The sequence below is a fragment of the Acomys minous genome (assembly GCF_964271855.1).
Source record: "Acomys minous genome assembly, chromosome: 4".
Lineage (NCBI taxonomy): Eukaryota > Metazoa > Chordata > Mammalia > Rodentia > Muridae > Acomys > Acomys minous.
The window spans coordinates 96,376,286-96,444,481 of record NC_140486.1 but is presented as its reverse complement, the minus strand read 5'-3'; the positions used below and the strand labels follow the sequence as shown (position 1 = coordinate 96,444,481).

The 68,196-nt window shown below is 42.9% G+C and overlaps 2 protein-coding genes across 2 annotated transcripts; both read left to right on the top strand.

The window, feature by feature from the left end:
- Nucleotides 1-11,606: 11,606 nt before the first annotated feature.
- Nucleotides 11,607-45,555, top strand: LOC311595888 (2-acylglycerol O-acyltransferase 1-like). Its single transcript, XM_084778968.1, has 8 exons — nucleotides 11,607-11,690; nucleotides 11,958-12,119; nucleotides 17,124-17,302; nucleotides 17,923-18,127; nucleotides 22,373-22,547; nucleotides 23,439-23,638; nucleotides 31,750-31,864; nucleotides 45,467-45,555. The coding sequence occupies exons 2-8, from the start codon at nucleotides 12,026-12,028 to the stop codon at nucleotides 45,519-45,521; spliced, it is 1,023 nt and encodes a 340-aa protein (XP_084635094.1). The 5' UTR covers nucleotides 11,607-11,690; nucleotides 11,958-12,025; the 3' UTR covers nucleotides 45,522-45,555.
- A 4-nt stretch (nucleotides 45,556-45,559) lies between these two features.
- Nucleotides 45,560-65,706, top strand: LOC311595891 (2-acylglycerol O-acyltransferase 1-like). The gene is made up of 6 exons (XM_084778971.1): nucleotides 45,560-45,657; nucleotides 50,659-50,837; nucleotides 51,458-51,662; nucleotides 55,613-55,787; nucleotides 57,152-57,351; nucleotides 65,491-65,706. The coding sequence occupies exons 1-6, from the start codon at nucleotides 45,564-45,566 to the stop codon at nucleotides 65,643-65,645; spliced, it is 1,008 nt and encodes a 335-aa protein (XP_084635097.1). The 5' UTR covers nucleotides 45,560-45,563; the 3' UTR covers nucleotides 65,646-65,706.
- The last annotated feature ends 2,490 nt before the right edge of the window (nucleotides 65,707-68,196 follow it).

Sequence of the window (68,196 nt, the reverse complement as noted above, 5' to 3'; positions counted from 1 at the left end):
TGTCTTTTGTCTTAGGTTGATACTTCTTCTGAGTCTATCTCAGATGTTTATCAGTTTGTAGGGACAAAGTCTCAGTGGGGTGGCATTCCAAGACTGTTTTCATCCTGGGCCCAGACTAAGGCAAGATTACGTTCTCTTCACACATCCCCCTTTCTATAAAAAAAGATGTTTTTAAATAGGCAAACTATAAGAACTATATACATAAATACACATATATACAGAGTCAACAGGTACAAGTTGCATGTAGATAATCCAGTCCTTTTGTACTTACAGTCTTGGAGAAAGTATCCCACTATCCTCTCATAGTGAGTCCTAGTCTAGTGTCCAAAGTTTTCTAAAATCTCTATTAGAAATTACGTTTTTCAACCTATAAACATGTTTTTAGTCCTTAAACTAAAGCTTATAACAACACTGTAGTTATCTAGACTTCAACCCCATCAGAGATTCAAGAAGGAAATATTATCTAATATGAAAGAAGCACAAGCAAGCAACTTCCAAAAGCCAGACAGGACAGAAAGACTTGACTGCCTAGACAGTCACAGGTTTTTCTCTATCGTTGGGGCATCCAGTCTTCAGCCTTCAGGCTCAGTATATCTAACAGACATAATTGTTGAGCCAGTCTCGTGAAAACCCGAACAGCCAGTTACCTGGTGCTCTGCTATTATTGCAAGACTCCGGGATGGAATCTCTTTCCAGGAGACCCCAAATGAGAGACAGAGACCAGCTGGATGCAAAAGCAAGAGACTTAGTGATCTAGCATGCTAAGGTTGACCTAGCATGCTCAAGAGGCACCATGAACAGAAGAATCTGAGGGTTTTTATATTCTTAGCCTGCACAGATTTTTGTAGCAGAAGTCTAAAGCAACTCATTGGTGGGTTCTTATTGGGTGGAGTCTGGATCTCAAGGGAAACCTTTGGGTCATAGGAATATCGACCTTCAGGCAGGTTGGGTGGAGGCTGACTCTGGAGGGGAAGTTTTGGTTTGGTTTGGTTTTATCTCAGAGGAACATTGGGAACTAATTGTATCTAATCACTCCAGTGGAGTCTCTGGAAAATGCTGGCAGGTCTACTTTATGGCAGTGCATGGTCTTTCCCAGAGCACAAGAAGAAGTGAAGTCACCTGGAGGACAAGTTCTCTTACAAAACATGGTATTAAATGCAGAATATAAATTACATATAAGATATGGCTTTAATTTTGCCCTTACATTATCACAGTTTGGGCTATCAGTCTGCCATCACCAGTAGAGACAAGAACATTACTTCAGTCCAGTGGTCATTCTGCCACGTTTATTTCTTCTATGCCCATCATCTCCCTTGAAGTAGATTGGCGGTGTTGTCAGGAGCAGGTGTGTCTCTCCATCAGAAAAGCCCTTTATTATTAAGTGCCATATTCTATAGATCTCTGAAGTGTTTGAAGAACATCTTTCTATTTACTATTATGCACATACATATCTATTTAGTTATATATCTGTTTATTGTTTGCTTAATCCATCTATCTTAATGTATCTAGATAAACAAACATTGTTTGTTTTAGCTATTTACTATTTGCTTAACATATATATGAGAGACTAGATAGAGCTTATTCTGTAATTAGCTAACTTAGTACCTATTAACATTTATAGGTGACTACCAACTTTTATCCCTGACCATCCTGAACAGGTTATAACACTTATCTTTCATAAGAATAGAACTGTATATCACCTTTTCAAATGAGTTGCACATATACAATACATTAAGTAAACAGTGAACAAAATAATCTTAAATTTCTACCATCATACAATATATAGTTTAAGTTTTTATCAACATACAATATGCAATACATAAAGTAAAAGTTGAATAACATAGTCTTAAATTTCCATCAATCTACAATACCAATGTAAAATAGTTGAAGCTAGTAGATTCAATAATCTACTTTTTATCCTGTAAAACTATATCCTTCTCTTTTATCCTTCTGTCCTTCCCCCTTTTTCCCCTAATGCTAGATAGGATAGAAAGATAAGAGAGAAAGAAAGATAGGAGAAAGAAGAAACCCCTAAATGTAACTTTTGCTAACTTATAACCAACAAACACTAGTAACCCACAAAAACCACCCACGTCACCTATTGGAAATGGGGGCATCCTGTTCTCAAAATTACTTTTTGCTGTCTGAGGGAAAAAAACATCTTTTTGGTATCCTTAGAAAAAACAGGATATTGGCCGGCCAAGCATTGGAAAAGCTAGCTGTATCTGTTTCTGTCCAGTCTTTTGGGGGTTGATCCTTTGGGCTAGCCCTTTTAACGTTGATATGCATGCAGTTTCTTCAGGAACCAGTAGCTGAGGCAGTTTTCAAGGGTGAATCACCTGGGCTATCTGCTTTCTCTTCATTATTATCTGGGTTTTTTGTTTTTGTTTTTGTTTTTGCTCTGAAAATACACAAACTTTTGAAAGTATTAGTATAGGTACATTTCTACATATATATGGAATATGCAAGGTGTACAAATTATCTAAAGATAAACTGTCCTATTTTTGAGCAGGGGTAAGCTATCAATTTTATACATCTGTTTGAGCTGCAATATCCAAGCCGTGTAAAAGATTGCCATGTCATAAGGACCAGGTGGCCCTTAAGATTCCCTTGCTATATGAACACATTCATGTTTTAGGTACTAGGAGGTCTTCCCTGGTCAGATCTAGTCTTTATAAGTTTTGTCAGCAACCATATTTTTCCCTCTCTGTAGAAACATAAAGACAACCATGTCCCCATCTTGAAACTATTGCAGGTTTTCATCCCATTGTCCACAGATCTTTATAGTATATTGGTTGTCCTGGTTCCTCATTTTTTTTTTTTTTATAATCCAATGTCTCTCAGCTGCTGTTGTCCCTTTATAACCTATATTAAGAAAATTTAAAGTCAACAAAGCACTATTTAACCTGTCCCTGGAGGGTCTTTACCCTTCCCTTTTGTTTAATAAGCATCTCTTTTAAGGTATGGTTAGTTCTTAACAACTGCTTGTCCTATAGGATTGTGTGGTAAACCAATAATGTACTTTACATTATAATATGTAAAGAATTCCTTCATCTTAAGGGACACATATGCAGGAGCACTGTCAGTCCTAATTTGTGAAGATAGTCCCATAATTGCCATTATTTCCAATAAATGAGTAATTACACAATCAGCCTTTTCAGAACTTAAGGCAGTTGCCCATTGAAACTCTGAATATGTATCAATGGAATGATATACGTACCTTACTTAGTCTTCCAAATTTTGCAAAGTGAAACACAACCATCTGCCAGATTTCATTCCTTTTGGTACCCCTACAGTCCATTCCAGCCAGTAATGGCATTTGATTATACAAAGAACATGTAGGACACCTATTAATTATTTCTCTGGCTTTTTGCCAAGTGACAGGGAATCTTTTCTTCAAACTCTTACCATTAACATGATGTTTTTCATGAAATTTTGAGACTTTGAACACATTTCCTATGAATAATTAGTCAACTTCCTCATTTCCTTGTGCCAATGGGCCTGGTAAACCTGAATGGGAGTGAATGTGAGTAATATACAAGGGATAGTTTCTACTTCTGATGACCTGATGCAGTTCCATAAATAATGTAGTTAAATCTGAGTTATCAGGAGTAAATTCAGCAGTTTCTATATACAAAACAACTCTTTCTGCATATTGAGAGTCAGCAATTATATTAAGCAATTCAGGAAAATCTAACAATACCATAAGGGTTGCATACAATTCTGATTTTTGAACCAAGGTAAATGGGCTTTGATCACTTTAGTCATTTTATCAGACTTATTACCAGCCATACTCAATGTTTTTGCATCAGTATAGAAGGTGGGTGCCTCTGGAATTGGTGTCCCCTTTCCAACACTTGGAAGGATCAAATTTGTTCTTTTTATAAGCTGTATACATTTGCTTTTCAGGTATATGTTATTAATTTCTCCCAAATAGTTACTACAAGCCTTTTTTTTTAAAAAAAAAAAAAAAAAAAAACCAATCTTCATTGATTACCCATAATGACATAATCTCAGAATTAGTAAGAGGCATTACAATTACCACCAGGTCAGTTCCTGACAGTTGATGTAATCTTATTCTACCCTTTGTAATCAATTCAGAAATTTTTTCTATGTATATCTTCAATTTTTTGCTTTGTTTATTTACTAAGAAAATCCACTCCATGATTCTATCTTTCCTTTGTCTAAGGATCCCAGGAGGAGAATGTGTTGAAGGTAAAATAACCAAAGTGCAACTAAGTTTAGGATCAATTCTATCCACATATGCTCATTGTAGTTTTTGCTCTATCAGAATTAACTCCTTTTCAGCTTCAACTATTAGACACCTTGGACTGTTGAAATCTGAATCTGCTTGTAACATGTGAAGCAAGTTTCTTAACTCATAAGTAGCTAGTCCAATTGTAGGCCTTAACCAGTTAATATCTCCCATTATTTTTGAAAGTAATTAAGAGCTTACAACTGATCTGTACCTTTTGTTGCCAAATTTTTTTGGTTCAGTTACTTATAGCCTAAATAGGTCATTGAATCTCATCTTTGTACTTTTTCTACAGCAAACGGTAATCCCCAGTTTGGCATAATTCTTTGTGTTTCCTTAAACATTTTTCTCAAGTATCAGCATCAGAGTCAGCCAACAAAATATCATCCATGTAATAGTAAATGATAGATTGAGGAAACTGCCTATGAAAAAACAATCTTTTAAGTCAATCACTATTATAGGCCATGAACTAGGTAACAAGGAAAGTAAAGGAATTCCAGGCTGTAAAGGTTGAATTACTCTAGTCACTGCTCTCAGATCCATTATCATCCTCCATTTTCCTGATTTCTTTTTTACAACAAACACAGGGGAATTGCTAGGGCTGGTAGACTCTTCTATATGCTGAGCCTCCAGCTGCTCTTGTACTAAATGGTGAAGTGCCTGCACTATTTCTTTTGTTATGGGCCACTGCTCTTGCCACACAGGTCTGTTTGAATCCATTTTAGGGGCAAGTCTGTTGATATATGAGCAGTGGCCCCTCTTATAAACTTGGAAACTCAATACCTGAGAAGTTCTGTGTTTGGACAATGGGCATAGCTTGTGGTTGCTCCTGATCACTCATATTAATATCTTCCCCAGAATCATGTACCATTTCAGCCTTAGCTTCATCATAGTTTATCTCTGTAATTGCAGAAATATTAATCTGAGTACCCTATTGTCATAAGAGACGCCTGCCCCATAGATTTATGGGTATGTCAGCCACATACGGTCTCAGCTGCCCTGTCTGCCCTTCTGGTCCCACACACTTAATCTACCATATGCTTTGTTCTATTTAAGATAATTTACCGATACCTATAATTTCTGTATAAACCTTCTGGAGTGGCCAATCTGGATTCCAAAGCCTGTTTGGAGAGAGTCATGACATCGGCGGCAGTATCTACCAGACCTCCATTTCTTTCTTTCTAAGATTTATTTATTATTTATTTTAATGTGCTGCCCACATGTGTGCCTGCACACCATAAAAGGGCACCAGATCTTATTATAGATGTTTGTAAACTGCTGTGTGGTTGCTGGGAATTGAACTCAAGGCCTTTGGAAGAACAGACAGTGTTCTTAACCTCTGAGCCATCTCTCCAGCCCCAGACCTCCATTTCAACACCATTCATTTGTATTATTAATTTAGGCCTCTAATCATTAACTATTGTTTGCCAGGACACACGTTTTCCTGTACTCCCAAATGCACCTGTTCTTTTTACTAGAGCAGATTTGTCGCTTTGCCCTTAATGCAAGGAAACAGTAAGAGCTGAGCAATTCTATCCCCTGCATTAATTTGTGTCTCCTTCTTTTCATATGCCATGATTTTAATTTCTTCTTTACAATCTCCATTTATAATACTGGTTTGTACAATAAAGCCTTGAGAAGTTAATTCACTTCTTCTCAGAACTATTCCTACTGTCCCTGAAGGCAAACAGCCGTATACACCAGTGCTCATTTTGTAACATTCAACCTGTGGAGAGAGTGTAAGAGACATATCTGAGGCCAGATCCGAAGCTGTGCTGCCTTTAGTAGCATGCATTGGTTCCTAATCTGCAGTTTCCTACAAGTCTGTTACTTCTGGCCTGGCCGTGGAAAACCAGCTTGTATTGTTGGAGGGGTCCCGAGCCGATGGGCCCCTCTTGCCATTTCCTGTCAGCAAGATATCTCTTTTAGATTGACACTCCCTAGACCAGTGTTTTCCTTTCTCCACAACTACTACAGTACCCTGGAAGTCTTGGCACTTTGCTACCATCATGGCCAGAAGCTCCTTGTCTCTCCTACGAGTAATATTTTCTTCTGGGTTATTGTGCTGGTTATTTTGGTGGCTGGAACTTTTACCTCTACAGTTTCTTTGCACATGACTAATTTTACCACAATTAAAGCACTGGGTGTTATGATATCTGAGACCTCTGGCTATAGCTTGTCATATAATATTGTTTTGATGCTCCTGAGAGTTAATATTAACTGTCTCTCTTACCCATTCATCTAACGGAGCTCCTCTTTCCTTTAATGGTCTAACTGCCCTCTTACATTCAGTATTTGCATTCTCATATGCCATAATCAGTTACAGTGCCTGTTTGGTATCAGAGTCTGGTATGTCTCTATCTAAAGCTGTACTCAGTCTCAGCAAAATATTTGTGAAGGCTTCCCCAGGCCCTTGAAATACCTCAGTAAATGGAGTGGTTGTCTTACCAGGTTCCTCTACCATGCCCCAAGCTCTTAAGGCTGCAACATGACATTGTTCAATTACTCTATCTTCAGATTGAACTTGTTCTCTTAAGTTAGCATAATGCCCTTCACCGAGCAATAGATCTTTATCAACATTTATCCCTTTTGTCATATTTTGTTGTCCTTTTCTCATGGCCTCACTTTACCACCATGATAGCCATTGTGATTGTTGCGCCACTTTCTTCCCCACCCCTCAAGACAGGGTTTCTCTGTGTAGCCTTGGCTGTCCTGGACCTGCTTGGTAGACCAGGCTGGCCTGGAACTCAGCCTCCCTAATGCTGGGATTAAAGTCATGCGTCACCACACCCGGCTGTTGCGCCACTTCTAATACCGCTGGAACCAAACTTTTCCAATGTTGGGGAACAAGTCCATGCTGCATAGCCTAGTTACTTAACATTTGTTTAACAAAAGCCAAATGCATTCCATACCCCATGACAGATTCATTAAAATGTTTTAAATCCCACATATCTATTGGACGCCATGCCATTTCATCATACCCCTCAGCACTGTTATGAGGAGGCAGACGTCTTACAGTAACTGGAAAAGCCGATGGTGTCTGTGTGGCTCTAGGGGGATTCTCTATCGGAATATTTTCCGCCAAAGGCCTTTTTGTTTGTCTGCTTTCCTGTTCATCTAGTTTTTATTTTTCTTCATCTCCTTTCACCAAAGGTGCTGTTTGCTTTCCTAGTCCTTTAACTTCTTTCTGCACTTTCTCCAACTCTTCAGTCAAGTCTGCAATTCTTTCCAAAAGGATAAAATTTACTGAGACTTCTGGATCTCCTATCTTATTAGCCTCTCTTCCAATCCTTCTAAGAATGAAATACAATAAAAAGACAAAGAAAAAACAGAAAATTTCCTCTATGTATAAAGCAAGAGTTTCGTAACTGCAGTTGCGATTTTGCTGATACCCTGAAACAGCATTTCTATATGCTCAAAATTTGCATCTTCCCTCATACCATTAGAAATTACAGAACCCATTGGGCCTATGTCGAGCACCACTAGTTGGTTCCAATTCCTTAATGAATCTATTTTGCTAGGAATTTGTTAAAGGCATGTATCTCCCTTACAACCTGACTACCCTAAATAGGAGGGAAAGGAGATTAAGGAGAAGAAGAATGAAACCTCTGCGTATCAGTTCCATGGGGGAAATTCCCCTGGTGTATTTCTCAAGAGTCTTTCAGATCATCTACCTGACAGACGAAGCCACACCATCTGAGGACCAAATTTGGAGGTATCACCCAAGAGAGCCAAGCCTCCAACTCCTGGCACCATCTGGCAGGAACCTCCTATCTCTCTCATAGCCCACACAGAGTTGCAGGCCTCCGTCTTTTGTCTTGGCCTGATACTTGCTCCTCTGAGTCTATCTCATATGTTTATCAGTTTGTGGACACAAAGTCTCAGGGGAGTGGCATCTCAAGACTGTTTTCACCTTGGGCTCAGACTAAAGCAAGATTACATTCTCTTCACACTATTCCATAGTAATGAAACCTGTTGTAAGCTCAGGCCCACGTGAAATGGGAAATTACCTGTTCTCTAATTGGCCCACAGCAATATTCAGCAACCCTTCCCACTGCCATAAGAAGTCAGGTTGGGGCTGCTTACTTTCTGAGCATTAGGTGGGTAGAATGGCACTAAAAACAATGTTCTTTCCAAACACTTCTAGGGCTGAGTGCTTGCTTCCCTGTCTCCTGCACTATTTGGGAGTAAGTCCATCCAATCACAGTTCATTCCTATGTTTTCAGGCTTCACATTTGGAAATGTAAAGTTCCAGGCTGGAGGGAGCCTGGCATGCTCTCAGCAACGATAAAACAGTGCCACCCGATGGCTGAAGAGATGATCTTTCAAGTAGGAGCACCTAGAACCTGCTTAAAAAGCAAAGCCTGGGGGTGGAGATAAAGAGGAGTGGACCTCTGGAGCTCAAAGACAAGGAAGCCAAGACAGGGACCTAAACTTGGAAAACACAGTGGACAGTAGCCGTGGAAGAACATTGGAGATTGTCTTCTGGCCTTTATGCACATGCTACATGCATGCACATGCGTCCCCGTCTGTACACACATGCATATTACACAGACAATAAAAAATAATAAAAACATGCTACACAACAGCAAGAGTAGGGAAGTTGCCCCGCATGGGCAATCTGAAAATCCATTATTTTGCCAGAGCAGAGCCTTTACCGTGCTGTAGACCCATGATTCATCCTTTAAAGGAATTTCTTGAAAGCCCAGGATTATGATTTCTTGATTTCACGGAGGGCTGAATTTTAACAGGACATTTAGTGAGGAGGCCAGGCTGATCTCCCATCACCAGCTGGATTAGCCATTCAGGCAGTTGAAGCCCTGGTGTGTCAAAGCAGGGTTCACAACTGGAGAAAAACACCTTCTTGCAAATGTATACAAGTTATGACCTTTAAAAACGTCTACATAAATGGCTTGGCACTTGGCATTTGGAAAATGTTATGGTTACTCCTTAGGGAAGAAGGTAGGCTTCCCCCACTAACATCTTAGGGTCTCCTGAAGATTTAATTAAGCCTAGCCAGTGGTTCTCAGATACTCAGAGCACAGCCATAAATTCCACATAGTCCTACAGGTGGCGAATGAAGGTTTTGTAAGGAATTTTGCCATCATGCAAAGACCATGTGTAACGTTCACTAGTGCGGTTTCTCAGAGGTCTCTCCAGTTGTTAAGGCTCCATCTACTGTACAGTCACATATAGAGTTTAAAGCAGCAAAGGAAAACCAAGCAGAAAGACAAAAAATGACCTCAGGCCCTGTGAGAGACACTGGGGAGTATCCCTGGGGAAATGCGTACATGTGTTGTTTGGCTTGTGCAGTTTTCCTCCAAAGTGTTCCTTGAATGCCAAGTGGAGCTTGAGTCGTTCCTTTCCTTCATGTACAGCTAGAAGTTTGTGGAACTGTCAGTGGCCACTGTTTCTGCTTCTCTGGAGGGAGCAGCTTCCAGGAAGCTTTGCTCTTTCTAAGGGACCCGCTGTGAGGTTGCAATTCCCTGCAAACCTTCTCACACTGCTTTGAAAACTGTAGGTTTACATCAAGGGCATTGACCCCTTGTCACAGGCAGCAGCTGGGAAGTGAAGTCATCACTCTTTGGTAGAAAGTACATTTCTGTGGAGACGAAATCTAGTTGCCACATGTGTGTGGCTCAGCCTTCCCTCTCACTAAGGCAGGCTGCCAAAGAAGGCGGTGAGTGGGAGGACAGTGTGGCATGCACCCACTCTGTATTCTTCCCGAAGAGAGGGTTGGGCTGGGCTGGGCATGGTGGCAGGTGTCCTCTAATCTTAGCAGTCAGGAGGCTGAGGCAGGAGAATCACTGTGAGTTCCAGACCAGCCTGGATTACAAAGTGAGATGAATTAAGGAGGATGGGAGAGAGAGTGAGGGGAGAAAGAGAGAAAGAGGATGACTGACTCTGTTTTGTCTCTGGGATTTGTTGGTTAGTTATTTGCATCTCAACCACAAGTGACTAGTTCTTACATTTGTAGTGTGTGTGTGTGTGTGTGTGTGTGTGTGTGTTGATATCAGATATTTTTCTCATTCTCCACCTTTCTTTTTTCTTTTTCTTTTTTGAGATAAATTCTCTCAATAAACTTAGAACATTCCAATTTGATTAGACTGTCCAGCCAGCCCCTAGCCAGCTCCTGTCTGTGTTGGCATAGCAAGCATGCCATCACATCCTACTTTTTTTTATGGGTGTCAGGTTATAGCTCGGGTCCTTATGCTACAAAGTATGTGTACAGAGGTAGGGCATGGAGCCAGGAGTGGTGGTTTATTCCTGTAGTCCCAATGCAAAAGGACTGCTGTTCAAATCCTTTCTTTAGGAGTGATAAGCTTTTTCTTTTCTTTGGTTTTTCGAGACAGGGTCTCTCTGTGTTAGCCTTGGCTGTCCTGGAGTCACTTTGTAGCCCAGGATGGCCTCGAACTCACAGTGATCAGCCTGTCTCCGCCTCCTGAATGCTAGGATTAAAGGAGTGCACCGCCACCATCCGGCAGGAGTGATAAACTTTTGTATTTCCTACATTGCATGTGCTTCTATGACTTTTCAAATATCTCTCTGGTGGTAAGAGTTTAACAACTAATAAATGTGTGTTTTCTGTGTTGGTATCAGTTTTGGGAGTTGGTTTTGTAATTGCTTTTAAAGACTTGGGAATTTTGTGGTTTGTTTTTGGCTTTCTGTTTCTTTTTAAGACTTGTTTTACTCAGGAGGCAGAAGCATGTGGATCGCTGTGAGTTCGAGGACAGCCTGGTCTGCAAAGTGAGTCTAGGACAGCCAAGGCTATACAGAAAAACCTTGTTTTGAAAAAACAAACAAAGACTCGTTTTTATTTTCAATATATAGATCTCTGACTCTGTCTTTGTCTCTCTCTCTGTCTCTGTCTCTCTTTTCTCTCTGTCTCTTTCTGTCTGTCTCTGTCTCTCTCTCTTTCTGTCTCTCTCTCTGTCTCTCTCTCTCTCGCTGTGTGTGTGTGTGTGTGTGTGTGTGTGTGTGTATAGGTTGTTTTAATTTTGAGACAGGGTCAGGTGTAGCCCAGCTAGCCGCTACTTTGAGCCCCGATTTCCTTATTTTCTTAGCTGCAAACTGGAGTGCAAAGGATACTTGTAAAGTGTTGTTGGTGAGAGAGCTTCACAGTGTGTGACATAGTGTGGAATCACAGTGTCCCCATGGAGCCTCGAGGACGGCTCAGAAAGAAATCTAAGAGAGAAGAAAGTAACTCTTCAACTAGAAAAGCAAAAGAAAACAAAAAACAGTTTTACCAACCTGTCACAAATGGCACCCTTCCCTTTCCTTAGGAAGACCTTTGCACATACAGTTCCCTTTGCCCTGTAGACCTTCACTTAATTAAATTAGTTGCTTAAAACTCAGGTGAAGGGCTGGAGAGAGAGAGTTCGACTGTTCAGATGCTTGCAAGCGTGAAGATCAGAGCCTGGTGCCCAGAATCCAGGTAAGAAATCAGGCTGGGGAGGTGATGTGGAGAATTCCTGGGGCTTGCTGTGCAGCCAATATAGCCAGCAGAACCTATCAGATTAAAAATGGTCAAACAGGGGCGGAGACCCAGGCCCTGCAATTGAGCAAGAGGCAAGCTGAGCTCTCCAGAAGTGCCCAGTGATCTGCCTAGCTCTGCACAGTAACAGTGACACCCTGCCTCAGCTTTAAGCACCCTCCCTTGCCTCCTGCTCCAGGGGAAATTGGATTCTTTCCTGCCCACCAGAACTTCTGCCTCCTGGTCAGTGCTGAAACAGCAGACCCTGTGGAAGGGACAGTGCTTGCTGTGAGACCATGAAGATCGAGTTCGCACCTCTCAATATTCCGCTGGAGAGGCGCCTGCAAACCGCTGCTGTGCTGCAGTGGGTCCTATCCTTCCTCCTACTGGGTAAGAGCCCTGCCTGTGCTGCCCTCTCCCCCCAGACACAGTCCCCACGTTACCCCAGCTCACAGACAGGTTCCCGGGTCAGCCAGATTAGAGAAGGCATTCACCTACTCCGTGCTTTGGATCCTTTCTCACTCCTGTCTAATAACCTTGCCAACTTTATTTCTCTTGTGCTGTTTTATATCTTTTTCCTTCCCTCCCTCCCTCCATCCATCTTGGTTGGTTTTTTTTAATGTAATATTATTAGCTGTGCAGTGTTGGCATATGTATTTATTCCCAGCACTCAGAAAGCAGAGGCAGGCCAATCTCTGCAAGTTTGAGGCCAGCCTGGTCTATGGAGTGAGTTGTAGGATAGCCAGGGCTAAAACAGCAAAGCCCAGTCTGGGAAAAACAAAACAAAACAAAACAAGACTAACGTTATTTAATTGAGCTAGGTGAAATGGATGTTTATACACATCTCAAGCAATCAATGGATAACTGATAATTAGTAGTTATTGTTTCTTATAAGCCATATATCATGTAACTATTTCCCCAACGGTACACCTGTGAATAACCCGTCACCCACATTGCTTTCAATAACTATAGTAAACCATTGGTCCGCGAAGCTGAACTAGCGTGGGACTTTTTCCTTTGGTCTATGGATGGTACCCTACCTTGGGTGAATAGATGTTTGTTTACTACCACCACCCACACGTACACATAGAAAAAGTCACAGAGCATCATAAATTGTTCTTGTTTTCCTGGGCACTGCCTAGTGACCTGGGGGGATCTCTATCTGCCAGTCTTGATTGACTCTGAAGTCTAGATGCCTATGGGTCAGAAATCACTCTTCAGGTGCTGTGGCTAAAACTGGGTGCCCATCTGCATTGCCCAATTGCACATATCCTCAGCACCAAGACACCTGATAATTACTGCCGTAGTTAGGATTTCTATTGCTGTGAAGAGACACCATGGCCACAACAGCACTTACAAAGGCAAACATTTAATTGGGGACCGGCTTAAAGTCCATTATTGTCATGGTGGGAAGCATGGCAGGCAGGCAGACATGGTACTGAGAGGTCTACATCTGGATTGGCAGGCAGCAGAAAAAGTCTGCCACCCTCGGTGTGGCTTAAGCACCTGAGATTCAAAGCCTAGCCTATAGTGACACAATTCCAACAAAGCCACACCTCCTCTAGCAAGGCCCCACCTACTCTAACGAGGCCATACCTTCTATAGTCCAACTCCCTATAGGCCTTTGGGGGCCATTTTTATTCAAGCCACAGCAAAAATTGCCAAGGCAACAAAACAAAGAAACCACAAATGGAGAAAAAAAAAAAAAAAAAAAAGAGGAGATGCTCAAGTTCTGCCAATACTGTGGCAGAAGGATTTTGCAACCACAACAAAAAACAGGGCTTTATTGCATGGCTGACCATCAAGGACATCAGGAGCTACACACTTAAATCTACTCTTCTGATCAGCTGTTGGTGGAGGAACTTACTAGAAAGGAGGACATAAAGTGGCTTCTTATTTAGGCCAGAAAGACATGCATGCTCCCCTCCTGGAGGAGGGATGTTGGATGTGTGATGTCACTGAAGTTACAAGGTTTAAGTCTGCGTGTAGCAGATATGTAGCAGATTTCACTTCATGGCCCTCACACTCCCGTGTGCTCTAAATGTTCATCCATTGCTCTTCCCTGATTCTGAGAACCACAGCCTTCTAATCACGTCATCATTTAGCTTTGTCCAAAATGTCACCTACCTGGAACCAGTAGTTTTCTGGACTCACTACCTTTCTGCAGTAGTTTCTTTCACTTACTGTGTCTGATTTCCATTTGAAGTTTTAGCATAGATATTGTTGTAGTACAAGAATTGTCACCCAAACCAGTCAAGCACCAATCTCGTTAAGACACTGATGGTTTATTGAGTGAAAACACACCCCAAGACATGGCTGATTGCAGTCAGGGTCACAGAAAGGACTCCTCGGGACCCTAACTGTGAATTCAGCCTGATTCTAAGGCAGGTTTTTGTAAGAAAAACCATAAGCAGGTAACAACCAGGTAACCAGGTGGGAAATAAGGGGAGGGCAGCATTACAGCATTTGACAAGATAAACTCAAGAAGAATCGATTTTGTTCCAAGCACGGCATATCTAGGTGCATAGACAGCCTTTTAAGCTGATTGGCTAGAATATAGGCTTGGGGGACTTTCCAGTTCCCCACCGTTCCAGGAGAAAGGAGCATAGCAGGGTATGGTGCTTTCGCTTAGCTGGAAATAGATCATTAAATAGGTATGCAAATTAGTAAGTTGAACAAAATAATTAATCAAGCAGAACATTTGACAAGTATGGATTTGTAAGTAAAAGGCTATCCAAGCTCTCAGGCAGGTAGAACATGGAACCTAAACTTAGTTTCACCTTACATACAAAATGGAGACTTAAAGAAACAAAATGGCTACAAGTATGCTATGCTAAAGGCCAAAGCCGGTCTCCAAATATGTATACGTTGGTAAAAGCGTAGCAACTGACCAGCACTGCCAGTGGCTTCAGACCAGCACTGTGGGGGATCACTACCCATCGGATCACACAGAAGAAGCACTGTGCTGTCTCAGGGATAGACCCCGTGGGTGTCACTGGGATAGCTTGATGTAGCCTTGCTTCAGGACTTTTTAAAATGAGATTGAAAAGAAGTAGACAAGAGTTTGGGGTCTGGAGGGCACCTCATTGCAAAAGGGAAGGCTGACGCATGACTCCTTAAAGGGACTTGCACTAGTGAACATTCATAACCTACCAGGCTTTAAGTTTTTGATCTGCCCTCTCTTATTGATATACTTTTTGATGGTGGAGGGTTTGACGCAGGGTTTCACTGTGTAGCCTTGGTTGGCCTGGAACTCTTGCTCTGTGGACCAGGCTGGCCTCAGACTCACAGAAATTCGCCTGCCTCCACCTCCCGAGTGCTGGGGGTCAAGGCGTGCACTGCCACCACCCAGCTGATGCAATTCTTATTATTCTGTTCAAAACACAGGTTCACTATGTGGCCTGGGTTTGCCTGTAATTCAATCCTCTTACCTCGTCTCCAGTTATGCCCCACCACACCTGGCTTCTAAGCTATAATAGATCCCTGCAGACCAACTCTGGGAACCAGTGAAGAGGAGAGAGGAGAAAAACTTGGTGGATCTGCAGTAGGGATAATTGTGCAGGCAGTGAACAACTGGTTAAGGGAAACCAACCATTGGTTAACAACTAGCTAGGAATTAGTTGTTGAGGAGAGCTTGAGGAACAGAGAGAAAAAATACTAGCCCAGGCATATGCCATACAAACAGAAAAGTTTTATAGCCCAGGAGAACTTTACTTTTCTGTCTTTGTTATTTTCTTGCTGTTATCCCTTGGGCCAACCTCAGTACTTTATTTAAGTGAAGTTCAATTTTTTTTTCATTACAGATTGCATTATGATTTTTCTGATCATTTACAATCAATAGAACAGTCAAACAATGAAATACAAATAGTTCTGTGTGACCTACAAGAAAGCATACAGCAAAAAGCAACCAATTTCCAAGCAATGGTCAACATGACCTGACTATCATTTCTTCAATAATATTCAGGAAAGGTTAATGTTGAATTGTCCAGGGCTAAAGCCACTGTGTTTACATGATTTCCACGGGAACGTAGTTTCAGCTTAGTGTTCTCTAACAAAGAAAAAACTTTACGTACTCTCAGCCCAAACTAATAGGTGTGCTATCTAAGCCTAGGCTAAAATACCAAGGGATCCTCTATTACAAAATATCTGTAAAGAATGACATTCCAAGACCACTTTCTATTACTCTCAAAGAAGATTCTAAAGACCATGTCTCAAAAAAAAAAACTATGCATTAAACATAATGACTTATTGTAAAGGTATCATTTTTTTGCTATCAGTTTTCAGGTCAAGTTTTTTTCCTCTCCCACCTGTGTTTTAAAGCAATATTATTAAGTACATAAAAAATTAGAATGATTGTTGCAACATATATGATTACATTGTGAACCACGAGGTTGTGACAGCCTTTGATCCTAGAGCGTTTTTTTGTTTGTTTGTTTGTTTGTTTGTTTGTTTGTTTTACTGCAAGCAAATACTTGTGGTGAGGCTCAGCAATAGCACATACCTTTAAACCAAGAGCTAAATAAAGTCAATCACAGGTCAAGAAGCAGAGCAAGTAACCACAAAGCAGGGATTGAACATAAGGAAACAGGAGGGAGGGACATTGAGTTGAGGGTATTTGAGACATCATGGAGAAGGAGAAAGAGCTTTTTCCTTCTGCAGTATCAATAGAGTAGGAAAGCCAGCTGGGTGGTTTCTCTGCGTCTCTGAGCTAGCAGGTTTTCACCCTTGTGCCTGGCTCCCATGGCTTCATTGGTAAAATCAAACAATTGGGTTTTTTTACTTATTAAAAATGACAAATGACTCTCCATAAACATCACAAGAACTCATAGCCACTAGAACGTGAAATGCCCCATTTTGCTTGTGGTGGTTTGAAAGAGAATGACAGTCATAGGCTCATTTGTTTAAATGCTATATCCTTGGGAGTGGAACTGTTTGGGAGCAGTAAGAGGTGTGGCCTTGTAGGAGGAAGTGGATCACTGCTGGCAAGTTTTGAGGCTCTAAAAGCAAAGTACTATTTCCTGTATGCCTTCTCTGCCTCCTGCTTGCAGAGGTGTTCCTGCCTTCATGCCTTTGCTCCCACTCACGACCTCTCTCTAATCTTCTGAAACAATAAGCTCTAAATTAAACATGGTCTCTTATAAGTTGACTTGATCATGATGTTTTGCCACAGCCATGGAAAAGTAACGAATACAATGCTGTTTCTGCTTCTGACAATGGAGTTCTTGAAAATGGAAGCTGGGATAGCACTTGCCCTCTCCTTGCACTTGTACAGTCAATGTAGGAAGCTAAGATTTCCTACAGCAGTGACTCTTCTACTTGCCATAGCCAGTGGTTATGAAATACAGGGAGCAGATGCCGATGCAACGGTTCCACCCAGCTTTTCCTTCCTCACAGGGGAGATAGGCCTTGGGATCCTAGTGATGCTGATACTATACAACTACTGGTTCCTTTACATCCCATATCTGGCCTGGCTTTTCTATGACTGGGAAACCCCAGAGCGAGGAGGCAGGAGATCTAACTGGGTCCGAAGCTGGACCGTGTGGAAGTACTTTAAGGACTATTTTCCAATTCACGTGAGTAGAACTGTCTCCTGAAGTCCTGAGTTGGGAAGACAGTGGCGTGTGTTTTCATCATGGGTATCTCCACCTTTTTCCATTCCAGACAGAGTGTGTCTAGTCCATTTTGTGCTTTTACAATGAATACTAGAGCATCAGATCTAGTTAAAGAAAATTTTATTCCTCACAGTTAGGAAACCTGAGGGTGGGGGTGGGTGTCCAATACCAAGGTTCTAATGTTCAACAGTTATCACCCTAACTGATGATCTCATGGCAGATAGGGAAGGCTAGAGAGAATGAGAGGGGCCATTGTCCATTTAGAAAGCATCCACCCACACCCGCAGTAAGGGTGTTTGTCTCTAATCCCTCTACCCTCATGATCGAGCCCCCATCATGAGGCCCCACATCCCTACTGCTCTTCCCTGGAGATTAACTTTCCGTCACTGACAAAGTCTGAAAGACAGTGTGTGGAGGGACCCGAACTTAGAGGATAGTGTAGAAATGTCGAAACATCTCTAATCCAGGGAACTAAGATGAATCCTCTTCTCATTGCCCGCTGGCTTAAGGAACAGGGAACCCTTCCACTTGTCATTAATGGAGTCATGTCATTTCCTTATCTCAATGTGAACGTGCTGTAGCTCATCAAAACCCAGGATTTGGATCCAAGTCACAATTACATATTTGGGTTTCACCCTCATGGAGCATTGGTGGTTGGAGCCTTTGGAAATTTCTGTACAAATTATTCAGATTTCAAGAAGCTATTTCCTGGCTTTATGGTGTATCTTCATGTGGCCAGAATGTGGTTCCGGTTCCCTTTCTTCCGCGAGTATCTGATGAAGTATGGTAAGTGATGGAGCCACACTGTCTCTACAGAGATTGGGGTCACAACCACCATCCGTTCAGTGCTGTGGCAGCACATACAGCAGCCACTTGATTTTAGATTTCCTGTGCTCTATGGATTTTCCTCACACACTCACTCCTGGACCCTCAGTGCATGGACCTTGGGACCATGCTTTCTGTTGTTCTTCCATCCCAAGTATTGACTATTGTGATAGCAAAATGGATTTTCCAATAAACACTATCCAGTGGTAGAATAAACCAGTGAGTGCACTTTGCTTGGATTCTTCTTCTGTTGGCCTACTGTGGTGTCACCATTTACCTGCTACGGAGGCGTGGCCCTGCCAAAGGCCAACCTTCCATGTGATCTCTCTCTACCTTTCTCTCTACTTTCTCTCCCTATTCTACCACCTTTCCTCTTCTCTCTCTCTCTCTCTCTCTCTCTCTCTCTCTCTCTCTCTCTCTCTCTCTCTCTCTCTCCTCCCCTCCCCTCCCCTTATTTCCCTCCTCTCCCATGCTCACTTAATATCTGTTGTCTAGTACCTTCAATCTATCATCTGCCTTAATTTTTATATATAACATACTTCATTGTGGGAATACATTCATGGAGCAAATAAATTATAAATCACACTTCGGAGAGGCACTTTTTTTGTATTCTCTATTAAAAATCTAATAAAGTTTAACATTAAATACCTATAATTATTATGGTGGTTTATCTAACCTGCTGCACATCAATAAAAGGACACAGACACCTGTTCTATTTTATAATAAGCCTTATATTACTTGGGGCTGGGCAGATAAATAGCCCCCTAGACTACCTCCCATTATCTCCCAGCCTCTATCCCATGCCTTCTGCTTTAATCCTTTCTGACTGGGCTATTTTCCATTCATAATCCCAAAATATTCGCTTGTGTTGTTCATCTGGGCCACTTCTTTCCATGCAGAACTTCAGAGTTCTTCTTCCTGGCCTCTGTGGCTCCTTCCTATCCCATGGCAAATCTGTTCCTTTCTCCTCTTCCATCCCTGATCCAGCTCTCATCCCAAGATCCATCTCTCCCTGGCAGCCCTTTGGCCATACCTGCTCACTCTGTCCTGTCCAGGTGTGTAGGCATTTATTCAGCCAGTCAGGGATAACTTGGGAGACAAGAATTACAAACATCATGTGGGGGCACATGAGTCTGCCCCTTAAAGACAGCAAGTGGACCTCAGTGGGGGAAATAATTAGCAATCAAATACAAAGCACCAGACCATGCCCCAACACACTTTGAATACTTTTATGTTGGAGAAATCCTCCATTGTGCCTCCCAATAGTGATAGTGACATGAAGTGCTCAGTGTGCTTGCTAGCTCCGCCATCCTAGATTGTGTATAACTGCAAGAGTTGGAGATGTTGTCAGTGGTACAGCATTTATCCAGCATGAAGGAGGCTTAACTCTGCCCCCAGATCTACATGGGAAGAAAAGAAGGGGGCAGGGAAGGGAAGAGAAGGGAGAAATAAAGGTAACTCCTCCTCAGTCTGCTCTGCAGATGGAGCTCCAGGACAGCCAGGACTATACAGAGCCTCACTCCATAACCAAGGCTGTCCTTCTGGCACTGAATTCCTGATGGTGCTGCTTCCACCTCTCCAATTCTCAGATTGTGGGTGCTTGCTGCTGTGCCTGTCAAGCAATGGAGTGCTCTTTAATTGCTAATTCTGAGAACAGATTCAGCCTGAGGCGCTCTCTAAAGGGGCCTATATCCACATATACAGAGGGCTATGCTCCTGCCTATAGCCTTCATTTCCACTGCAGAGACTCGTTTGTTTTCCAGCTTGATCGACTGTTTGACCATGCACTTCTGTAGCTGACAAAGTATTGTATGCCTGTCACAGTTATGTAGTGTGGTTATCATCACCTTTGCAGGTCCTGAGGATAGAGAAAAATGAGTCAGTAGCTTTTCCAAAAAGTATAACTTCAGTATTGCTTAGTATGGAGCTTAGGAGCAGATTTTCTATTAGCTTCCAGATTGTCATGGCTTCCCATATAGTCGCCTCTGTTGTTATGTATTGCTTGGAAATCATTTACAATTCAAAGCTGGCTGGATCCATGCTGGCTTTGCCAGGTCTGTACCAGTTTGTGGCCTCAAAAGCCAAACTCAGTCTTGTGAGTGTTGTAGGACACACTAGTGGGCACCCCAAGCTCCCTTCACTTTTTTGTGTTCTACCATTTTACCTCTAGAGGGTGAAGTGGCACCCCAAACTACCAAGGAAAATAATCCTATTTCTCCTCATTTTGTAGATATTGGGTTGGCGTTTTATCAAAGGAATAATAGTGATGATGATGATGATGATGATGAAGAAAATGTAGATGAGGATATAATTTTAATTTCAAAAAAATGTCACTGAAATAGAGTTTACTTTTTGCTGAATCAAAGTATAATCACTAGTAAATTGGAGTAGTTGAGAACAGGTGTGTGGGTGAGACAACAATATCCAGCCCTTTCTGTGGCCATGTCAGACACAGTTAGTCTCATGTTTTTCTTAATACTGCAATCACAGCCATTCCTGTTTCTTGGAATTGATACTGACATTAGATCAGTGTGCTATGCTCCATCACTTCTTTGTTTATTGGATCTTTTGAGATTGGGTCAATCTGTAGCTATGGCTGGCCTGATACCATGTAGATCAGGCTGGCCTCAAACTCACGGAGATCCATCTGTCTACGTGTATACCACCACACTGGACATTATTGGTTCATAATATTGTAAAATAGCTCCTTTTGCTGCAGCCTTCATGTCTTCAATGCTAAATAAGAAAACCTAAATGTTTGGCCAATGATGACTTAACTGACTTAACTGTATATGAGGCCTCAGCAGCACTTCCCAGTTCTGGCTTCTGAGGAAATTTTGTGGTCCAAGACTTCTTCCTCTTATCCACCCCCCAACACAGGAAATTTCTGTGGCTACAGATTCTCTTAAACCCTAACTACAACTCATTCCTCTTGGCCCATTTTGGACAGTCTGCTGCCCCAAGTGTCAGCCAGAACAGTATGTGTTTTGAGGCTTATGTACTATCTGCCTGCCTACTATGCTGGAGCAGGTAGCAGGGTTCTAGTCACAGCAGCCTCTTGCATCCTGCAGAGGATTTTAGATTTTGCTCTGTGGGTAAAGTCACAGGGAACTTGTGAGGGGCTCTGAACAAAAGTGTTATCTGTTCATTCACTAACTGATAGAAAGCTCATTCACACAGCAGCACAGAGATAGGCTAGATGGGTGGTGTGAACACTAGGACGATGGGACAAGCCTATGGCAGTGATCAGGGAGACCAGATGAGGCCTGGCCTGGCACAGAGCTCTGATGGCAGGAATCTAGAAGAGAGCAATGTCTGATAGAGTAACAAGATTTCAGGATGGATTCCTCATCTTCAGGTAGGCAGCAGCTGTGTGAGATGAGTCACCAGTCAGCTGGTGGCCGGCAGAAAGGAACTGGCACAGCAGAATGATATTTCTAACTGGATGACTGGATGGGCGGTGGGATCGTTCATCATGATCATTAATGTTGGAACAGGATCTGCTCTGAGGAATCATTTGATGCACTGGATTTGGAGATTTCCATTTGGCCATTGGTGACATTGCCCAGCAAGCCAAGGAATATATTCCAGGAGATGAGTTTGATAGAACTCAGCACACACAAATGGTAGTTGAGTTCATGGGCATAGATGAGATTAGAGGACAATAGAAATAGTGAAGGGACTCTGCAAAGTATCAGGGCAAGCTAGATGTAGGAAGACATGAGGATTGGCCAGAAGAGAGCTAGAAGGATCATGTGTCAAGATCCAGGGGGCTGTCTCTGCCAAAGAAGCAATGTCTTATTTCCCACTCAGGTTACTCAGAACTAAACGACATGTCTTAAACTCAGGGAAAGTTCAAAGCCATCCACGAATGGTCAGGTTCTCTCATCCATCAGTGTCTGCCTTTTCTTTCAAGGGGGTAGACCATTCAAAGCCACATGTGACCTGTAACCCCCAGTATGTTGGAGGCTGAGTTAGAATGTTTGCCATGAGTTTGCTGCAAGCTTAGCCTAGTGAGCTGAGGGCCAGCAAGCCTACATAGAGTGACTCTGTAGAGAAAAAGAGAGGAGAGAGAAACATTCAGAGTCTCAGATTTCTCTAAAGTAGGAATCATAATAAAACCATCACTGCTGCTGTACAATATTATTTTAAAAAATAATTCTTCAGAAGGAATGGCTAGTTACACTATCTGTTTGACTCACAAAGGGCTACTTTCAGTCTCTCAGAAGAGCTTGTCTTATGTGTTGAGCAAGGACCGAGGTGGGAAGATTTCAGTCATTGTTCTTGGGGCTGCAGAGGAAGCACTGAATGCCCGCCCTGGAAATTGCACCCTGTATATCCACAAGCGCAAAGGATTTGTTAAGATTGCCTTGACCCATGGGTAAGTGGACTTTTTTTTTCTTCAGTTTTGTTGCAGATGGTGGTCTTGCTATGTAGTTCAGGGTTTCAAGTACAGCTTGAAGTGTTTTGAAGTCCATGAAGCAGCTTCAGGGTTTCATATGTAGTATAGGCGATAGCACTGGGAGGGCTGTGTTTGCTACTTTTCCCCATGGCTACAAATGCCTGAGTAAATCAGTTTGAGGGAGGCGGGTTTATGTGGGCTCCCTGTTTCAGGGGATACAGCTCATCTTGGTAGGGAAGGCATTTGGGGAGCAGGAAGCACTGGTCATGTTGTACCCACTGTCTCCAGGCAGAGAGCGATGAGTGATGGGACTCAGCTCATCTTCATCTTCCCTCCTCTTTACTAAATCTAAGACCCCTGCCCATGGAGAATGAGGACCTATACTCAGAGATCATCTTCCACTCCTCATTCAAAACTTCTCTCAAAACACGTTCATGGACACCCAGAGGTGTGTCTCCTAGGAGCTTCCAGCCCCAGTAGAGTTGACAATGGAGATGCACTGTCACTGCAGCATTCAGAGTTTGGGAGGTGTAGTTGAAAAAAAAAAACTGGATGAAAATACATTATTTAAGATTGTATTCTTGAAAAAATAAAAGATTGTATCCTTGAAGCTAGAGGTATTTAATGGTTCACCAATGGGACTGTGCAATTTTGGGGACTGGAGTTTAGATGTCAGCATGCACACAACAGGCCTGGCATTCTGCAAGCACAGGTACTTCCAGCTCTGACGTAGAGACATTTTATTTTAGCCTCTATGCATACACACGTGAGTGAACCTTCAGACATATTTGTATATACATTTACACAAACAACCAAACGAACATTTTTCATTCATTTGTAAACTGTGTCTTTCCTCTTTGTTATTCGCAGTGCCCATTTGGTCCCAGTGTTTTCTTTTGGTGAAAATGATCTATACAAACAGATTAACAACCCTAAAGGTTCATGGCTTCGAACTGTGCAAGACATAGTGCTGAATTTAACAGGCTTCACCATACCAGTAATCTATGGCAGAGGGATTTTCCAGTACAGCTTGGGCCTAATGCCATATCGGAAACCGATCTACACTGTTGGTATGTACCTGAAATACATAAAATGATCTTACTCAATTTACTATTAATGACTAGGTACTAATAATCAAAAGACGTAGCCTTGGGTTTGGATTTCATAATGTCTTAGACCACTGGTTCTCAACCTTCCTGATGCTGTGACCCTTTAATGTAGTTCCAGATGTTGTCGTGACCCCCAACCATAAATTATTTTAGTTGCTACTTCATAAGTGTAATTTTGCGACTAGTGTAAGTTGTAATGCAAATATCTGTGTTTTCTGATGGCCTTAGGCAACCCCAGCAAAAGGGTCATTCAACCCCTAAAGGAGGTTGAGAACCATTGTCTTAGACCTTAACTGAGCTTCAACCACAGTACTCACACCTAATGAACGATCTCTGTTCACCTTGGAGTGGCATTTGATTACCCTGCAACCCACCACTGTTGTGGGTTGTAAGACAGGAAGTCTCCAGTGCTCCTTCCTGGGCCTGTTTCTCTGCACTTGCCTGTAGCAGAGCGGTTGACTGACAGACAAACAGCCTCAGAGTTAAACACTTGATAATACATATACACACATACATATGTCTTCACAGCCACACCCACACCCCCAGCATCAGCTTTTTATGAAACGCCTCCTTTGTGCGAGTAATCATGCTTATGTGTGCTCAGGTGCAAATGCTTTTAGTTATAAAAGGTGTGTGTTTGAATCTCTAGATATGGGGAGAAGTAGAAAAGGAAAGGGGCCTGAGATTTTGCCTGCTTGGGATACGGAGGCAGGGGGAACCCAGGGTCAAGGCCAGCCTGAGCAACACACAAGGCTCTGTCTCAAAAAGTAAACAAGAAACAAGTAGCAGGAGTGAAATAATTCCCTTCTGAGGCTTGGAAGAGACTAGGAAGTTGAAAATGAGACAGTGCAGACACCACTGCTTTGACTTTATATAAAATAGAAATACCATCTTTACCACAATAGCCTGACAACTAAGGTCTGAATATAGTGACTTTTTAAAGATCTGTTTCACTAGCATTTCCTTCAATCCTTTTTCTCCTCTTCCTCCCCTCCTCCCCTTTCTCTTTCATAACAGAGTCTCCTGTAGCCCAGGCTAGCCTGGAAGTCACTTTGTAGCCAGGGCATCTTGATCTTCGAATCCTTCTACTCCCACTGGAACCCCTAATGCTAGGATTCCACAGGTGCCAGGTGCACATGGACACACAGCGCTTTCTGCCAACAGTTTACTCGAGCTTTGCAGTTCAAATGTAGTCACAGGAAGCTATTTTTAGCTGCCATATTTAACTCAGATGGGGTGTAGCAGCCTGTTGGTTAGTTACTACAGGGAGCACTGAGCTACAATTGCACTTCCAGGAACAAGTGGGGCATTTCTTTGGCATCATATTATCTCATCATTTCCGTTCAGCTATGGTAGAGAAGTATAACATAAATTACAAGTTATGATTCAAGGAAACAGTTTAATTGCATGTCGTGCATATGGTCACAAAAATTTGTAAGTACTGAAAATAAAGGGCATTCTGTTGAGTTAAAGGATTTTAATTATTACCTCATTGCATTAAGCTTTTGTGTGTTTTTGTTTGTCTGTTTTGTAAGCACGGTGGCTTGGTGTATGATTCTGTTAAATTCTGCCTATCCTGACAGAGCCAGGGACAAATGAAGTCCCTAAATGTGAGCCAGCTGTCAAGTTGTATTGTCATCCATAGGGTGCATTGTGCCTCTTTAGAAAACTCAGAGTGAGGGGACAGTCCACTAGCTCACCCCTCTGCTGACTTCCAGTGTCCTTAGTCAGTAGTGTCCCCAGCAGCCTGTTATTACCAAAAGTATTAAATGAAGATAATAATATGGATTTCTTTTTTTAATATTTTTTGAGATTCATTTATTTATAGGTGATACAATGCTCTGCCTGCATGTGTGCATACCCACCAGAAGAGGGCCCCAAGTGTCATTATAGAGGGTTATGAATCACCATGTTGTTGCTGGGAATTGAATTCAGGAACTCTGGAATAGACAGTGCTCTTAATCTCTGAGCCAGCTCAATAGTATGGATTTCATAGACACCGAGCTGTTAATGGTTATTTTTATCAAACTGTTTGTATCTCTTAGTTTCTCACTTAACCCAGCCATCACACAAATAACTGAGACACTTTTATATTTGTTTATAAATCTTACAGCACAACATTTAGCAGTTTTAGTCTTTTCTTGACCCTCTTTGCTATCCTGACTCCAGCTTTGCCCAAATCCTTAAGTTACTTGCTTTTTCATTCTTTCTTTGCTCCAGCTGAATCTCCTGCATCTCTCCTACACCTGTGCTGTGGCTGACTCCCCCACTTCCTCTTCTGGCTCCTCCTCTTCTGGCTTGCAGGAAGTCCAGTTTTATTCTGTCCCCTGCTCAGTGATTGGCTATCAACTTCTTTATCTGCATACAAGAGGACAATTGGGGAGCAGCGTTTATACAACATTGATACAGGACCTTCTCAGAACAAGGCTTACAACCAGATACCGGGGGTGGGGATACAGAAATCAGCATTTGAATTATACAATAACATTATGCCTATACCCAGCTGTCATACTTAGGACAACAGAGGGGGAGGCAAGATCCAAAAGCCAAACCAGTGTGAACCAGACTAAGCATAGACCTCTAATCCCAATTACTAGGCAGCTGAGACAAGAAGGTCACAAGTTTAAAGCTGACCAGGGCTGTGGATCAAGTTCAAGGCCAGCCTGGACAAAAGCTACATAGTTAGGCTCTAGTTAGCTTAATGTAGGAGTACTTGCCAAACATGCAAGAGACAAATTCTGTTTCCAGTATTGTAAGAAGGAAGGCAAAGAAAGAGGGAGAGAAAGCAGGAAGAAGGAAATAAGGAGGGAGAGAGGGAGGAGGAATTGGTTCTTGGTGTATGTGTCATCAAGGCTTGTGGCTAACATGGCCCCAGATGTACAGATTAATAATGACATTAAGAATCCTCATCATATATCAGGCAGTGAGCTGAGGGAAGTGGTAAGGTTTAAGGTCTGACTCTGAGTGACTAGAAGAGTTTTCTTTTTTCCCAGCCTTAGATTTTCCAATTCTAAGAAAGAAGGTAGGAGTAGCTGTCACATCCTCCCTTGGGCTTTTCCAGGGCTCACGACATGCAAAGCTGTATGTCTCAGTTCTGGGAGCATGATGCAGATGCACAGGACACAAACCTTCCTGACCAGCTTGCTGAGAGTGCTGAGTGTATTAAGCTTTCCTTGAGCAGGGATTCTTGGCAAAATGTTAACCCAAGTCAACTTGTGAGGAAATAGACAAATGTCTCATTAAAAGCAAACCAGCAAGCAAATAAAGAAAACAAAAACCTCTCAGTTTCTGGAAAGACAGACAGGAGGAGGCACTCAGAGACTCACAGCTGTCATCAGTTGGGTAAGCCAATGCCAGCATGGCTAAGGAAGCCCTTGACAGAGTTCAGTGTGGATCTTGTACAAAATGTCCCAGGATGGTATGGCTCTGTGGGTGTGAGTGTGGTGATGTGTCAGACACTTTGCCTCATTCTTAGAAAATGAAATAGTTAGGGTCGAGTCACATGGCTGAACTGGTGCTCTCCATGCCCTACTTCCAGATGTTTGTAGAGATACATAGTGGGGCTGGAAAGATGGCTCAGAGGTTAAGAGCACTGGCTGCTCTTCCTAAGGTCCTGAGTTCAATTGCCAGCAACCACATGGTGGCTCACAACATGGTGGCATCACAACATGATGTGGTCCGGTGCCCTCTTCTGGCCTGTAGGGGTACGTGCAGGCCGAGCACCGTATACATAATAATCAATAAATATAAATAAATAAATCCTTAAGAGAAAGAGAGAGAGAAGAGAGAAATAAGTGGCATTGCCTGGCATGGTGGCACATGTCTTACGTGCCATATATTTAGGAGGCAGAAACAGGAAGACTATGTCAGGTTAAATGCTAGCCAGGGCTGCATACTAGATCCTGTCTCAAAACCAAACAGACAAATGAACAGACTAAACCCTAGTAAGGAGCTAGGCAGGTAGCTTGGTGGGTGGAATTCTTGTCCAGCCAGCACAAAACCAAGATTCAATCCCCTAAGCCCCATCCCACATAAAACAGGTAGGGTGGATGAATACCTGTAACCCAGTACCTGAAAGTTAGAAGCAAGAGGAGCCAGGGTTCATGGCCATTCCTTGCTACATAATGAGTTCAATGCCAGCCCCGGTTACATGAGACCTTGTGTCAAAAAACTCTTTTTAAAGATAATAATCCCTATATGTTGATGTCCATATGTGCGCATGTGCATGCAAAGCACACAGGAATGGTTGAATGTGGCTGAGGGGATACAAAAGCTTGGATTCTCTCTAAATAAAAAAGGTAAGGAAATGTGTCTTATTTTAATGATTCCAACCCACATAAGAGCAAAAAAAGTCCACTGTGTCTTAAATCCACATCACATGCTTAAGGGGGAAACACAGGCTAAGGGACTTCTGAAATAGTAGGCAAGGAAGGGAACCCAACTGAAGTTTTCTTATAGGACAGGATGTGTTAAAGGAAAGAATAAAATCATGAGGAGTCACAGAAGTGCTTGGGAGACATGTTTACATACTGGCTTGGCCAAAGACAGGTAGTGGAGAAAAAGCAGCTAAAATGTAGGCAGAGACTAAAGACAGGGAGAGGTTATTGTAACACAGTCTGCAAGGATTTCTCTTGGCTACTTCCCCTGTCTGCTGAAAAGAATGTTTCTTTCTCCCCGGTATAAGGAGAGCATCATTTACATGGGAGTTTTAGTTCCTTCTCTTAGGAAGAAAAGAGAAGTCTATAGTGCCCTTCTCCATATCGCAGAAGCACCATCTGCAGTGTTTTAGGTGCCTTTAGCTCAAAATAATCCTGTGCCAGCATGGCAGCCCACACTGCATAGTACAACACTTTAGTGCTTAGTAAGGCATGCTAACTGCTCCTTGAAGGTTCATGTCTGCACGGCCATGCACCGGAGTCATGTATGCATGCATGCACATACAACTGCCATCCTTTGAACTTCTGTCTGACTGGATCTGGACTCAGGGTCCCTTTAGCTCCCAAGTATCTCCACAGTCCCACCTGACCACAAATACTCACCTTTTCTTTCTCCAATGGTACAGTTTAAGAAGGGAGTGTTCTACGTGACCCTAGGAGAGTCTTGGGTGGTGTAGTGGTACAAGTTTACAATCCTGGTGCTTGACAGGTTGAGAGAGTTTGAGGCCAGCCTGGGCTACTTAAGTGAGTTCAAGACCAATTTGACTACACAGAAAAACTGTGTCTAAGAGCAAAAACAAAACAAAAAATGGAGGTTATAAGGTCTATGGACTCTTCCTGCAGACAAGCAGAATAAAGATGTTTTTATTGTGAAAGATTGATTCTATCCTTCCCTGAGGGGAGAAAATGAGCATCCAGCCCTTAGGCTGCTGTCCTCCCTGGTCACAAAACTCCTTGTCCTCTCTCTGAGGTGCACACAGCACAGTAGTAGAATGGTTTTAAAGCAAGATAGGGAAACTTGGAGTCCTTGGCGCACTGCTGTGCTTTTCCAGTTCTCTAACACTGGTAAACTTAGCACAGCACATGGGGATAAACAAGCCTGCTGTGCAAGGCCACAGGGAGCAGCCACATTCCAACAGGGGCACAGATTGAAAGCTGCAGCATTGAAGCACATCAGCCACGACGTAATGAAAACTATAACACACCAGGTAGGGGTTTTTTCTCCTCCATTTTTCTGAGACAAGGTTTCCCTCTTTAGCCCAGGCTAGCTTTGATATTAGCCTGCCTTATCTGTGAAGGAGAGGCTGTTGTGGTAACCTGCCTAGGCTGTTCAGCATTCGATTTAGTGACATGTGATAGACACCCATAAGTATTAATGTTTCCAATAAAGGCTCAGTTCAAGTTCAAGAAACAAGAGGTGAAAGGAACCCACACAGACTTGTCCCCAGTGTTCCCAGTGAAAGGCAAGTTGGCTGTGGGCATCTAACAAGGGGACGGTCTTGTGATTAATTCACAAGACAAGGGCATATTGGGGCTCCTGGAAGAACCACTGAAATGGAATGAAACTATATAGGAAGGGAATATGATTGAGCTTAGCCATGGTGTCACTCATTGCTTGGAAAGAAGATGCCCTAGGGGAGAGGTCACAATTCCTGTGACATTAAGCTGGGAGCAGCGCAGTGACTTTCACCTTAGACAGCAATGCCTCTCGTCAGTCCCCATTGCATCCTGCACCGTCACGTTGGCCACCCTCACTGAAGTAGTCTCACTGGAAACTACAGCTTTTTCTGTGACACTACAAGTTCACTGGTCCGTTGGGTAGAGTTTCTCAGTTTCCTTCCTCAAAGTTCCGAACTGAGAGGCAGCTTTGAGAACGTCAAGTTATACTCTCTCATCCCACACTCAGAAAAAATTAGGGTGGAGAGAGAGCTAACATCCATCCAGTCTGCTTACTATGGAGCCAGAGTTGGCCTGGAACTCCTGGTCCTCCTGCCTAAGCCTCCTGAGTGCTGCAACTACGCGCACACAGCAGCACACCTGGTTTATATCCTCCAGTTGTTTCGCTGTGTATCCGAGCATTTAATGTCTGCTATGCATGCATTTGACCTCCAAAAGGTCAAGGAACCCTGTCCATGAGGGTGTGCAGGCTCCATCTGGTGAACCCCTGAGCAATTCAGGCTCTGGGTGTGATGCTCCTTTCTCTATGACCCTCAGCTTCCTTGTTGGTGCTCTTTATCACTTGCTGCCACTCTACTCCTTCACAGTTGCTCAGTTTTTCTTACATATTCACCTCTGTTACTGGCGCGAGCTCATCCTTGCATGGAGCTTGGCAGAAGACAAAGCAGGCCCCTGCCTTTGTGAACTCCAGCTTCCTCTTACAGCCATGCCCATGGGCCTCATGCCCAAGCTAATGACTTCAGAACAGTTTGCAGCAAGGTTTGAAGTTAACCAACCTGGAGCAGTAGCATCATCAGGCCAGCAGGGGGTGGAATGTACACAGGCCGCAGAGACTTGTGGTTTTGAACTCTAAAATTCTGAGATTACTTAGTATATAAACATCTTTTAAAAACATACACAGAAGAGCCAAATTTACTACCGATTGGCATTTTGTGAGTGTATAGGTGAAATAAATGCCTTTTTCCTTGTGGAACATTCATTCATATGATAGTCTCTGGAGGGAAATGTTCATCTTTCCTAGTTTTTCCTGCACACTAAAAACACTGCTGCACCTAAAAATATTTGCTTCACAGATAGAATCACACTTCGTTTTTCCACTTTTCCAGGACATTTTAGACATCGTGTGTGGCACACTATTTGTTATTTCTTCTAAAAATTTAGTCGCCTTGGATTCCAGTGAATAATGTTGCTCAACTTATGTAACTCTTTTCATAATGAGCTGTGGTCGCTTTCAGTTTTGTGATTATATGACTTTCTCTTGCACAGAGGCTCCACTGTAATGATATGTGACACTTTCTATTGTTTCAAAAGATATTGATAGACATGTATGTCTATCTATATACTGTATATCAAAAGATATATATTACATATTTAAATTCAGAATAGAGTAGCCAGGCATGATGGAGCATGCCTTCATTCCCAGCACTTGGAGAGGCAGAGGCAGGAGCATCACTGTGAGTATAAGACCAGCTTGGTCTTCGATTTGAGTCCAAGACAGCCAGGGCTACACAGAGAAACCCTGTCTCAAAAAGACAAACTGACAAACACCCACAGACCTGAGGGATGCCAGGTGGCCTGCGCATTTCACAGTGAATCACACTAAGAACGCTGTGCCCTGGCTGTCAGCTATGCCCAGGGGAGATGAGGGTGACGTGGCACACAGGAACGCCTACTCTGCTCACAGCTGCAGTCTGCACAGCAGCGAGTATGACTCAAGAGTCAACCCCCAGGAGAATGACAGCCCAGTGTGTGCTGAGAAGGGAAAGTCTGTATTTGTTGTCAAGTGGGATGGTGTGACTGAGGGAGGCAGCCAGTGAGCTGAGGAGAGGACTGGAGCCAGCAGGCTGGCAGAATGCAGATTGGCAGCCCAGCCCGTAGCTGCCCACTGGAGACACAGGCTGAGTGCGGTGGAGGGGTGGTTGTTCCTCGAAGATGATATGTGTGCTCTGCCCTTTGCAGTTGGCCGCCCCATCCCTGTTCAGCAGACTCTGCAGCCGACCCCAGAGCAGATTGAGGAGCTGCATCAGACCTACTTGGAGGAGCTGAGGACACTATTCGAAGAGCACAAGGGGAAGTACGGTATTCCAGAGCACAAAACCCTGGTGTTTACATGACTGCCTCCTCCACGCACAAAGGAAGACAAGAAAGCATTGTTGAGAGAAATAAATAGTTTAAATAGTTCTCTGTGGAATTCTTTCTTTCTTTCTCTCTTTCTTTTTTTTGACTAAGGATGAAATTGCAACTAAAAGATATTAGTGGTGGAGACCGCTGCTGGGATTTTGTATTGTGGTAAATAAAAATACAGTAAATGGAGGTTGTAGCCCAGTGTTAGAATGCTTGCCTGACATGGATAAAGCCTTAAGTTTGATCCTTAATACTGGAAAATAAAAATACATTAGATGATTACAGGAATGGCTTGAAGATGACTAAGGCTTAAGAATCTTCTTCTGAGTTTAGGGGGACTAGAACATTCTTCAGTTTCCTAAAAGGTTTAGAATTACTCACATGCTCAGAGAAAAAGCAAAATACCAACTTCAAAGGGCCTCTGGGCTCTAAGTGATCAGTACTGTGGCTCCAGTGTGTCATCAGTGGCCAGGGCAGCTGTTGGTCAGCACAACTGACCATTTAGAGACCGATTGACTTGCCATGTAGAGAGCTGAAGAGACGGGGCTCCACTGAGCAGACCAATTGTTCCTGCATAATGTCAGTTTTAGTACTAGGTAATTTAGGTTGTTCAGGTCCCATCAATATATCTGCAGAATTGTTATTCCGATTTTTGAAGCAGGATGAGTCTGCCACGTGGAATCCTACATGGATACGAGCCAGTGTCATTTCTCTTTACACTCAGAAACATGTGCATTTGCAACAGAAAAGGATGTCTACATGGAAGATGTCATGGTCTGGTTTTAGGACATTGTATAGGGTGCTGCAGATGTGGTATGCAATGGATGTACTTGTAATTTCCTCCCTGTGGTCGTCTTTTCACCCAAGACAAACTGTGAAAGAAAACACCCTCTCTTCTGAGTACTGTCCAGTTTAAGGTAGGCAGAGTTGAGTCTTCTCTGCTTGTTGGTATCTTGGTGCCAGGGCCAGCTTGGGAGCAACCAGAGGACATAAAATAAGTAATTTCCCAGTGAGTGTAACAAGTAACTTGGCTAAAATGTGAAGGTTTTTCTAAAGCTATTCTGTTGGCTCTGATTCCTTAACGATTCTACTTTATTAGGAATTTATTAAAGGCATGTACCTCCCTTACAACCCGACTACCCTAAGTAGGAGGGAAAGGAGATTAAGGAGAACAAGAATGAAGCCTTCGGGCTGGAGAGATGGCTCAGTGGTTAAGAGCGCCACCTGCTCTTCCAGAGGTCCTGAGTTCAATTCCCAGCAACCACATGGTAGCTCACAACCATCTATAATGTAATCTGATACCCTCTTCTGCAGATAAAGTACTCATATGCAATAAATAAAATAAATAAATCTTTAAAAAAAAAAAGAACCTAAAAAAAAAAATGAAGCCTTCTGGTTATCAGTCCCATGGGGCAATTCCCCTGGCGTAACGCTCAGGAGTCTTGCAGATCATCTACCCAACAGAAGAATCTGTACCATCCAAGGACCAAACTTGGAGGTATCACCCAAGAGTGCCATGCTGCCTCCCTGGGCCACCCTGCAGGAACCTCCCATCTCTCTCTCTCAGGTTCCCTCCTCCCATAGATGGTTGTTTTACAATATAATAGCCAGGCCAAAGTCCCAGGCCCTTGTCTTTTGTCTTAGGTTGATACTTCTTCTGAGTCTATCTCAGATGTTTATCAGTTTGTAGGGACAAAGTCTCAGTGGGGTGGCATTCCAAGACTGTTTTCATCCTGGGCCCAGACTAAGGCAAGATTACGTTCTTTCATACATCCCCCTTTCTATAAAAAAAGATGTTTTTAAATAGGCAAACTATAAGAACTATATACATAAATACACATATATACAGAGTCAACAGGTACAAGTTGCATGTAGATAATCCAGTCCTTTTGTGCTTACAGTCTTGGAGAAAGTATCCCACTATCCTCTCATAGTGAGTCCTAGTCTAGTGTCCAAAGTTTTCTAAAATCTCTATTAGAAATTACGTTTTTCAACCTATAAACGTGTTTTTAGTCCTTAAACTAAAGCTTATAACAACACTGTAGTTATCTAGACTTCAACCCCATCAGAGATTCAAGAAGGAAATATTATCTAATATGAAAGAAGCACAAGCAAGCAACTTCCAAAAGCAAGACAGGACAGAAAGAGTTGACTGCCTAGACAGTCACAGGTTTTCCTCTATTGTTGGGGCATCCAGTCTTCAGCTTTTAGGCTCAGTATATCTAACAGACATAATTGGTGAGCCAGTCTCGTGAAAACCGCACAGCCAGTTACCTGGTGCTCTGCTATTATTGTAAGACTCCAGGATGGAATCTCTTTCCAGGAGACCCCAAATGAGAGACAGAGACCAGCTTGATGCAAAAGCAAGTGGCTTATTGATCTTGCGTGCTAAGGTTGACCTATACTCTGGCAAGAGGCACCATGAAGAGAAGAATCTTTGGGTTTTTATATTCTTAGCCTGCACAGATTTTTGTAGCAGAAGTCTAAAGCAACTCATTGGTGGGTCCATATTGGGTGGAGGCTGGATCTCAAGGGAAACCTGTGGGTCATAGGAATATCGACCTTCAGGCAGGTTGGGTGGAGGCTGACTCTGGAGGAGAAGTTTTGTTTTGGTTTGGTTTTATCTCAGAGGAATGTTGGGAACTAATTGTATCTAATCACTCCAGTGGAGTCTCTGGAAAATGCTGGCAGGTCTACTTTATGGCAGTGCATGGTCTTTCCCAGAGCACAAGAGGGAGTGACGTCACCTGGAGGACAAGTTCTCATACAAAACATGGTATTAAATGCAGAATATAAATTACATATAGGATATGGCTTTAATTTTGCCCTTACATTATCACAGTTTGGGCTATCAGTCTGCCATCACCAGTAGAGACAAGAACATTACTTCAGTCCAGTGGTCATTCTGCCACATTTATTTCTTCTATGCCCATCATCTCCCTTGAAGTAGATTGGCGGTGTTGTCAGGAGCAGGTGTGTCTCTCCATCAGAAAAGCCCTTTATTATTAAGTGCCATATTCTATAGATCTCTGAAGTGTTTGAAGAACATCTTTCTATTTACTATTATGCACATACATATCTATTTAGTTATATATCTGTGTATTGTTTGCTTAATCCATCTATCTTAATGTATCTAGATAAACAAACATTGTTTGTTTTAGCTATTTACTATTTGCTTAACATATATATGAGAGACTAGATAGAGCTTATTCTGTAATTAGCTAATTTAGTACCTATTAACATTTATAGGTGACTACCAACTTTTATCCCTGACCATCCTGAACAGGTTATAACACTTAGCTTTCATAAGAATAGAACTGTATATCACCTTTTCAAATGAGTTGCACATATACAATACATTAAGTAAACAATGAACAAAATAATCTTAAATTTCTACCAACATACAATATATAGTTTAAGGTTTTATCAACATACAATATGCAATACATAAAGCAAAAGTTGAATAACATACTCTTAAATTTCCATCAATCTACAATACCAATGTAAAATATTTGAAGCTAGTAGATTCAATAATCTGCTTTTTATCCTGTAAAACTATATCCTTCTCTTTTATCCTTCTGTCCTTCCCCCTTTTTCCCCTAATGCTAGATAGGATAGAAAGATAAGAGAGAAAGAAAGATAGGAGAAAGAAGAAACCCCTAAATGTAACTTTTGCTAACTTATAACCAACAAACACTAGTAACCCACCAAAAACACCCACCTCACCTATTGGAAATGGGGGCATCCTGCTCTCAAAATTACTTTTTGCTGTCTGAGGGAAAAAAACATCTTTTTGGTATCCTTAGAAAAAACAGGACATTGGCCGGCCAAGCATTGGAAAAGCTAGCTGTATCTGTTTCTGTCCAGTCTTTTGGGGGTTGATCCTTTGGGCTAGCCCTTTTAACGTTGATATGCATGCAGTTTCTTCAGGAACCAGTAGCTGAGGCAGTTTTCAAGGTTGAATCACCTGGGCTATCTGCTTTATCTTCATTATTATCTGGGTTTTTTGTTTTTGTTTTTGTTTTTGCTCTGAAAATACACAAACTTTTGAAAGTATTAGTATAGGTACATTTCTACATATATATGGAATATGCAAGGTGTACAAATTATCTAAAGATAAACTGTCCTATTTTTGAGCAGGGGTAAGCTATCAATTTTATACATCTGTTTGAGCTGCAATATCCAAGCCGTGTAAAAGATTGCCATGTCGTAAGGACCAGGTGGCCCTTAAGATTCCCTTGCTATATGAACACATTCATTTTTTAGGTACTAGGAGGTCTTCCCTGGTCAGATCTAGTCTTTATAAGTTTTGTCAGCAACCATATTTTTCCCTCCCTGTAGAAACATAAAGATAACCATGTCCCCATCTTGAAACTATTGCAGGTTTTCATCCCATTGTCCACAGATCTTTATAGTATATTGGTTATCCTGGTTCCTCATTTTTTTTTTATAATCCAATGTCTCTCAGCTGCTGTTGTCCCTTTATAACCTATATTAAGAAAATTTAAAGTCAACAAAGCACTATTTAACCTGTCCCTGGAGGGTCTTTACCCTTCCCTTTTGTTTAATAAGCATCTCTTTTAAGGTATGGTTAGTTCTTAACAACTGCTTGTCCTATAGGATTGTGTGGTAAACCAGTAATGTACTTTACATTATAATATGTAAAGAATTCCTTCATCTTAAGGGACACATATGCAGGAGCACTGTCAGTCCTAATTTGTGAAGATAGTCCCATAATTGCCATTATTTCCAATAAATGAGTAATTACACAATCAGCCTTTTCAGAACTTAAGGCAGTTGCCCATTGAAACTCTGAATATGTATCCATGGAATGATATACGTACCTTACTTAGTCTTCCAAATTTTGCAAAGTGAAACACAAACATCTGCCAGATTTCATTCCTTTTGGTACCCCTACAGTCAATTCCAGCCAGTAATGGCATTTGATTATACAAAGAGCATGTAGGACACCTATTAATTATTTCTCTGGCTTTTTGCCAAGTGACAGGGAATCTTTTCTTCGAACTCTTACCATTAACATGATGTTTTTCATGAAATTTTGAGACTTTGAACACATTTCCTATGAATAATTAGTCAACTTCCTCATTTTCTTGTGCCAATGGGCCTGGTAAACTGAATGGGATTGAATATGAGAAATATACAAGGGATAGTTTCTACTTCTGATGACCTGTTGCAGTTCCATAAATAATGTAGTTAAATCTGAGTTATCACGAGTAAATTCAGCAGTTTCTAGATACAAAACAACTCTTTCTGCATATTGAGAGTCAGCAATTATATTAAGCAATTCAGGAAAATCTAACAATACCATAAGGGTTGCATACAATTCTGATTTTTGAACCAAGGTAAATGGGCTTTGATCACTTTAGTCATTTTATCAGACTTATTACCAGCCATACTCAATGTTTTTGCATCAGTATAGAAGGTGGGTGCCTCTGGAATTGGTGTCCCCTTTCCAATACTTGGAAGGATCAAATTTGTTCTTTTTATAAACTGTATACATTTGCTTTTCAGGTATTTGTTATTAATTTCTCCCAAATAATTACTACAAGCCTTTTTTTAAAAACCAATCTTCATTGATTACCCATAATGACATAATCTCAGAATTAGTAAGAGGCACTACAATTACCACCAGGTCAGTTCCTGACAGTTGGTGTAATCTTATTCTACCCTTTGTAATCAATTCAGAAAATTTTTCTATGTATATCTTCAATTTTTTGCTTTGTTTATTTACTAAGAAAATCCACTCCATGATTCTATCTTTCCTTTGTCTAAGGATCCCAGGAGGAGAATGTGTTGAAGGTAAAATAACCAAAGTGCAACTAAGTTTAGGATCAATCCTATCCACATATGCTCATTGTAGTTTTTGCTCTATCAGAATGAACTCCTTTTCAGCTTCAACTATTAGACACCTTGGACTGTTTAAATCTGAATCCGCTTGTAACATGTGAAGCAAGTTTCTTAACTCATAAGTAGCTAGTCCAATTGTAGGCCTTAACCAGTTAATATCTCCCATTATTTTTGAAAGTAAGTAAGAGCTTACAACTGATCTGTACCTTTTGTTGCCAAATTTTTTTGGTTCAGTTACTTATAGCCTAAATAGGTCATTGAATCTCATCTTTGTACTTTTTCTACAGCAAACTGTAATCCCCAGCATGGCATAATTCTTTGTGTTTCCTTAAACATTTTTCTAAAGTATCAGCATCAGAGTCAGCCAACAAAATATCATCCATGTAATAGTAAATGATAGCTTGAGGAAACTGCCTATGAAAAAACAATCTTTTAAGTCAATCACTATTATAGGCCATGAACTAGGTAACAAGGAAAGTAAAGGAATTCCAGGCTGTAAAGGTTGAATTACTCTAGTCACTGCTCTCAGATCCATTATCATCCTCCATTTTCCTGATTTCTTTTTTACAACAAACACAGGGGAATTGCTAGGGCTGGTAGACTCTTCTATATGCTGAGCCTCCAGCTGCTCTTGTACTAAATGGTGAAGTGCCTGCACTATTTCTTTTGTTATGGGCCACTGCTCTTGCCACACAGGTCTGTTTGAATCCATTTTAGGGGCAAGTCTGTTGATATATGAGCAGTGGCCCCTCTTATAAACTTGGAAACTCAATACCTGAGAAGTTCTGTGTTTGGACAATGGGCATGGCTTGTGGTTGCTCCTGATTACTCATATTAATATCTTCCCCCGAATCATGTACCATTTCAGCCTTAGCTTCATCATTGTTTATCTCTGTAATTGCAGAAATATTAATCTGAGTACCCTATTGTCATAAGAGACCCCTGCCCCATAGATTTATGGGTATGTCAGCCACATACGGTCTCAGCTGCCCTGTCTGCCCTTCTGGTCCCACACACTTAATCTACCATATGCTTTGTTCTATTTAAGATAATTTACCGATACCTATAATTTCTGTATAAACCTTCTGGAGTGGCCAATCTAGATTCCAAAGCCTGTTTGGAGAGAATCGTGACATCGGCGGCAGTATCTACCAGACCTCCATTTCTTTCTTTCTAAGATTTATTTATTATTTATTTAATGTGCTGCCCACATGTGTGCCTGCCCACCATCAAAGAGCACCAGATATTATTATAGATGGTTGTAAACTGCTATGTGGTTGCTGGGAATTGAACTCAAGGCCTTTGGAAGAACAGACAGTGTTCTTAACCTCTGAGCCATCTCTCCAGCCCCAGACCTCCATTTCAACACCATTCATTTGTATTATTAATTTAGGCCTCTAGTCATTAACTATTGTTTGCCAGGACACACGTTTTCCTGTACTCCCAAATGCACCTGTTCTTTTTACTAGAGCAGATTTGTCGCTTTGCCCTTAATGCAAGGAAACAGTAAGAGCTGAGCAATTCTATCCTCTGCATTAATTTGTGTCTCCTTCTTTTCATATGCCATGATTTTAATTTCTTCTTTACAATCTCCATTTATAATACTGGTTTGTACAATAAAGCCTTGAGAAGTTAATTCACTTCTTCTCAGAACTATTCCTACTGTCCCTGAAGGCAAACAGCCGTATACACCAGTGCTCATTTTGTAACATTCAACCTGTGGAGAGAGTGTAAGAGACATATCTGAGGCCAGATCCGAAGCTGTGCTGCCTTTAGTAGCATGCATTGGTTCCTAATCTGCAGTTTCCTACAAGTCTGTTACTTCCGGCCTGGCCGTGGAAAACCAGCTTGTATTGTTGGAGGGGTCCTGAGCCAATGGGCCCCTCTTGCCATTTCCTGTCAGCAAGATATCTCTTTTAGATTGACACTCCCTAGACCAGTGTTTTCCTTTCCCCACAACTACTACAGTACCCTGGAAGTCTTGGCACTTTGCTACCATCATGGTCAGAAGCTCCTTGTCTCTCCTATGAGTAATATTTTCTTCTGGGTTATTGTGCTGGTTATTTTGGTGGCTGGAACTTTTACCTCTACAGTTTCTTTGCACATGACTAATTTTACCACAATTAAAGCACTGGGTGTTATGATATCTGAGACCTCTGGCTATAGCTTGTCATATAATATTGTTTTGATGCTCCTGAGAGTTAATATTAACCGTGTCTCTTACCCATTCATCTAACGGAGCTCCTCTTTCCTTTAATGGTCTAATTGCCCTCTTACATTCAGTATTTGCATTCTCATATGCCATAATCAGTTACAGTGCCTGTTTGGTCTCAGAGACTGGTATGTCTGTATCTAAAGCTGTACTCAGTCTCAGCAAAAATTTTGTGAAGGCTTCCCCAGGCCCTTGAAATACCTCAGTAAATGGAGTGGTTGTCTTACCAGGTTCCTCTACTATGCCCCAAGCTCTTAGGCTGCAACATGACATTACTCTATCTTCAGATTGAACTTGTTCTCTTAAGTCAGCATAACACCCTTCACCGAACAATAGATCTTTATCAACATTTATCCCCTTTGTTGTATTTTGTTGTTCTTTTCTCATGGCCTCATTTTACCACCATGATAGCCATTGTGATTGTTGCGCCACTTCCTTCCCCACCCCCCAAGACAGGGTTTCTCTGTGTAGCCTTGGCTGTCCTGGACCTGCTTTGTAGACCAGGCTGGCCTGGAACTCAGCCTCCCTAATGCTGGGATTAAAGTCATGCGTCACCACACCCGGCTGTTGCGCCACTTCTAATACTGCTGGAACCAAACTTTTCCAATGTTGGGGAACAAGTCCATGCTGCATAGCCCAGTTACTTAACATTTGTTTAACAAAAGCCAAATGCATTCCATACCCCATGACAGATTCATTAAAATGTTTTAAATCCCACATATCTATTGGACGCCATGCCATTTCATCATGCCCCTCAGCACCGCTATGAGCAGGCAGACGTCTTATAGTAACTGGAAAAGCCGATGGTGTCTGTGTGGCTCTAGGGGGGTTCTCTATCGGAACATTTTCCTCCAAAGGCCTTTTTGTTTGTCTGCTTTCCTGTTCATCTAGTTTTTATTTTTCTTCATCTCCTTTCACCAAAGGTGCTGTTTGCTTTCCTAGTCCTTTAACTTCTTTCTGCACTTTCTCCAACTCTTCAGTCAAGTCTGCAATTCTTTCCAAAAGGATAGAATTTACTGACACTTCTGGTTCTCCTATCTTATTAGCCTCTCTTCCAATCCTTCTAAGAATGAAATACAATAAAAAGACAAAGAAAAAACAGAAAATTTCCTCTACGTATAAAGCAAGAGTTTTGTAACTGCAGTTGCGATTTTGCTGATACCCTGAAACAGCATTTCTATATGCTCAAAATTTGCATCTTCCCTCATACCATTAGAAATTACAGAACCCATTGGGCCCTATGTCGAGCACCACTAGTTGGTTCCAATTCCTTAATGAATCTATTTTACTAGAAATTTATTAAAGGCATGTATCTCCCTACAGCCTGACTACCCTAAATAGGAGGGAAAGGAGATTAAGGAGAGGAAGAATGAAACCTCTGGCTATCAGTTCCATGGGGGAAATTCCCCTGGTGTAATTCTCAAGAGTCTTGCAGATCATCTACCTGACAGAAGAAGCCACACCATCTGAGGACCAAATTTGGAGGTATCACCCAAGAGAGCCAAGCCTCCAACTCCTGGCACCATCTGGCAGGAACCTCCTATCTCTCTCATAGCCTACCCAGAGTTGCAGGCCTCCGTCTTTTGTCTTGGCCTGATACTTGCTCCTCTGAGTCTATCTCATATGTTTATCAGTTTGTGGATACAAAGTCTCAGGGGAGTGGCATCTCAAAACTGTTTTCACCTTGGGCCCAGACTAAAGCAAGATTACATTCTCTTCACACTATTCCATAGTAATGAAACCTGTTATAAGCCAAGGCCCATGTGAAATGGGAAATTCCCTGTTCTCTAATTGGCCCACAGCAATAATCAGCAACCCTTCCCACTGCCATAAGAAGTCAGGTTGGGGCTGCTTACTTTCTGAGCATTAGGTGGGTAGAATGGCACTAAAAACAATGTTCTTTCCAAACACTTCTAGGGCTGAGTGCTTGCTTCCCTGTCTCCTGCACTATTTGGGAGTAAGTCCATCCAATCACAGTTCATTCCTATGTTTTCAGGCTTCACATTTGGAAATGTAAAGTTCCAGGCTGGAGGGAGCCTGGCATGCTCTCAGCAACGATAAAACAGTGCCACCCGATGGCTGAAGAGATGATCTTTCAAGTAGGAGCACCTAGAACCTGCTTAAAAAGCAAAGCCTGGGGGTGGAGATAAAGAGGAGTGGACCTCTGGAGCTCAAAGATAAGGAAGCCAAGACAGGGACCTAAACGTGGAAAACACAGCGGACAGTACCCATGGAAGAACATTGGAGATTGTCCTCTGGCCTCCATGCACATGCTACATGCATGCACGTGTGTCCCCGTCTGTACACACATGCATACTACATACACAATAAAAAATAATAAAAACATGCTACACAACAGCAAGAATAGGGAAGTTGTTCTGCGTGGGCAATCTGAAAATTCTTTATTTTGCCAGAGCAGAGCCTTTACAGTGCTGTAGACCCATGATTCATCCTTTAAAGAAATTTCTTGAAAGCCCAGGATTATGATTTCTTGATTTCACGGAGGCCTGAATTTTAACACGACATTTAGTGAGGAGGCCAGGCTGATCTCCCATCACCAGCTGGATTAGCCATTTAGGCAGTTGAAGCCCAGGTATGTCAAAGCAGGGTTCACAACTTGAGAAAAACACCTTCTTGCAAATTTATACAAGTTATGACCTTTAAAAAGGTCTATATAAATGGCTTGACACTTGGCATTTGGGAAATGTTATGTTCACTCCTTAGGGAAGAAGGTAGGCTTCCCCCCTAACATCTTAGGGTCTCCTGAAGATTTAATTAAGCCTAGCCAGTGGTTCTCAGATACTCAGAGCCCAGCCATAAATTCCACATAGTCCTACAGGTGGCGAATGAAGGTTTTGTAAGGAATTTTGCCATCATGCAAAGGCCATGTGTAACGTTCACTAGTGCGGTTTCTCAGAGGTCTCTCCAGCTGTTAAGGCTCCATCTACTGTACAGTCACATATAGAGTTTAAAGCAGCAAAGGAAAACCAAGCAGAAAGACAAAAAACGACCTCAGGCCCTGTGAGAGACACCGGGGAGTATACCTGGGGAAATGCGTACATGTGTTGTTTGGCTTGTGCAGTTTTCCTCCTAAGTGTTCCTTGAATGCCAAGTGGAGCTTGAGTTGTTCCTTTCCTTCATGTACAGCTCGAAGTTTGTGGAACTGCCAGTGGCCACTGTTTCTGCTTCTCTGGAGGGAGCAGCTTCCAGGCAGCTTTGCTCTTTCCAAGGGACCCGCTGTGAGGTTGCAATTCCCTGCAAACCTTCTCACACTGCTTTGAAAACTGTAGGTTTACATCAAGGGCATTGACCCCTTGTCACAGGCAGCGGCCGGGAAGTGAAGTCATCACTCTTTAGTAGAAAGTACATTTCTGTGGAGACGAAATCTAGTTGCCACATGTGTATGGCTCAGCCTTCCCTCTCACTAAGGCAGGCTGCCAAAGAAGGCGGTGAGTGCGAGGACAGTGTGGCATGCACCCACTCTGTATTCTTCCCGAAGAGAAGGTTGGGTTGGGCTGGGCATGGTGGCAGGTGTCCTCTAATCTTAGCAGTCAGGAGGCTGAGGCAGGAGAATCACTGTGAGTTCCAGACCAGCCTGGATTACAAAGTGAGATGAATAAAGGAGGATGGGAAAGAGTTTGAGGGGAGAAAGAGAGAGAGAGAGAGGATGACTGACTCTGTTTTGTCTCTGGGATTTGTTGGTTAGTTATTTGCATCTCAACCACAAGTGACTAGTTCTTACATTTGTAGTGTGTGTGTGTGTGTGTGTGTGTGTGTGTGTGTGTGTGTGTGTGTTGATATCAGATGTTTTTCTCATTCTCCGCCTTTTTTTTCTTTTTCTTTTTTGAGATAGATTCTCTCAATAAACTTGGAACATTCCAATTTGATTAAACTGTCCAGCCAGCCCCTAGCCAGCTCCTGTCTGTGTTGGCATAGCAGGCATGCCTTCACACCCTACTTTTTTTGTGGGCATCAGGTTATAGCTCGGGTCCTTATGCTACAAAGTATGTGTAAAGAGGTAGGGCATGGAGCCAGGAGTGGTGGTTTATTCCTGTAGTCCCAATGCAAAAGGACTGCTGTTCAAATCCTTTCTTTAGGAGTGATAAGCTTTTTCTTTTCTTTGGTTTTTTGAGACAGGGTCTCTCTGTGTTAGCCTTGGCTGTCCTGGAGTCACTTTGTAGCCCAGGATGGCCTCGAACTCACAGTGATCAGCCTGTCTCTGCCTCCTGAATGCTAGGATTAAAGGAGTGCACCGCCACCATCTGGCAGGAGTGATAAACTTTTGTATTTCCTACATTGCATGTGCTTCTGTGACTTTTCAAATATCTCTCTGGTGGTAAGAGTTTAACAACTAATAAATGTGTGTTTTCTGTGTTGGTATCAGTTTTGGGAGTTGGTTTTGTAATTGCTTTTAAAGACTTGGGAATTTTGTGGTTTGTTTTTGGCTTTCTGTTTCTTTTTAAGACTTGTTTTACTCAGGAGGCAGAAGCATGTGGATCCCTGTGAGTTCGAGGCCAGCCTGGTCTACAAAGTGAGTCTAGGACAGCAAAGGCTATACAGAAAAACCTTGTTTTGAAAAAACAAACAAAGACTCGATTTTATTTTCACTATATAGATCTCTGACTCTGTCTTTGTCTCTCTCTCTGTCTCTCTCTCTCTTTTCTCTCTGTCTATCTCTGTCTCTCTCTCTCTGTCTCTGTCTCTCTCTCTTTCTGTCTCTCTCTCTGTCTCTCTCTCTCTCCCTGTGTGTGTGTGTGTGTGTGTGTGTGTGTGTGTGTGTGTATAGGTTGTTTTAATTTTGAGACAGGGTCAGGTGTAGCCCAGCTAGCCTCTACTTTGAGCCCCGATTTCCTTATTTTCTTAGCTGCAAACTGGAGTGCATAGGATACTTGTAAAGTGTTGTTGGCGAGAGAGCTTCACAGTGTGTGACGTAGTGTGGAATCACAGTGTCCCCATGGAGCCTCGAGGACGGCTCAGAAAGAAATCTAAGAGAGAAGAAAGTAACTCTTCAACTAGAAAAGCAAAAGAAAACAAAAAACAGTTTTACCAACCTGTCACAACTGGCACCCTTCCCTTTCCTTAGGAAGACCTTTGCACATACAGTTCCCTTTGCCCTGTAGACCTTCACTTAATTAAATTAGTTGCTTAAAACTCAGGTGAAGGGCTGGAGAGAGAGAGTTCTACTGTTCAGATGCTTGCAAGCATGAAGATCAGAGCCTGGTGCCCAGAATCCAGGTAAGAAATCAGGCTGGGGAGGTGATGTGGAGAATTCTGGGGCTTGCTGTGCAGCCAATATAGCCAGCAGAACCTATCAGATTAAAAATGGTCAAACAGGGGCGGAGACCCAGGCCCTGCAATTGAGCAAGAGGCAAGCTGAGCTCTCCAGAAGTGCCCAGTGATCTGCCTAGCTCTGCACAGTAACAGTGACACCCTGCCTCAGCCTTAAGCACCCTCCCTTGCCTCCTGCTCCAGGGGAAATTGGATTCTTTCCTGCCCACCAGAACTTCTGCCTCCTGGTCAGTGCTGAAACAGCAGACCCTGTGGAAGGGACAGTGCTTGCTGTGAGACCATGAAGATCGAGTTCGCACCTCTCAATATTCCGCTGGAGAGGCGCCTGCAAACCGCTGCTGTGCTGCAGTGGGTCCTATCCTTCCTCCTACTGGGTAAGAGCCCTGCCTGTGCTGCCCTCTCCCCCCAGACACAGTCCCCACGTTACCCCAGCTCACAGACAGGTTCCCGGGTCAGCCAGATTAGAGAAGGCATTCACCAGTCCGTGCTTTGGATCCTTTCTCACTCCTGTCTAATAACCTTGCCAACTTTATTTCTCTTGTGCTGTTTTATATCTTTTTCCTTCCCTCCCTCCTTCCATCCATCTTGGTTGGTTTTTTTTTTTAATGTAATATTATTAGCTGTGCAGTGTTGGCATATGTATTTATTCCCAGCACTCAGAAAGCAGAGGCAGGCCAATCTCTGCAAGTTTGAGGCCAGCCTGGTCTATGGAGTGGGTTGAAGGATAGCCAGGGCTAAAACAGCAAAGCCCAGTCTGGGAAAAACAAAACAAAACAAAACAAGACTAACGTTATTTAATTGAGCTAGGTGAAATGGATGTTTATACACATCTCAAGCAATCAATGGTAACTGATAATTAGTAGTCATTGTTTCTTATAAGCCATATATCATGTAACTATTTCCCCAACGGTACACCTGTGAATAACCCGTCACCCACATTGCTGTCAATAACTATAGTAAACCATTGGTCCGCGAAGCTGAACTAGCGTGGGACTTTTTCCTTTGGTCTATGGATGGTACCCTACCTTGGGTGAATAGATGTTTGTTTACTACCACCACCCACACGTACACATAGAAAAAGTCACAGAGCATCATAAATTGTTCTTGTTTTCCTGGGCACTGCCTAGTGACCTGGGGGGATCTCTATCTGCCAGTCTTGATTGACTCTGAAGTCTAGGTGCCTATGGGTCAGAAATCACTCTTCAGGTGCTGTGGCTAAAACTGGGTGCCCATCTGCATTGCCCAATTGCACATATCCTCAGCACCAAGACACCTGATAATTACTGCCGTAGTTAGGATTTCTATTGCTGTGAAGAGACACCATGGCCACAACAGCACTTACAAAGGCAAACATTTAATTGGGGACCGGCTTAAAGTCCATTATTGTCATGGTGGGAAGCATGGCAGGCAGGCAGACATGGTACTGAGAGGTCTACATCTGGATTGGCAGGCAGCAGAAAAAGTCTGCCACCCTCGGTGTGGCTTAAGCACCTGAGATTCAAAGCCTAGCCTATAGTGACACAATTCCAACAAAGCCACACCTCCTCTAGCAAGGCCCCACCTACTCTAACGAGGCCATACCTTCTATAGTCCAACTCCCTATAGGCCTTTGGGGGCCATTTTTATTCAAGCCACAGCAAAAATTGCCAAGGCAACAACACAAAGAAACCACAAATGGAGAAAAAAAAAAAAAAAAAAAGAGGAGATGCTCAAGTTCTGCCAATACTGTGGCACAAGGATTTTGCAACCACAACAAAAAACAGGGCTTTATTGCATGGCTGACCATCAAGGACATCAGGAGCTACACACTTAAATCTACTCTTCTGATCAGCTGTTGGTGGAGGAACTTACTAGAAAGGAGGACATAAAGTGGCTTCTTATTTAGGCCAGAAAGACATGCATGCTCCCCTCCTGGAGGAGGGATGTTGGATGTGCGATGTCACTGAAGTTACAAGGTTTAAGTCTGCGTGTAGCAGATATGTAGCAGATTTCACTTCATGGCCCTCACACTCCCGTGTGCTCTAAATGTTCATCCATTGCTCTTCCCTGATTCTGAGAACCACAGCCTTCTAATCACGTCATCATTTAGCTTTGTCCAAAATGTCACCTACCTGGAACCAGTAGTTTTCTGGACTCACTACCTTTCTGCAGTAGTTTCTTTCACTTACTGTGTCTGATTTCCATTTGAAGTTTTAGCATAGATATTGTTGTAGTACAAGAATTGTCACCCAAACCAGTCAAGCACCAATCTCGTTAAGACACTGATGGTTTATTGAGTGAAAACACACCCCAAGACATGGCTGATTGCAGTCAGGGTCACAGAAAGGACTCCTCGGGACCCTAACTGTGACTTCAGCCTGATTCTAAGGCAGGTTTTTGTAAGAAAAACCATAAGCAGGTAACAACCAGGTAACCAGGTGGGAAATAAGGGGAGGGCAGCATTACAGCATTTGACAAGATAAACTCAAGAAGAATCGATTTTGTTCCAAGCACGGCATATCTAGGTGCATAGACAGCCTTTTAAGCTGATTGGCTAGAATATAGGCCTGGGGGACTTTCCAGTTCCCCACCGTTCCAGGAGAAAGGAGCATAGCAGGGTATGGTGCTTTCGCTTAGCTGGAAATAGATCATTAAATAGGTATGCAAATTAGTAAGTTGAACAAAATAATTAATCAAGCAGAACATTTGACAAGTATGGATTTGTAAGTAAAAGGCTATCCAAGCTCTCAGGCAGGTAGAACATGGAACCTAAACTTAGTTTCACCTTACATACAAAATGGAGACTTAAAGAAACAAAATGGCTACAAGTATGCTATGCTAAAGGCCAAAGCCGGTCTCCAAATATGTATACGTTAGTAAAAGCGTAGCAACTGACCAGCACTGCCAGTGGCTTCAGACCAGCACTGTGGGGGATCACTACCCATCGGATCACACAGAAGAAGCACTGTGCTGTCTCAGGGATAGACCCCGTGGGTGTCACTGGGATAGCTTGATGTAGCCTTGCTTCAGGACTTTTTAAAATGACATTGAAAAGAAGTAGACAAGAGTTTGGGGTCTGGAGGGCACCTCATTGCAAAAGGGAAGGCTGACGCATGACTCCTTAAAGGGACTTGCACTAGTGAACATTCATAACCTACCAGGCTTTAAGTTTTTGATCTGCCCTCTCTTATTGATATACTTTTTGATGGTGGAGGGTTTGACGCAGGGTTTCACTGTGTAGCCTTGGTTGGCCTGGAACTCTTGCTCTGTGGACCAGGCTGGCCTCAGACTCACAGAAATTCGCCTGCCTCCACCTCCCGAGTGCTGGGGGTCAAGGCGTGCACTGCCACCACCCAGCTGATGCAATTCTTATTATTCTGTTCAAAACACAGGTTCACTATGTGGCCTGGGTTTGCCTGTAATTCAATCCTCTTACCTCGTCTCCAGTTATGCCCCACCACACCTGGCTTCTAAGCTATAATAGATCCCTGCAGACCAACTCTGGGAACCAGTGAAGAGGAGAGAGGAGAAAAACTTGGTGGATCTGCAGTAGGGATAATTGTGCAGGCAGTGAACAACTGGTTAAGGGAAACCAACCATTGGTTAACAACTAGCTAGGAATTAGTTGTTGAGGAGAGCTTGAGGAACAGAGAGAAAAAATACTAGCCCAGGCATATGCCATACAAACGGAAAAGTTTTATAGCCCAGGAGAACTTTACTTTTCTGTCTTTGTTATTTTCTTGCTGTTATCCCTTGGGCCAACCTCAGTACTTTATTTAAGTGAAGTTCAATTTTTTTTTCATTACAGATTGCATTATGATTTTTCTGATCATTTACAATCAATAGAACAGTCAAACAATGAAATACAAATAGTTCTGTGTGACCTACAAGAAAGCATACAGCAAAAAGCAACCAATGTCCAAGCAATGGTCAACATGACCTGACTATCATTTCTTCAATAATATTCAGGAAAGGTTAATGTTGAATTGTCCAGGGCTAAAGCCACTGTGTTTACATGATTTCCACGGGAACGTAGTTTCAGCTTAGTGTTCTCTAACAAAGAAAAAACTTTACGTACTCTCAGCCCAAACTAATAGGTGTGCTATCTAAGCCTAGGCTAAAATACCAAGGGATCCTCTATTACAAAATATCTGTAAAGAATGACATTCCAAGACCACTTTCTATTACTCTCAAAGAAGATTCTAAAGACCATGTCTCAAAAAAAAAAAACTATGCATTAAACATAATGACTTATTGTAAAGGTATCATTTTTTTGCTATCAGTTTTCAGGTCAAGTTTTTTTCCTCTCCCACCTGTGTTTTAAAGCAATATTATTAAGTACATAAAAAATTAGAATGATTGTTGCAACATATATGATTACATTGTGAACCACGAGGTTGTGACAGCCTTTGATCCTAGAGCGTTTTTTTGGTTGGTTGTTTGTTTGTTTGTTTTTTTTACTGCAAGCAAATACTTGTGGTGAGGCTCAGCAATAGCACATACCTTTAAACCAAGAGCTAAATAAAGTCAATCACAGGTCAAGAAGCAGAGCAAGTAACCACAAAGCAGGGATTGAACATAAGGAAACAGGAGGGAGGGACATTGAGTTGAGGGTATTTGAGACATCATGGAGAAGGAGAAAGAGCTTTTTCCTTCTGCAGTATCAATAGAGTAGGAAAGCCAGCTGGGTGGTTTCTCTGCCTCTCTGAGCTAGCAGGTTTTCACCCTTGTGCCTGGCTCCCATGGCTTCATTGGTAAAATCAAACAATTGGGTTTTTTTACTTATTAAAAATGACAAATGACTCTCCATAAACATCACAAGAACTCATAGCCACTAGAACCTGAAATGCCCCATTTTGCTTGTGGTGGTTTGAAAGAGAATGACAGTCATAGGCTCATTTGTTTAAATGCTATATCCTTGGGAGTGGAACTGTTTGGGAGCAGTAAGAGGTGTGGCCTTGTAGGAGGAAGTGGATCACTGCTGGCAAGTTTTGAGGCTCTAAAAGCAAAGTACTATTTCCTGTATGCCTTCTCTGCCTCCTGCTTGCAGAGGTGTTCCTGCCTTCATGCCTTTGCTCCCACTCACGACCTCTCTCTAATCTTCTGAAACAATAAGCTCTAAATTAAACATGGTCTCTTATAAGTTGACTTGATCATGATGTTTTGCCACAGCCATGGAAAAGTAACGAATACAATGCTGTTTCTGCTTCTGACAATGGAGTTCTTGAAAATGGAAGCTGGGATAGCACTTGCCCTCTCCTTGCACTTGTACAGTCAATGTAGGAAGCTAAGATTTCCTACAGCAGTGACTCTTCTACTTGCCATAGCCAGTGGTTATGAAATACAGGGAGCAGATGCCGATGCAACGGTTCCACCCAGCTTTTCCTTCCTCACAGGGGAGATAGGCCTTGGGATCCTAGTGATGCTGATACTATACAACTACTGGTTCCTTTACATCCCATATCTGGCCTGGCTTTTCTATGACTGGGAAACCCCAGAGCGAGGAGGCAGGAGATCTAACTGGGTCCGAAGCTGGACCGTGTGGAAGTACTTTAAGGACTATTTTCCAATTCACGTGAGTAGAACTGTCTCCTGAAGTCCTGAGTTGGGAAGACAGTGGCGTGTGTTTTCATCATGGGTATCTCTACCTTTTTCCATTCCAGACAGAGTGTGTCTAGTCCATTTTGTGCTTTTACAATGAATACTAGAGCATCAGATCTAGTTAAAGAAAATTTTATTCCTCACAGTTATGAAACCTGAGGGTGGGGGTGGGTGTCCAATACCAAGGTTCTAATGTTAAACAGTTATCACCCTAACTGATGATCTCATGGCAGATAGGGAAGGCTAGAGAGAATGAGAGGGGCCATTGTCCATTTAGAAAGCATCCACCCACACCCGCAGTAAGGGTGTTTGTCTCTAATCCCTCTACCCTCATGATCGAGCCCCCATCATGAGGCCCCACATCCCCACTGCTGTTCACTGGAGATTAACTTTGCGTCACTGACAAAGTCTGAAAGACAGTGTGTGGAGGGACCCGAACTTAGAGGATAGTTTAGAAATGTCGAAACATCTCTAATCCAGGGAACTAAGATGAATCCTCTTCTCATTGCCCGCTGGCTTAAGGAACAGGGAACCCTTCCACTTGTCATTAATGGAGTCATGTCATTTCCTTATCTCAATGTGAACGTGCTGTAGCTCATCAAAACCCAGGATTTGGATCCAAGTCACAATTACATATTTGGGTTTCACCCTCATGGAATATTCGCGACTGGAGCTTTTGGAAATTTCTGTACAAATTATTCAGATTTCAAGAAGCTATTTCCTGGCTTTACAGTGTATCTCCACATGGTCTCAATCTTGTTAAGGCTTCCATTCTTCCGAGAATACCTGATGACTTCTGGTAAGTGATGCGGCCACAGTGTTCCTACAAGGCTCAGTGACACATCCACTGTGTCCCTGCTGGGCTCAGAGTCGCAGCCACTGTCCCTTCAGTGCTCTGGTGTGGTGGCAGCACATACAGCAGCCACTTGAATTTAGATTTCCTGTGCTCTGTGGATTTTCCTCACACACTCACTCCTGGATCCTCAGTGCATGGACCTTGGGACCATGCTTTCTGTTGTTCTTCCATCCCAAGTATTGACTATTGTGATAGCAACATCGGGATTTTCCAATAAACACTATCCAGTGGTAGAATATATCAGTGAGTGCACTTAATATGCTCAAATTTGGGAAAACAGTCCTGGAGCTAAGAAATTATAAATCATACTTTGGAGAGGCACATTCTTTTGTAATATCTATACAAAAAAACTAATGAATCTTAAAATTAAGTACCTGTAATTATAATATCTGTCTTGCTACCAATCAATAAATGGACACAGACACCTGTTCTATTTTATAATAAGCCTTATATTACTTGGGGCTGGGCAGATAAATAGCCCCCTAGACTACCTCCCATTATCTCCCAGCCTCTATCCCATGCCTTCTGCTTTAATCCTTTCTGACTGGGCTATTTTCCAATCATAATCCCAAAATATTCGCTTATGTTGTTCATCTGGACCACTTCTTTCCATGCAGAACTTCAGAGTTCTTCTTCCTGGCCTCTGTGGCTCCTTCCTATTCAATGGCAAATCTGTTCCTTTCTCCTCTTCCATCCCTGATCCAGCTCTCATCCCAAGATCCATCTCTCCCTGGCAGCCCTTTGGCCATACCTGCTCACTCTGTCCTGTCCAGGTGTGTAGGCATTTATTCAGCCAGTCAGGGATAACTTGGGAGACAAGAATTAAAAACATCATGTGGGGGCACATGAGTCTGCCCCTTAAAGACAGCAAGTGGACCTCAGTGGGGAAAATAATTAGCAATCAAATACAAAGCACCAGACCATGCCCCAACACACTTTGAATACTTTTATGTTGGAGAAATCCTCCATTGTGCCTCCCAATAGTGATAGTGACATGAAGTGCTCAGTGTGCTTTCTAGCTCTGCCATCCTAGATTGTGTATAACTGCAAGAGTTGGAGATGTTGTCAGTGGTACAGCATTTATCCAGCATGAAGGAGGCTTAGCTCTGCCCCCAGATCTACATGGGAAGAAAAGAAGGGGGCAGGGAAGGGAAGAGAAGGAAGAAATAAAAGTAACTCCTCCTCAGTCTGCTCTGCAGATGGAGCTTCAGGACAGCCAGGACTATACAGAGCCTCACTCCATAACCAAGGCTGTCCTTCTGGCTCTGAATTCCTGATGGTGCTGCTTCCACCTCTCCAATTCTGAGATTGTGGGTGCTTGCTGCTGTGCCTATCAAGCAATGGAGTGCTCTTTAATTGCTAATTCTGAGAACAGATTCAGCCTGAGGCGCTCTCTTAAGGGGCCTATATCCACATATACAGAGGGCTATGCTCCTGCCTATAGCCTTCATTTCCACTGCAGAGATTCGTTTGTTTTCCAGCTTGATCGACTGTTTGACCAGGCACTTCTGTAGCTGACAAAGTATTGTATGCCTGTCACAGTTATGTAGTGTGGTTATCATCACCTTTGCAGGTCCTGAGGATAGAGAAAAATGAGTCAGTAGCCTTTTCCAAAAAGTATAACTTCAGTATTGCTTAGTATGGACCTTAGGGGCAGATTTTCTATTAGCTTCCACATTGTCAGGCTTCCCATATAGTCGCCTCTGTTGTTATGTATTGCTTGGAAATCATTTACAATTCAAAGCTGGCTGGATCCATGCTGGCTTTGCCAGGTCTGCACCAGTTTGTGGCCTCAAAAGCCAAACTCAGTCTAATGGGTGCTGTAGGGCACACTGGAGAGTGCTCTAAGCTCCTCCACTTCCTTGTGATCTATCATTTTACCTCTACTGGACACACTAACACCCCAAGCTACCAAAGAAAATAATCCTGTTTATCTTTATTTTGTAGACATTGAGTTAGAGTGTTAAGAAAGGAAAAAATTAAAGATAAAATTTTAATTTCCAAAAGAGTCACAGAAATTAAAAAAAAAAGAGTCACAGAAATAGATTTAACTTTTTGCTGAATCAAAGTATAATCACTAATAAATTGGAGTTCTTGAGAGCAGGTGTGGGTGAGACAAGATTCACCCCTCTCCATGGCCATGTCAGACACTGTCAGTCTCCGAGTCTTTTTTAATCACAGTCAATGATCACAACCATTGCTGTTAACTGGAGTTGACGCTGAGATTTTATCTGTGTGTTATGTGCCATCATTGGTTTGTTTGTTTGTGTATTGGAGCTTCTGAGATTGGATCTCTTGGTAGCCATGGCTGCCCTGACACTACATAGATCAGGCTGGCCTCAAACTTACATAGATCCACCTGCCTACATGTGTACCAGAACACTGGCCATTATTGGTTCATAATATTGTAAAATAGCTCCTTTTGATGCAGCCTTCATGTCTTCAATGCTAAATAAGAAAACCTAAATGTTTGGCCAATGATGACTTAACTGACTTAACTGTATATGAGGCCTCAGCAGCACTTCCCAGTTCTGGCTTCTGAGGAAATTTTGTGGTCCAAGACTTCTTCCTCTGATCCACCCCCCAACACAGGAAATTTCTGTGGCTACAGATTCTCTTAAACCCTAACTACAACTCATTCCTCTTGGCCCATTTTGGACAGTCTGCAGCCACCAAGTGTCAGCCAGAACAGTATGTGTTTTGAGGCTTATGTACTATCTGCGTGCCTACTATGCTGGAGCAGGTAGCAGGGTTCTAGTCACAGCAGCCTCTTGCATCCTGCAGAGGATCTTAGATTTTGCTCTGTGGGTAAAGCCACAGGGAACTTGTGAGGGGCCCTGAACAAAAGTGCTATCTGTTCATTCACTACCTGATAGAAAGCTCATTCACACAGCAGCACAGAGATAGGCTAGATGGGTGGTGTGAACACTAGGCCGATGGGACAAGCCTATGGCAGTGATCAGGGAGACCAGATGAGGCCTGGCCTGGCACAGAGCTCTGATGGCAGGAATCTAGGAGAGAGCAATGTCTGATAGAGTAACAAGATTTCAGGATGGATTCCTCTTCTTCAGGTAGGCAGCAGCTGTGTGAGATGAGTCACCAGTCAGCTGGTGGCCGGCAGAAGGGAACTGGCACAGCAGAATGATATTTCTAACTGGATGACTGGATGGGTGGTGGGATCGTTCATCCTGATCATTAATGTTGGAACAGGATCTGCTCTGAGGAATCATTTGATGCACTGGATTTGGAGATTTCCATTTGGCCATTGGTGACATTGCCCAGCAAGCCAAGGAATATATTCCAGGAGATGAGTTTGATAGAACTCAGCACACACAAATGGTAGTTGAGGTCATGGGCATAGATGAGATTAGAGGACAATAGAAATAGTGAAGGGACTCTGCAAAATATCAGGGCAAGCTAGACGTAGGAAGGCATGAGGATTGGCCAGAAGAGAGCTAGAAGGATCATGTGTCAAGATCCAGGGGGCTGTCTCTGCCAAAAAAGCAATGTCTTATTTCCCACTCAGGTTACTCAGAACTAAACGACATGTCTTAAACTCAGGGAAAGTTCAAAGCCATCCACGAATGGTCAGGTTCTCTCATCCATCAGTGTCTGCCTTTTCTTTCAAGGGGGTAGACCATTCAAAGCCACATGTGACCTGTAACCCCCAGTATGTTGGAGGCTGAGTTAGAATGCTTACCATGAGTTTGCTGCAAGCTTAGCCTAGTGAGCTGAGGGCCAGCAAGCCTACATAGAATGACTCTGTAGAGAAAAAGAGAGGAGAGAGAAACATTCAGAGTCTCAGATCTCTAATAGTAGGAATCATAATAAAACCATCACTGCTGCTGTAGAACATTATTTTAAAAAATAATTCTTCCGTTTGACTCACAAAGGGCTACTTTCAGTCTCTCAGAAGAGCTTGTCTTATGTGTTGAGCAAGGATGGAGGTGGTAATATTTCAGTCATTGTCCTTGGGGGCAGAAAGGAGGTACTGAATGCCCACCCAGGAAATTGTACCCTGTATATCCACAAGCACAGAGGATTTATTAAGCTTGCCTTGGCCCATGGGTAAGTGGACTTTTTTTTTTCAGTTTTGTTGGAGATGGGGGGTCTTGATATGTAGTCAGGCTGGCCTCAAACTTATGGTAACCCTACTAGTGAGCCTGCCATGCCCTGGGACTACAGGTGTGAGCCACCCTACCTTGTCTGATTAAGTGGCTATTTGTTTAGGATGAGTGTATTTTAAAAGGACAAGACATTATGTGAACACAAAGAATGATATTAACTTTTCTAGTCCTTAAAGAACATTATCCAAGTCAATGGGAATGGAGTATGAGCTTTCAACGAATGCAGTTTGATGTCTCAGCATACAGTAATTTAAAAAACAAAAAACAAAACAAAACAAAAGGCAGACACAAATTGTTACATATGCAACAAAGTGGACAGAAGCAAGCAGTCAGGGTGGGGTGGGGTGGATGTCTTACCTAAACCTGACTCTCTATAGAATAAAAACCTGGCTATGGCTAGATTGCTGAACCACTTCCTAAGGGTTTCAAGTACAGCGTGAAGTGTTTTGAAGTCCATGAAGCAGCTTCAGGGTTTCATATGTAGTATAGGCGATAGCACTGGGAGGGCTGTGTTTGCTACTTTTCCCCATGGCTACAAATGCCTGAGTAAACCAGTTTGAGGGAGGCAGGTTTATGTGGGCTCCCTGTTTCAGGGGATACAGCTCATCTTGGTAGGGAAGGCATTTGGGGAGCTGGAAACACTGGTTATGTTGTACCCACTGTCTCCAGGCAGAGAGTGATGAGTGATGGGACTCAGCTCATCTTCATCTTCCCTCCTCTTTATTAAATCTAAGACCCCTGCCCATGGAGAATGAGGACCTATACTCAGAGATCATCTTCCACTCCTCATTCAAAACTTCTCTCAAAACACGTTCATGGACACCCAGAGGTGTGTCTCCTAGGAGCTTCCAGCCCCAGTGGAGTTGACAATGAAGACGCACTGTCACTGCAGCATTCAGAGTTTGGGAGTTTTTCTTCAAAAATCTGGATGAAAATACATTATTCTTATATCCTCAACCATTAGACTGTGCAATTATGAGGACTGGAGTTTGGATGCCAGCACCCAGACAGCAGGCCTGGCACCCTGCAAACACACATAGCACCAGATGTAAGAGAGGGAAACTTTCTCTTAGCCTCTATGCATACACGTGTGTTTACGTGTGTGTGTGTGTGTGTGTGTGTGTGTGTATGTGTGTGTGTGTGTAAGAGAGAGAGACACAGAGAGAGAGAGAGAGAGAGAGAGAGAGAGAGAGAGAGAGAGAGAGAGGGAGAAACTTCAGATACATCTGTGCATGTACTTACAAAAACAACCAAACATTTTTTCATTTATTTGTAAACTGTGTCCTTCCTCTTTGTTATTCGCAGTGCCTGTTTGGTCCCAGTGTTTTCTTTTGGTGAAAATGATCTATACAAACAGATTAACAACCCTAAAGGTTCATGGCTTCGAACTGTGCAAGACATAGTGCTGAATTTAACAGGCTTCACCACACCATTAATGTATGGCAGAGGGATTTTCCAGTACAGCTTGGGCCTAATGCCATATCGGAAACCGATCTACACTGTTGGTATGTACCTGAAATACATAAAATGATCTTACTCCATTTACTATTAATGACAAGATACTAACATTCAAAAGACATAGCCTTGAGTTTGGACTTCATAATGTCTTAGACCACTGGTTCTCAACCTTCCTGATGCTGTGACCCTTCAATGTAGTTCCTCATGTTGTTGTGACCCCCAACCATAAATTATTTTAGTTGCCTCTTCATAACTGTAATTTTGTTACTAGTGTAAGTTGTAATGCAAATATCTGTGTTTTCTGATGGCCTTAGGCAACCCCAGCAAAAGGGTCATTCAACCCCTAATGGAGGTTGAGAACCATTGTCTTAGACTTTAGCTGAACTTCAACCACAGTACTCACACCTTGAACGATGTCTGTTCACCTTGGAGTGGCATTTGATTACCCTGCAACCCACCACTGTTAAACCAGAATCTCTTGTAAGACAGGAAGTCTCCAGTGCTCCTTCCTGGGCCTGTTTCTCTGCACTTGCCTGTAGCAGAGTGGTTGACTGACAGACAAACAGCCTCAGAGTTAAACACTTGATAATACATATACACACATACATATGTCTTCACAGCCACACCCACACCCCCAGCATCAGCTTTTTATGAAACGCCTCCTTTGTGCGAGTAATCATGCTTATGTGTGCTCAGGTGCAAAGTCTTTTAGTTATAAAAGGTGTGTGTTTGAATCTCTAGATATGGGGAGAAGTAGAAAAGGAAAGGGGCCTGAGGTTTTGCCTGCTTGGGATACGGAGGCAGGGGGAACCCGGGGTCAAGGGCAGCCTGAGCAACACACAAGGCTCTGTCTCAAAAAGTAAACAAGAAACAAGTAGCAGGAGTGAAATAATTCCCTTCTGAGGCTTGGAAGAGACTAGGAAGTTGAAAATGAGACAGTGCAGACACCACTGCTTTGACTTTATATAAAATAGAAATACTATCTTTACCACAATAGCCTGACAACTAAGGTCTGAATATAGTGACTTTTTAAAGATCTGTTTCACTAGCATTTCCTTCAATCCTTTTTCTCCTCTTCCTCCCATCCTCTGCTTTCTCTTTCATAACAGAGTCTCCTGTAGCCCAGGCTAGCCTGGAAGTCACTTTGTAGCCAGGGCATCTTGATCTTCGAATCCTTCTACTTCCACTGGAACCCCTAATGCTAGGATTCCACAGGTGCCAGGTGCACATGGACACACAGCGCTTTCTGCCATCAGTTTACACGAGCTTTGCAGTTCAAATGTAGTCACAGGAAGCTATTTTTAGCTGCCATATTTAACTCAGATGGGGTGTAGCAGCCTGTTGGTTAGTTATTACAGGGAGCACTGAGCTACAATTGCACTTCCAGGAACAACTGGGGCATTTCTTTGGCATCATATTATCTCATCATTTCCGTTCAGCTATGGGAGAGAAGTATAGCATAAATTACAAGTTATGATTCAAGGAAACAGTTTAATTGCATGTAGTGCATATGGTCACAAAAATTTGTAAGTACTGAAAATAAAGGGCATTCTGTTGAGTTAAAGGATTTTAATTATTACCTCATTGCATTAAGCTTTTGTGTGTTTTTGTTTGTCTGTTTTGTAAGCACGGTGGCTTGGTGTGTGATTCTGTTAAATTCTGCCTAACCTGACAGAGCCAGGGACAAATGAAGTCCCTAAATGTGAGCCAGCTGTCAAGTTGTATTGTCATCCATAGGGTGCATTGTGCCTCTTTAGAAAACTCAGAGTGAGGGGACAGTCCACTGGCTCACCCCTCTGCTGACTTCCAGTGTCCTTAGTCAGTAGTGTCTCCAGCAGCCTGTTATTATCAAAAGGATTTAATGAAGATAATAATATGGATTTCTTTTTTTTAATATTTTTTGAGATTCATTTATTTATAACTTATACAATGCTCTGCCTTCATGTGTGCCTACCCACTGGAAGAGGGCCCCAAGTGTCATTATCAAGAGTTATGAAGCATCATGTTGTTGCTGGGAATTGAATTCAGGAACTCTGGAACAATAGACAGCGCTCTTAACCTCTGAGCCAGCACAATAGTGTGGATTTCATAGACACCAAGCTATTAATGGTTATTTTTATCAAACTGTTTGTATCTCTTAGTTTCTCTCTTAACCCATCCATCACACAAATAACTGAGACACTTTTATATTTCTTTATAAATCTTGCAGCACAATATTTAGCAGGTTTAGTCTGTTCTTGACCCTCTTTGCTATCCTGACTCCAGCTTTGCCCAAATCCTTAAGTTATTTGCTTTTTCATTCTTTCTTTGCTCCAGCTGAATCTCCTGCATCTCTCCTGCACCTGTGCTGTGGCTGACTCCCCCACTTCCTCTTCTGGCTCCTCCTCCCCTGGCTTGCAGGAAGTCCAGTTGTATTCTGTCCCCTGCTCAGTGATTGGCTATCAACCTCTTTATCTGCATACAAGAGGACAATTGGGGAGCAGCATTTATACAACATTGATACAGGACCTTCTCAGAACAAGGCTTGCTATCAGATACCGGGGGTGGGGATACAGAAATCAGCATTTGAATTATACAATAACATTATGTCTATACCCAGCTGTCATACTTAGGACAACAGAGGGGGAGGCAAGATCCAAAAGCCAAACCAGTGTGAACCAGACCAAGCATAGACCTCTAATCCCAATTACTAGGCAGCTGAGACAAGAAGGTCACAAGTTTAAAGCTGACCAGGGCTGTGGATCAAGTTCAAGGCCAGCCTGGACAAAAGCTACATAGTTAGGCTCTAGGTAGCTTAATGTAGGAGTACTTGCCAAACATGCAAGAGACAAATTCTGTTTCCAGTATTGTAGGAAGGAAGGTAAAGAAAGAGGGAGAGAAAGCAGGAAGAAGGAAATAAGGAGGGAGAGAAGGAGGAGGAATTGGTTCTTGGTGTGTGTGTCATCAAGGCTTGTGGCTAACATGGCCTCAGATGTACAGATTAATAATGACATTAAGAATCCTCATCATATATCAGGCAGTGAGCTGAGGGAAGTGGTAAGGTTTAAGGTCTGCCTCTGAGTGACTAGAAGGGTTTTCTTTTTTCCCAGCCTTAGATTTTCCAATTCTAAGAAAGAAGGTAGGAGTAGCTGTCATATCTTCCCTTGGGCTTTTCCATGGCTCACGATATGCAAAGCTGTATGTACCAGTGCTGAGAGCATGCTGCAGATGTACAGGACACAAAACTCCCTGACCAGATTGCTGAGAGTGCTGAGTGTATTAAGCTTTCCTTGAGCAGGGATTCTTGGTAAAATGTTAACCCAAGTCAACTTGTGAGGAAATAGACAAATGTCTCATTAAAAGCAAACCAGCAAGCAAATAAAGAAAACAAAAACCTCTCAGTTTCTGGAAAGACAGACAGGAGGAGGCACTCAGAGACTCACAGCTGTCATCAGTTGGGTAAGCCAATGCCAGCATGGCTAAGGAAGCCCTTGAGAGTTCAGTGTGGATCTTGTACAAAATGTCCCAGGATGGTAAGGCTCTGTGGGTGTGAGTGTGGTGATGTGTCAGACACTTTGCCTCATTCTTAGAAAATGAAATAGTTAGGGTCGAGGCACATGGCTGAACTGGTGCTCTCCAAGCCCTACTTCCAGATGTTTTTAGAGATACATAGTGGGGCTGGAAAGATGGCTCAGAGGTTAAGAGCACTGGCTGCTCTTCCTAAGGTCCTGAGTTCAATTGCCAGCAACCACATGGTGGCTCACAACATGGTGGCATCACAACATGATGTGGTCCGGTGCCCTCTTCTGGCCTGTAGGGGTACGTGCAGGCCGAGCACCGTATACATAATAATAAATAAATATAAATAAATAAATTCTTAAGAGAAAGAGAGAGAAGAGAGAAGAGAGAAATAAGTGGCATTGCCTGGCATGGTGGCACATGTCCTGCATGCCATAATTTAGGAGGCAGAAACAGGAAGACTATGTCAGGTTAAATGCTAGCCAGGGCTGCATACTAGATCCTGTCTCAAAACCAAACAGACAAATGATCAGACCAGGCAGGTAGCTTGGTTGGTGGAATGCTTGTCCAGGCAGCACAAAGCCAAGATTCAATCCCCCAACTGTCACCTCACATAAAACAGGTAGGGTAGATGAATACCTGTAACCCAGTACCTGAAAGTTAGAAGCAAGAGGAGCCAGGGTTCATGGCCATTCCTTGCTACATAATGAGTTCAAGGCCAGCCCCAGTTACATGAGACCTTGTGTCAAAAAACTCTTTTAAAGATAATAATCCCTATATGTTGATGTCCATATGTGTGCATGTGCATGCAAAGCACATAGGAATGGTTGAATGTGGCTGAGGGGATACAAAGCTTGGACTCTCTCTAAGTAAAAAGGTAAGGAAATGTGTCTTATTTTAATGAAACTGATTCCAACCCACATAAGGGCAAAAAAAGTCCACTGTGTCTTAAATCGACATCACATACTTGAGGGGAAAGCACAGGCTAAGGGACTTCTGAAATAGGAGGCCAGGAAGCAAACACAAATGAAGTTTTCTTATCGGACAGGAGGTGTTAAAGGAAAGAATAAAATCATGAGGAGTCACAGAAGTGCTCGGGAGACATGTTTACATGTTGGCTTGTCCAAAGACAGGCAGTGGAGGAAAAGAAGCTAAAATGTAGGCAGAGACTATAGACAGGGAGAGGTTATTGTAACACAGTCTGCAAGGATTTCTCTTGGCTACTTCCCCTGTCTGCTGAAAAGAATGTTTCTTTCTCCCTGGTATAAGGAGGCACCGTTTACATGGGAGTTTTAGTTCCTTCTCTTAGGAGGAATAGAGAAGTTCATAGTGCCCTTCTCCATATCGCAGAAGCACCATCTGCAGTGTTTTAGGTGCCTTTAGCTCAAAATAATCCTGTGCCACCATGGCACCCTGCACTGCATAGTACAACACTTTAGTGCTTAGTAAGCCATGCTCACTGCTCCTTGAAGGTTCATGTCTGCACGGCCATGCACCGGAGTCATGCATGCATGCATGCACACACAACTGCCATCCTTTGAACTTCTGTCTGACTGGATCTGGACTCAGGGTCCCTTTAGCTCCCAAGTATCTCCACAGTCCCACCTGGCCACAAATGCTCACCTCTTCTTTCTCCAATGGTACAGTTTAAGAAGGGAGTGTGCTACGTGACCCTAGGAGAGTCTTGGGTGGTGTAGTGGTACAAGTTTGCAATCCTGGTGCTTGACAGGTTGAGAGAGTTTGAGGCCAGCCTGGGCTACTTAAGTGAGTTCAAGATCAGTTTGACTACACAGAAAAACTGTGTCTAAAAGCAAAAACAAAACAAAAAATGGAGAGTTATAAGGTCTATGGACTCTTCCTGCAGACAAGCAGAATAAAGATGCTTTTATTTGAAAGATAAATACTCTTCTTGCCTGAGGGGAGGAAATGAGCATCCAGCCCTTGGGCTGCTGTCCTCCCTGGTCACAAAACTCCTTGTCCTCTCTCCGAGGTGCACACAGCACAGTAGTAGAATGGTTTTAAATCAAGATAGGGATCCTTGGAGTCCTTGGCACACTGCTGTGCTTTTCCAGTTCTCTAATCCTGGTAAATTTAGCACAGCACATGGGGATAAACAAGCCTGCTGTGCAAGGCCACAGGGAGCAGCAACATTCCAACAGGGGCTCAGATTGAAGCTGCAGCATTGAAGCACATCAGCCACGACGTAATGAAAACTACAACACACAAGGTAGGGGTTTTTTCCCTCCATTTTTCTGAGACAAGGTTTCACTCTTTAGCCCAGGCTAGCTTTGATATTAGCCTGCCTTATCTGTGAAGGAGAGGCTGTTGTGGTAACCTTCCTAGGCTGTTCAGCATTTGATTTAGTGACATCTGATAGACACCCATAAGTATTAATGTTTCCAATAAAGGCTCAGTTCAAGTTCAACAAACAGGAGGTGAAAGGAACCCCCACAGACTTGTCCCCAGTGTTCCCAGTGAAAGGCAAGTGGGCTGTGGGCATCTAACAAGGGGGGATCTTGTGATTAATTCACAAGACAAGGGCATATTGGGGCTCCTGGAAGAACCACTGAAATGGAATGAAACTTTATAGGAAGGGAATATGATTGAGCTTAGCCATGGTGTCACTCATTGCTTGGAAAGAAGATGCCCTAGGGGAGAGGTCACAATTCCTGTGACATTAAGCTGGGGGCAGCGTAGTGACTTTCACCTTAGATAGCAATGCCTCTCATCAGTCCCCATTGCATCCTGCACCCTCACGTTGGCCACCCTCACTGAAGTAGTCTCACTGGAAACTACAGCTTTTTCTGTGACACTACAAGTTCACTGGTCCATTGGGTAGAGTTTCTCAGTTTCCTTCCTCAAAGTTCCGAACTGAGAGGCAGCTTTGAGAACGTCAAGTTATACTCTCTCATCCCACACCCAGGAAAAATTAGGGTGGAGAGAGAGCTAAGATCCATCCAGTCTGCTTACTATGGAGCCGGAGTTGGCCTGGAACTCCTGGTCCTCCTGCCTAAGCCTCCTGAGTGCTGCAACTACGCGCACACAGCAGCACACCTGGTTTATATCCTCCAGTTGTTTCGCTGTGTATCTGAGGACTTAATGTCTGCTATGCATGCATTTGACCTCCAAAAGGTCAAGGAACCCTGTCCATGAGGGTGTGCAGGCTCCATCTGGTGAACCCCTGAGCAATTCAGGCTCTGGGTGTGATGCTCCTTTCTCTATGACCCTCAGCTTCCTTGTTGGTGCTCTTTATCACTTGCTGCCACTCTACTCCTTCTCAGTTGCTCAGTTTTTCTTACATATTCACCTCTGTTACTGGCGCGAGCTCATCCTTGCATGGAGCTTGGCAGAAGACAAAGCAGGCCCCTGCCTTTGTGTATTCCAGCTTCCTCTTACAGCCATGCCCATGGGCCTCATGCCCAAGCTAATGACTTCAGAACAGTTTGCAGCAAGGTTTGAAGTTAACCAACCTGGAGCAGTAGCATCATCAGGCCAGCAGGGGGTGGAATGTACACAGGCCGCAGAGACTTGTGGTTTTGAACTCTAAAATTCTGAGATTACTTAGTATATAAACATCTTTTAAAAATATATACAAAAGAAACCAAATTTACTACCAATTGGCATTTTGTGAGTGTATAGGTGAAATAAATGCCTTTTTCCTTGTGGAACATTCATTCATATGATTCAAATTAAATTAACCTTTTTCCATCTCTGACTCTGTCTCTGGAGGGAAATGTTCATCTTTCCCAGTTTTTCCTGCACACTAAAAACACTGCTGCACCTAAAAATATTTGTTTCACAGATAGAATCACACTTCGTTTTTCCATGTTTCCAGGACATTTTAGACATCGTGTGTGGCACACTATTTGTTATTTCTTCTAAAAATTTAGTCGCCTTGGATTGCAGTGAATAATGTTGTTCAGCTTATGTAACTGTTTTCATAATGAGCTGTGGTCGCTTTCAGTTTTGTGATTATATGACTTTCTCTTGCACAGAGGCTCCACTGTAATGATATGTGACACTTTCTATTGTTTCAAAAGATATTGATAGACATGTATGTCTATCTATATACTGTATATCAAAAGATATATATTACATATTTAAATTCAGAATAGAGTAGCCAGGCATGATGGAGCATGCCTTCATTCCCAGCCCTTGGAGAGGCAGAGGCAGGAGCATCACTGTGAGTATAAGACCAGCTTGGTCTTCGATTTGAGTCCAAGACAGCCAGGGGTACACAGAGAAACCCTGTCTCAAAAAGACAAACTAACAAACACCCACAGACCTGAGGGATGCCAGGTGGCCTGCGCATTTCACAGTGAATCACACTAAGAACGCTGTGCCCTGGCTGTCAGCTATGCCCAGGGGAGATGAGGGTGACGTGGCACACAGGAACGCCTACTCTGCTCACAGCTGCAGTCTGCACAGCAGCGAGTATGACTCAAAAGTCAACCCCCAGGAGAATGACAGCCCAGTGTGTGCTGAGAAGGGAGATTCTGTATTTGTTGTCAAGTGGGATGGTGTGACTGAGGGAGGCAGCCAGTGAGCTGAGGAGAGGACTGGAGCCAGCAGGCTGGCGGAATGAAGATTGGCAGCCCAGCCCTCAGCTGCCCACTGGAGACACAGGCTGAGTGTGGTGGAGGGGTGCTTGTTCCTCGAAGATGATATGTGTGCTCTGCCCTTCGCAGTTGGCCGCCCCATCCCTGTTCAGCAGACTCTGCACCCGACCCCAGAGCAGATTGAGGAGCTGCATCAGACCTACTTGGAGGAGCTGAGGACACTATTCGAAGAGCACAAGGGGAAGTACGGTATTCCAGAGCACAAAACCCTGGTGTTTACATGACTGCCTCCTCCATGCACAAAGGAAGACAAGAAAGCATTGTTGAGAGAAATAAATAGTTTAAATAGTTCTCTGTGGGATTCTTTCTTTCTTTCTCTCTTTCTTTTTTTTTTGACTAAGGATGAAATTGCAACTAAAAGATATTAGTGGTGGAGACCGCTGCTGGGATTTTGTACTGTGGTAAATAAAAATACAGTAAATGGAGGTTGTAGCCCAGTGGTAGAATGCTTGCCTGGCATGGATAAAGCCTTAAGTTTGATCCTTAATACTGGTAAATAAAAATACATTAGATGATTACAGGATAGATTGAAGATGACTAAGGCTTCAGAATCTTCTTCTGAGTTTAGGGGGACTAGATTGTTCTTCAGGTTTCTACAAGTTTAGAATTACTCATGTGCTCAGAGAAAACGCAAAATACCAACTTCAAAGGGCCTCTGGGCTCTAAGTGATCAGTACTGTGGCTCCAGTGTGTCATCAGTGGCCAGGGCAGCTGTTGGTCAGCACAACTGACCATTTAGAGACCGACTGACTTGCCATGTAGAGAGCTGAAGAGACGGGGCTCCACTGAGCAGAACAATTGTCCCTGAATAATGTCATTTTTAATACTAGGTAATTTTGGTCCTTCAGGTCCCATCAATGCATTCCCGGCTTTTCTCTAGCCAGGGGCTTTACATTCCAGAAGCTGGAAAACATAGGAATGAACTATGATTGGATGGACTTACTCCCAAATAGTGCAGGAGACAGGGAAGCAAGCACTCAGCCCTAGAAGTGTTTGGAAAGAACATTGTTTTTAGTGCCATTCTTCCCACCTAATGCTCAGAAAGTAAGCAGCCCCAACCTGACTTCTTATGGCAGTGGGAAGGGTTGCTGATTATTGCTGTGGGCCAACTAGATAACCAGGAGTTTCCCATTTCACGTAGGTCTTGGCTTATAATAGGTTTCATTACTATGAAATAGCTTTAGAAAAACCTTCACATTTTAGCCAAGTTACTTGTTACACCCACTAGGAAATTACTTATTTTATGTCCTCTGGTTGTTCCCAAGCTGGCCTTGCCACCAGGGACATACCAGCAAGCAGAGAAGACCCAACTCTGCCTAACTGTGAACTAGACAGTACTCAGAAGAGAGGGTGTTTTCTTTCAGAGTTTGTCTTAGTTGAAAAGACGACCACATGGAGAAAATTACAAGTACATCCATTGCATACCACATCTCCAGCACCCTATACAATGTCCTAAAACCAGACCATGACATCTTCCATATAGACATCCTTTTCCATTGCAAATGCACATGTTTCTGAGTGTAAAGAGAAATGACACTGGCTCATATCCATGTAGGATTCCAAGTGGCAGACTCATCCTGCTTCAAAAAATATCATAACAATTCTGCAAATGAAGGTTTTGTACAGAATTTTGCCATCATGCAAAGGCCATGTGTTATGTTCACTAGGGTGGTTTCACTGAGGTCTCTCCAGTTGTTAAGGCTCCATCTACTGTACGACCACACATAAAGTTTAAACAGCAAACATAACCAAACAGAATGACAAAAATTACCTGAGGCACTGTGAGAGACACCAGGGAGGGGCCTTGGAAAATGCGTACATGTGTTGTTTGGCTTGTGCAGTTTTCCTCCTAAGTGTTCCTTGAATGCCAAGTGGAGCTTGAATAGTTCCTTTCCTTCATGTACAGCTAGAAGTTTGTGGAACTGTCAGTGGCCACTGTTTCTGCTTCTCTGGAGGGAGCAGCTTCCAGGAAGCTTTGCTCTTTCTAAGGGACCCGCTGTGAGGTTGCAATTCCCTGCAAACCTTCTCACACTGCTTTGAAAACTGTAGGTTTACATCAAGAACATTGACCCCTTGTCACAGGCAGCGGCCGGGAAGTGAGGTCATCACTCTTTGGTAGAAAGTACATTTCTGTGGAGATGAAATCTAGTTGCCACATGTGTGTGGCTCAGCCTTCCCTCTCACTAAGGCAGGCTGCCAAAGAAGGCGGTGAGTGCGAGGACAGTGTGGCATGCACCCACTCTGTATCCTTCCCGAAGAGAGGGTTGGGCTGGGCTGGGCATGGTGGCAGGTGTCCTCTAATCTTAGCAGTCAGGAGGCTGAGGCAGGAGAATCACTATGAGTTCCAGACCAGCCTGGATTACAGAGTGAGATGAATAAAGGAGGATGGGAGAGAGATTGAGGGGAGAAAGAGAGAGAGAGGATGACTGACTCTGTTTTGTCTCTGGGATTTGTTGGTTAGTTATTTGCATCTCAACCACAAGTGACTAGTTCTTACATTTGTAGTGTGTGTGTGTGTGTGTGTGTGTGTGTGTGTGTGTGTGTGTGTGAGTGTACATGAATGCAAGTGCCTGTGGAGTCCAGAAGACAGTATTAGACCCTGAAGCAGAATTACACGTGAGTGAGAAGCACCTATGAAACTCAGGTCCTCTGGAAGAGCAGCAAGGCTCTTAAATGATGAGCCATTTAGGGAATGCTTCAGAAGAGGCACAGAAAGGCTGTGAGAGCTAGCGGATCCGGAAGCTTGCTGTGAGACTGTGTCTGCTCGTGATGGCA

Coding starts and splice junctions, on each gene's coding strand:
- LOC311595891 (XM_084778971.1), top strand. CDS start 45,564: ATGAAGATCGAGTTCGCACCTCTCAATATTCCGCTGGAGAGGCGCCTG. Junction 50,838..51,457: donor AGGACTATTTTCCAATTCAC/GTGAGTAGAACT, acceptor AACGTGCTGTAG/CTCATCAAAACCCAGGATTT. Junction 55,788..57,151: donor AAGCTTGCCTTGGCCCATGG/GTAAGTGGACTT, acceptor TGTTATTCGCAG/TGCCTGTTTGGTCCCAGTGT.
- LOC311595888 (XM_084778968.1), top strand. CDS start 12,026: ATGAAGATCGAGTTCGCACCTCTCAATATTCCGCTGGAGAGGCGCCTG. Junction 12,120..17,123: donor CCTATCCTTCCTCCTACTGG/GTAAGAGCCCTG, acceptor CCTTCCTCACAG/GGGAGATAGGCCTTGGGATC. Junction 23,639..31,749: donor GAAACCGATCTACACTGTTG/GTATGTACCTGA, acceptor TGCCCTTTGCAG/TTGGCCGCCCCATCCCTGTT.